Consider the following 72,089-nt stretch of genomic DNA (forward strand, 5'->3'; position numbering starts at 1 on the left):
CAAAATTCTGAGGAGTTTCTTTAAATTGACTTCTTCTGCATATATTTACTCATACATACCGGCGCATCCTCTGGCCATACAGATTTTCCCTCCAATAATGCATCCAGAATGGACCTCATCGAGCTTTCTTTGAGTGTGTCGTCTCCACTTATTATGTAACAGGACGATCGCAAGCGAGAGAAAAACTCAACATCAACAGTGAAAGCTCCATGGCCCGAGGGAAGGTAAGCCAGGTCCAAGTATACTGAAGCGCCAACCTTGCTACCTGTTGATGCATTATGACACCAGTCAGTACCAGATAAATATTTATACAAAACTAAACGATGTGAAATCAGTTCAAACCTGCTGTTGTCGATCGTTTAGAAGCAGAGCCTGTGCTACGACTTGCCATTATGTCTCCTGCTGAGCTGCTTCTTGAGCCGCTAACAGAAGTACCTTGACTGCCAGCCCTGGTTTTGGTGCCTTGTGTTAAAACACTAGAAGATGTTAACCTCTGTGTAACTCTTGCTGCTTTTCTGCCCTTTGTTGCACCAGGCTTTATGTTGCTGACAGGATCAGGCATACAAGCACCAGGCTGAGGTGGAAGAGGAGGTAAGTCTTTCAGAGGTGCGGGTGGGGGATCCTTGGGCAAAGGATGACTCCCTCTGCAAGAATTCCCACCATCATTTAGGTTCTGGGATTGCAGGTTCACAACACCTTCTTCATCAGAATCCAAAAGTCCGTCTGCAGTAATTGATGGGCAATCCTCTACACCAGGATGTACATCTGAGTCTGTTGCCATGAAAAAATAGTCGCTGGCAGAAGTGAGAGGGGTCTCCTGAGCTGGATGAGTGGCCTTGTTAGCTGAACATGAAGGTGGAAGGGGCTTAGCTACATCTTGGGAGTGGTCACTATCGTCAGAAAGGTTCAATGGGCTGGTGTTACTAAAACCTAGTGACAATGGATCCTCTTGATCACCAACCGGCTTGAAATGTTTGAACTCACATGGAGAGACCAAGCAAAGGTCAACATCGTGGGTACCATCAAATACTAGACAATGCGTTCCAGATGAACACCCTTCCGGGCCATCATGAGGTGCCCTCTGGGTGTGAGGCTTCTTTAAAGACAAAGACATTCCTACTTTGAAATCAGAATTGACATGGTGTCCATTGGAGTAAGATGTTTCGTCTTCGTTTGTGGACTCGCTCACTGTTGGCAGCACTTGTTCAAAAGACATCGACAATGATTCATCAACCTCAGTGGACTGTGGTGAACTTACTTCTGCAGGCATTGAGTGTGTGGTGGTGGTAACAGTGGGAGATATATCAGGCATATCCTTGAAAGAACTGAGAGACAGGAAACTAGAATGCTTCTCTTTGGAGGAAGTTGAGATACTTTCTTGGTTACTTTTAGGGCATCCGGACTCTGAAAACTTGGACAATCCCATCTGCTGGCTCTCTGAACCAAGACACATATTAATGCCAAAACTACTATGATCTTTTGAGGCCCAGGTCTCTTCAGGTGACAAGTGATAAGGAGTATGACCAGCACTATTTGGACGTGATCTAGGAGATGTTATCTCTAACGTCTTTTCATCGGGACTGACACAAACTTCCTCATGCCCATCTTTCAAAGCCCCATCAAGCAAAGTATACTCAGTGGGAGTGAGGTCTAAATTCACACAGAGCTCATTTTTTATTTTGACAAAGGGTCTCGCAGATGCTCCGGACTTGCTAGGGTTTACTATGCTACTACACATAGACTGCGCATTACCTGTTGAGATATTTTTCAGGTTCCCAAAGTCAACAGTTTGCCTCTTCACAAGTAAATCATGTTGTTCTCGATCCATTTCCAGAAAATCTGCCGTCATATCTTCTGGTGAAGACATAATGGAGCAATTTATATCTTCTGAGTCTGTTGACAACTTCTGATTCTGCTGCTCCTTGTTAGTTTTAAAGCTTTTGACTTTGTCCTCAGCCTGTTTGTGTAATTTTGCTTCGTTTTTTACGTTTCCAGGCTTATTTGAGTTCAGTAATCCTGCAGAGGTTTTCTTTATATCTTTCCCAAGAGGCTTTATTGCTTTTCTCTCTTCGGGTTTGCTCTCTATCTTTGGTTTTCTCATTGAAGCATTTTTGCTACCTGACATTTCTCTTTGTCCATTTTCTTGTTTCTTTGAGTCTGATATGTTTATTTTTTCATTGCTCTTGTCCTTCAAAGACTCCTTCCTTGTAACTAGTCTGGGGTGTTTATGTTTCACATTGCTTTCTACAGATTTCGACTTTTCTTCAGTTTTCAGATCATTCCCATTCATGCCTTTGGTTTTGTCTTTTAGCTCTAGATCTCCACGAACAGCTCGGTCTTTTGAAGCACCATTACTTGGTCTGGATTCATTTTTGACAGATTTGGAACTGTCCTGACTCTCTACAACTTTTGGATTCTTATCTGATTTTGATGTTTCAAAATCTTTTGAGCACACTACAGGGCGCTTGAGAAACTCTAGATGCTTCAGTCTGTCCAGACCATCCATTATCTTTCCTTGTGGTGTAGAGCCAGGGAAGAGAACTCTAATGATTTTCTCCATTGGGTTAGCAGGATGCCAAACAAGCAAAGCACATATAGAGACCAAAGAGGTTAGGTGGCCATCTAAACTCTTTGATTTGGAACTATTATCTGGCCAGTTATTCATGAAAGACTCTACTTCTTTGCTACGTTTGACTGGATTTAGGATGTAAAGCTCAAGACATCCCACTCCCATTTTCTGGAAAAGAATAACTGGTTCTATGGAGCCACTTGAATTGCGAAAAAGCGGTTCTGGTGAGATCTTTAGTTTTTCCAAATGCTGTAAAATAAGTGCTGCTAGATCACTGCTTCGTAGTACATTAGGATCACCCTGAACTTTTTTAAGTCTGTTTGGGGCATTTAGGAAAACCACACCAAGCTCTGGAGAGATTAGATTCTTTGCCCATTGCTCCTTTTCCTGTGAGTCAGTTTTGTTTTCCTCAAGCTCTGCGACCTTCCTCTCCAACAGGCTGTTAACTCCCGGCAGGTTGTCTGTTCCAACATGTGTAAGCAGCACTGAGTCAACACGGTCCAAATGCCTGACAAGTTTCCAGAAGCAAGAGCGTGGATCTGCTCCACCATTTACCAAAATATTGAAACCATTGACAGCGAAAAAGGCACAGTCACCTCTCCCTCCTGGAAAGACATAACAGCACGGACGACATAGCTTGAGAAATCCTACTGTACCAGGTGGCTCTAAGAGATCAAATGGAGACTGTGGCTCTATGGACTCAAAAATGTGGTCAGTGAACTCTTGAAGGCCCCCCATTTTGGGTAGTACCATTAGAGGATTCACCTTAATGTCGATAATGTCATGTATGTTGTTCTTCCCTAGCACTGAGTTTTTCCATTTTCCAGTTTTAGGGCAGCTTAAGGTGAGGTTTGCTTTGCCATGTGTGCTTACAGAGTTTAAGAGAGCTTGAATCTGTTGGAAATGTACAGAAAACAGCATTAATTCAAATGTATGAGAAAACAGCTATTACATTAGAGTACAACAGAATCATTTGTAATGCTCAGAAGAATCACATTATATTCAAATATAGCTACTTTTTCAAACTACTAATGTGAGGAAAACACTTTAAAATATTGGCATACACAATTACAGTCTGGCAAACCTCTTCATCTGAAAAGATCTGGATGAAATCATTTGGAGTGAACTGCCCCGTGTGCAGGACTAGATCCCCAGAGTCCTCAAGCGACTGTCCCGTGAGCACCAGCAATTTGTGCCGAGGTATGGATGATATCAAGCTGTGGACCTGAATTTCAAAATATATATATATTTTAAAGTATATTTAATTTATACATAAATATACATATGCATATTGTTTCTACAAAGTGAACAATGAATACAGCAAATATGCAGGTAATGCAGGTGTGTGTGTGTGTGTGTGTGTGTGTGTGTGTGTGTGTGTGTGTGTGTGTGTGTGTGTGTGTGTGTGTGTGTGTGTGTGTGTGTGTGTGTGTGTATACTATTTGTTACAAATGTTTACGTTAAAACCCCCCACTAAATTTAGCCTAAACCTATCAAATGTAACCCTTGTCATGTATTGATTATTGTGTAATACAAATAAATAGAATTGAGGAAGAGAACAAAATGCCTTTTAACAGTCACACACCTCAGAGTAGAGAAACCCTTCAGATGGATTTACTACAACTTTAATGTCCAGTACATCTGAACTGAAATTAAATGTCTTCTGACCTATAATGAGATTGTAGGGAGAAAGACAAAATGGGTCAATAGGGAAATAATCAGAAATTGGTGCCCGCACCTTCGGTGCTTGGCCCCTAATAAGTACACAAAGATGGCATGCATATGTAGATTTCTCAACTGAAAACATTAATGCATTGCACAAAAATAATGTATAATTAGGTTAATCAAAGCAAACTGCACTAAACTCAAAAGTAAAAAAGATTATGCACCCCTACTGTGTAAGAACTATTCTGTAATCTTTCTAAATCATGAGTCAAATTTCAAACCGTTTTGATGCAACCATAATCTAAAACAGAACTAGAGCAATGCAAAATAAAATACGTTTTCCTCGAGTATTAGATATGCAAACGTCTATCTATGATTTGTCAGCAAAATCACTTTCAAAACTAATGCAAGAAAATGTTCCACTGCTGTTTTTTCACCAACAGCCAAAGTCTGAACAATTGGTAGAAAGCACTTCCTTCCTGTCTTTCTGCTGTGTGTACGGAAATAGCAAATTAGGACCAACACGCCAACCTAAATACAACATTTACTGAATAATAGAAGCGGGAGGTACAGAAGTTGTGATTGTGCGCAGTACACAGTTTACAGTCTGTGTATATTGTATATAAATATTACAATTATAATTAATTAATGAATGAATTAAGCAAATAAAGCAAAGAAAACATACTTCTGCATTTTTACATCAGACAGGCTGTAATAAAATATACAAATATTCTAAATAATACATAAATATCCACTATTCTCATAATTCTTTGAATATAGGAATATGCAGTTGTTGTTGTTTTGTTTTGTTTTTAGATTATTTGAAACTGAAATATTTTCATAATCAGATTATGGTAATGGATTTAATGAGTTTACATAACTCATACACATTGAAAATATATACATTTTTCATTATTAAGTGGAATAATATTGTGCATGTCTGATACTTTAAATGGAGCTGAACAACATGCTTCTTTGTTCATTCATAAGATTGCATCCCACATGTACATCATGTGCTCCAAATGAGCTCCTAAATATTCCCAACAGTGTTCTTTAAAAGTGTAGCTCATGTCTTTCACTGCCAACCCAAATTTGCTTCTTATACCTCACAAACTTGTCTGCTGTATGACTTTGAAAAAATCCCCCCCAAACATTCATATTTCTGTTTTCATGAATATTAGAAAGCAGAAATAAAGTGTTCCTTACCTCTAATGTCTTTAGATTCATATGAAGAATGCTGAGAAGTAAAGAGCTTCAGCTGCTCATCCAAGTTACACACTGCCAGGTCCACATCCCATGCCCGAACACCTATATGTAAGGAGCTGCAAATATCTTTACGAATTCAAAGCATCATCAAAACTCAATGAATTAAACATGTTCTTATTGACACTTACTGTACTAGTTTTACAAAAACAACGTTGATTTGAGAGCAAGCAGACTAACCCCTTAAAATTTACTTAAAATAAGTTTAAAAAAAATTAATTTAAGTAAATTGCCTGCTCACCATGGAGACAAGCTTTTCTCGGGTTTTGATCACTCAGACATCTGTGGTGTCAACATCTGACATTTTGTTAAAGCCTCATATAACTATAATGGTAGCCCTGTCTCTGTTGTTCAAATGTTGATGACTGCCTTGCGGAAAAATCCAGCTTACAATGGTAGCATGTAGCTGGTTTCTAGCTGGTCTAAGGTGTAAGTTATTTTAGACCAGCTGTTCCAAAACACAACTAGATTAAGTTGGATTTCTCATCAGGGTGATGGACACTAAAATGAATTTACATGTAACTGTTAAGCAAAAAACGACCGCTGGGGTGGGTGTTAACATGCAGCCTAAACTTTTGATGTGTGAAGAACACATTAAGCTACTTAAAATTCGTTTCTATATGACAACATAGGCTACTAATAAACCAGTGATACAAGGTGGCTATTTTTGACGTTTAGCCTACTGATGTCATAACACTGCAGTGCAGGGAGCAGCTGCGGGAATCTTGCACCAGAATAAACATGATATTATTGCTTTAAAAGATATAGTCTACACACGGTATACGAGAGCTTGTTGAAATATGCGTAAAAATGTATTGCTGAACGCGAGAGAAAGTGTCTGGCGCAATGAGTCGCACTGATCGTGTTTCATCCATCTATCTCTATTCACCAAAGAACCGCTGAATAACAAAATCAAAGAATGGAATATCCAGATGTTCGCAACCAGTTCTACGACACATAGATATGAGAGATAATGATAATATCAAATAAATATTATAACTTGGATTAACACTGTTATTATTATTCCTAGAAATCCAACATTTAAAAAGGAATACCTCGTTCAATCTCCACCACAATATAGTCCAGTATGTGCGGTCTATAGAGCGCACCGATTACAATCAACATCGAGTATTTGTCATTGCTGAATCCAGGATGGGCTGTCAGGTCCTCTGATTCCATCGCTGCCGTTACACCCGACGCCATGTTGGAAAGTTATTCTTCTTATGATGTAATACACAAGCATTCGATTCAAGCGTTATTGAAGGAACAGGCGGATAATTTGAATGAAACTGAAGCTGACCAATCAAAGTCAGGATTCAGACCGCCTTGTTGCAAGCATCACTAGACTATTGCAGCAATCTTCAACATGTAGCCAATTGTTTTTGCATTTAACAGCCTGAATCAAATAGGAAATACACGAGTTCAGTAAAATGCATTTATTCAGTTAAATAGATGATGATGAACGAAAAACAACTCAACCATTCAGTAGCCTAAGCTAACTCTTTTTTTTTTTTTTTTTTTTGCAAGTCAATACACAGCAGTAATACAATTTTTTTTAAAAAAACATAATTTAGCTATCTTGATTCATTTTAAAATAAAAAAGAGGCATCCATTGTGAACAGCAATTTAAGGCATCCAACTTGCATTACGTAGGCCTACTGCACAATTAACATGTATGGATCACACTTTGATAAAAAAAAGAAGACGAAGTGGGTGATGGAATGATAGTCAATAATAATACAAGCACGAACAACACGCACATTGCAGTGCATGATATCATGAGTATCATGAGACTACATCTGAGTACCGCTGTTAAATCTTTTCAGTTAACTTGTGGCCTGTCATTTTGTTGTCAAATCGCTATCCTTCAGTAATTAAACTCAAAAAAGTGCTCATCACTTATCACTGCAGGACAGGTTGTCCTTTGCACCATTTGAGTTTACTTTAAATGTAAGACAACTAAACTTAAGCTAGAATTTTAAAAAACATTCAAAGCTATAAGTGAATTAACTTTGTCTCAATCACAATAATTTCTACACGAATAGTTAAGCATATAGTGTAAAAGAGTACTACATTACAGAAGGAAGTAGACTAAACTTTTTTCCAGTTTCCAGTTTTTAATTATTCTTTAACTTCACAAGAACCTTGCTGTTCCTCTATCTGTAAAAAATAAAAAAAAAATCTAAATATGAGATTATTCAAGATGGTTGGTTCTCTTCATTCATTTTTCCATAATGAAAGACAGAACTTTAAATATTTTTTTAAAACAGAACTTGATGTGTGATATAAACCACTGTATGTTTAAGTATTTTTTTAGCCTACTCAAAGTCCTTTACATGGGGAAATCTCCTAAACCACCACAAATGTGCAGCATCCACCTGGATGATACGACAGCACTATATTGCGCCAGAATGCCACCACACACAAGCTTATTGGTGAAGAGGAGACAGAGGGATGAAGCCAATCCGTATATGGGGATGATTAGGAGGCCAATGGGCAAATTTGACCAGGATGCCGTGGACCCCTACTCTTTTTTCGAAGGACATCCTGTGATTGTTTATGACCACAGGACCTCGTCTGACTCTCTGTGGTCATAAATAAGACATCTCATCCGAAACAAGGACGGTGCTTTTTGATAGTATTTAGTGTCCCCATCACTAATACTGGGGCATTGGGACCCAGACCCACACAGACCACAGGGTAAGCAGCACCCCCTGCTGGTCCCACTAAGACCTCTTCCAGCAGCAACTAAGTTTTCCCAGGAGGTCTCCCATCCAGTTACTTACTGACCAGGCTCAACCCTGCTTAGCTTAGTGGGCAACCAGTCATGGGCTACATGCTGAGATAGCTGCTGGCCATTCAATATGGAAACTAGGAAACTTTGATTCTCACTGAGTCTGTTTTTACATTTATATTCTAATCTGTTAAGCGTGTATGTTATAAAAGGTTATTTGAAGAGTTACAGAATTTCTGAGTTGTATTCACATTTTTAAAGAAACGTTTATATAGCCTATTTATTAGTATTAGCCTATCTGGTCTCTGAACCCTGCAAGACCTTCACACACCGCCAGGGGTCGACCTCCGAATAACTACTAAATAATTGTGTAGCCCTTTGGGCTAAAATCCAAATTAAAAAATAGAAGTAAACCATTTAAAAACATATCGTTCCATTATAATTTTAAATAAAATCTCAAATCACAGAAATGAATACATAAAATCTATCTATCTATCTATCTATAAAAGTTTGTCACAGCACATCGAAAAGCATTTCAAATCTTTAAATAGATTTAGACTGTGTTAAAGAAAATAAAAAAAATGTATGATATTATATGATGTGCCAAACATGACCGGGGAAAAGGTTTTTAAAGCAAAGCTATAGCCGAAGTAGGTAGCCTATGGGCTTAGGCTAGGCCTAGTTACATATTTTAATGAAGTAGCCTACATGCATAGCTTATAGTTATGGATATCAAATAATTAAAAAATATCAAAATATAAAAGTCAAATAGGCTAAGGCTATATAAAATAAGATTGCAATCGACAGACTGGCCATTGTGCTATACAAACATGCTAGACCTATAAAACTTTTATGCGTTTATCATTTAAACTGAAGAGCTAAACTCTTAAGTTTGCAAGGCCGTATGGTATTGATGCCACCTGAAAAGGATTAAGATTATAAACACGTTTTCAACAGATGATTTGTGGTGCAACAAACGTTGTCACACCATCTTAATGAACTGATGTAATCTAATCACGACAGGCCTGGTTGAACTGATTATCATGCAAAATGGCGAACCTCTGACAATCAAGTAAACCTCCGAGCGTGTTTCGCTTCACAGCTCATCTTTATTTTGTTATAACACATTATCACCACCTGACATAACAATAAAGCTAAAGGATTTAAGTTAATGATATCTGACCATAATCAGCGAAACCAACGAAATCGCGGAGGTTCGTGTAATTCTCAGATCTAGTTAGTTCTGATGAAATCAGAGAATGATTACCTTCATGATCACCTTAATTTCTGAGGTACGTGCCCGCACATGTCCCAGTGCCCAGGCCTCCAGTTCTCGCCACCAGATGGAGCGCTGGACAATCGAGACAGTCATGGGATCATTGTTTAATGGCTGTTCAAAATAGTTATGCGAATTGGGTGAATTTTGCATCAAGCTATACATTATGATGATGATTATTATTTTGAACATTATTATTTGAGACAATACATAGAAAAGATATACATTAATATCAAGGTTAAATAATGCATAATGTTTCATATTGAAAGCCATTTTCAGTCTATTTTACAGTCTGAAGCCATTTTTTCAGTCTATTTTACAGTCTGAATGCAACCGTTTTCATGTAAAAGTGTGCATTGGTTGACATTAGCATTTTTTAAGATATAGCCTATGTGGGCTATTATTATTTTCATTCCTTTTGCACATTTTGCAATGCCATTGCAAAATAGACTAGTCTGTGAGAATGCAATAGAACTGCAAAATAAACAACATACAAAATAAAATAATAAATAACTAAATGTAAACACACAAAAAGTGAAAAATGCACAGATAAAATAGGCCTATATATCTATATTATACAATGTAGGCCTATATATATATATATTTTTTTTTTTTAAAGTTACTTGTAGCCTATATCATTGGGGTGCAGCTTTAAATCCATCTATCAGCAACCATCTATCAGTAATGAGTTTTCATTTTTAACAGATTAGTCTGCAGGATTTCATTATGGAAAATAGCTCCTTGATCGTTCCCTACACAAAGACAACTGTAGATGACACAATACTTCACAGTTCACACACAATAGGAGACTCCATAGAAACCTTCGTGGGCAACTAGCATGAGGTTTCGACTGCAGTTTCAACCACGCCTACTACTCTACTCCTGCTATAAAGACCTCCTCTCTCACAGCTCGAGTCAAACACGAGTCGAAAGCGAGACAGTATCGGAGCAGAGAGAGAAACCACTCGAAATTTCTGTGGATTACTACCGCCTTCAAAGAGCGACATATCTTTGGAATTATATTATTTGGAGGAATTTCGATTTCTGGATTATAATATAATTTAAGGACAAACATGACTCTGGAGGAAGTTGTTGGATGCAGCAGCACTGACAGAAAGTAAGTTACTTGTTACGCATATAATAACTAAGGAGGTTAAAACATATGTTGTTGTTTTTCTTCTTCTCATTTTAACTGTTTCATAAATTAAAACTGACAATGTTTTTTTCTTTTAAAGAATGGAAACAGTACGTGAAGCTCTCGAGGAGCTGCTAGTGGCTGCGCAACGACAAAACTGTCTGACAGTTGGAGTCTACGAGTCTGCACAACTCATGAATGTGTAAGTATTTTACTCAATTCAGTTACATGCATTAGAGCAAATTGGAAATACCGAATAGCATATTAAATGAAATGCATTTGTTAACTTTTACAGTGACCCAGACTGCGTGGTCCTGTGCGTTTTGGCGACCGATGAGGAGGACGAAAGTGATGTTGCGCTTCAGATCCACTTCACGCTCATCCAAGCTTTCTGCTGTGACATCGATATCAACATTGTGCGTGTGTCCGGCATGAGGCGTTTAGCACAGGTTCTCGAGGAGCCTCTCTCCACTGACAACAACGCCAACGAGCCAAGAGACCTCCACTGCATACTTGTAACTGTAAGTATTTTATGAATATTACAAAGGCATTGACAGAAACAGTGTGCGAATTATAAAATAACATTCGGGGGGAATTGTGCAATTTGTTTACATCGCTTTTGTTGTTGTTAACTAGCCTATCTTTAACTTTTTAACAAAACGTTTTTTTGTGATATCTTTGTGATATGTAAATCTATTAGATGAATAATGACAGTTTTAACATTAAGTGCATCTGATAATGAGCTTGGCTAATAAACGTGTTCCAGAAGCAATTCGCACCCTTAACACAAATCAGGGATGTACCAAACAAGCTATTGTAAAAGATTTGCAATACTAATCATATTTCTTTCCTTCTCATAGAACCCACAAGCTGAGCATCTGAAGCTGAACGAGGTGGGGAGTTACTGCAAGGAAAGCCGTTGCAGGAACCAGTGGGTGCCATCCATTGCCCTGCAAGAGCGTTGAGCTATTCTGCACTGAAACGTGCTGAAGAGAAAAGGAATATTGATGTCGTCCTTCTACTGTCATGAGGACACACTCATCAATTAAAGGGGACTGTCTAATAGTCCATTCCAGAGCTTCCACTTCCATGTTTATGGAATCCGAAGTGTCAGAGGATACTAGAGACATTCGTCCACGTTCCTCATAATGCATGGTCGGTGTTATCGCCCTTTGGAAGGACCAAAGGAGCACCAAGGGTGGCTGTGGACTGTGTTGTACCTCTAAAGGGATGCAGGCAAGGATGCTACGGGATATTTCCAGACGGCGGCGTGTGACCGCACTTTGCACTCCACGTGGGGAATGAATGAATAACACGTGACTCAAACCTGACAATATTGTGACAGGTCTACAGAGGAAAAGAACTTCTGCTTTCAATAAGAGACTGCCATTTAAGGACTGAATTTGTCTTACCGTAATTTTTTATTTATGCACAACACTGATGTCATTCAAAACAAATTATATATTTGGTTATTTATACATTTACCAATGTGTACTTTTTCTTATGAAATAAATTTTATGCTTAATGGTTCAAAAAATTAACAGTTCCTGTTGTGTTTTTTTTATGCCAGATTTAAAATCAGAAAGTGCATCTTTTTGGACATTAGAGCAAAAACTCTCACATGGACTGGCATGAGTTCAGTTCAGAGCTGGTCATAAAAAGACAAATGAGTTAAAAATACTCGTGCTTCCTTGTTGGAATAGCTAATATTATCATTTCGGATGTTATTTTAAGCACACAATAAGGAAGAGAGGGACTTAAATTGTTCTGTGGGACAACAGACAGTTATGATTAATAGTAAAGAAACATCATTCCAAAGAAGATTGCTGTTCACATATTGACACTTGTTTTTTTTGTTTCCTATGCATCATAAATCATGCAGCCTAGATGCAGCACTATGTGTACAAAAGTAAGAGGTTCCTTATCTGTTTCTCAAACAAATGGCTTTGTTTTGCAAGAGGTGCAAATATACCTGAGAACACAGCTCTGCAGATAGACATTATACACTTGCTTTTTAATATCTCCCTGCTCAAGAGGATGTAAATCACACCAATAAACTGCTTAGCTATTCTTTTACACTGATTCTAATATTACCCTTCAGACAAAAAGACAAAGGGGCACAGTCATGTAATATATTGTTTAAAAAAAGAACTATCAATGTATTTATAGATTGGACATGATGAAAACACGGACAAACATATTAGTCACAGACTAGTGCTGCTTTCAGAAGACCATAAAAAGGGCTTCACTGACCTTTTCTTTGGTGACTGTAAAAGGTCAGGCTGCCTGCAGGCCACAGTAAACATGCAGTTGATCAAATAGCCTGTGATTTTCCCATTAACTTGAAGACAGCTAAATGGACTGGTTGAAAGAGGCTGCACGTGACAGACCCCACATCTTCAACACCATGACTTCTCCAGAAGACTAATGCACTGACTCACACTTAAAGACCAACTGAGACATCTGGGCATGATTCCTCTACAACTTTAGTAATATGAAGTGAATAATGTCATGACTCATATCAACATCTGCAAAGGCACTAAGGCAGAGTATCAACCTTTTCTTGAGAACATATCATGCTGAACAGAAGGGTTGAAAGGCATGTCTGTATTTTCACAGGGAGCTCTGTTCTTACATGTGGCAGTGTTTACAGTTCCCTTGTGCCAAAAAAAAAAAAGTTCACTTACTGGAGAGGGGTAAAAAAAACAAAAAAACAATGGCACAATTCAAGAGGGGTGATGAGAAGAAAGTTAGTGAGCAATAATCACCCACTTTATGAAGTCATCAACAGGGGCCATTGTTTAGGTGGGGTGGATCAGTAAGCAACTGACAGATATATTTGTGTCTTCATTGTAAAAGCCCAAGAGAAAACAGTGTTTTCTGACCCGAGGCACTTGTCCGTGCACAAAGGCGACGTTGATGGGCTCCTCTGCAGACAGACATGACTAAAGCATGGTGCGTTCCCTGGCCGGCTGCTGAGCTGAGCTGCGCACTTCAGGACTGCGCTGACGTCAAGCCAGAGGGAGAAAATAGAAGAAAAACAGGAACAGAAGGCTCTTATTTCCATGGCAGCAATAGCACAGCCCTTTAACAACGATACTCGCTATACTGAGGTAACAGCCACTGCCATGAATAGTCTGACTGCACGTTCTATTCTTAGACTAGAGCTATACTTGAGCATGTCACTGACTCAAATATTCACTGAAAAGCAAAAAGTGGAACATGGTGGGGTTTTTGCATCAGACATAAACACTATAGTCTGAATATAAACACAGCATAGTAGAATTATGATGTTTGCAGTGTGCATATTCATAGGGGAATCTATTTTGAGATCATGAAATGAAGAAAATCACAGGCTAAAATGCAGGTTTAAACATCATTTCCATATTTATTCCAACAGAAAACATTCTTTGAGATTCAGAAATATGCATGAAATGAAGCCACAGAGCTTCGCACATGATCATGTCACTTTTATTCATATAGGGCTTTATACAATACAGATCGTTTTTAAAGCAGCTTTACAGTAAAATAATGATTCAATGATGCAAATAGAATTCAATTCTGCTCTAAAAAGACAATAGTAAACCGTCATTATTTAGTTGAAAGCAGTTCAGTGTTGATTCATTTCAAGCCAGAAGTCAGATTGTGGATCTGTAGCATTCAAAATATTATTATTTAGAATTGAGAATTCGTTTCCAATAATTCATGGACATGTTTTATTAATTGCTTGCCTCGTCTTAATTAATTCATGAACGTTTACTAATTTGTTCCCTTGATTTAGTTAAATAATGGCTATGTTGTACTCATTCATTCCCTTGTTTAAATTCAGATATAACTAAAATGAGGGAAAGAAATAGTAAATGTCCACTATTTCACTAAAACATGAGAATTAATTCGTAATTCGTGGTCATGTGCATGGCTCCGTACTGTTGCTCAGAAAAAATGTAAAGAATAAAATCTCACATATGATGATTATTGAAATTATTTAAATTAACATTTATTTATTTATTTATTCTTAGTAATAAATGAACACCCCTCACATGCCTGAATGGTTGCATCCAATACTTATTGAACATTTAAACCTTTATAAATAACAATAAATATTGGATGCAACCATTTAGATGTCCCCAGAAAGTCAGTATAAAACATAACATGCATGCTTAACTGGGGTCATGGATGGACATGTTGTTGAAATAGTGTGAAGTCAGAACGAGAGTCATGTGCAGCTGGGTCACCCCTCTCTCTCTCTGACACACTAATGAGTTCCTGTGTTCTGCTGAGCTAAGGTCAGGGGCCGCGAAAAACAAGATCCTCTCATCACTCCGTTCCTTATGAAGTCCACTGTTGTGCAGCAGCAAACAGAGCAGTCACATGACTTTTAAGACTCACAAGACATTTCATGTCTGTGAGTAGTTTCAATTAGTTCTGACTGAATGCCAAGGTCTGTTTAACAATATAGCCTAAAGCAAAATTGTACATTTGTACAAATCAATTCATTCATTTCATTTGAATGTATATTTATATAATGTTTGGTAACACTTTATTTTACAATGTTGTTTACACTTTATGTTACATCCAGTTACTATAGTGATATCTATAAATTACGCATAATTACATGCAACTAACCCTAAACCAAACCAAACCCTATTCCTAACCCCAAGTACACTTAGTTAATATTACTCAGTACTTAAATGTATAATTAGGTTTACAAAGACACCTTCAAACAAAGTGTAACCTAATGTTTTAACCTAAGTGTCCTGAAGCACGCTAGTAGCATAGAGGGCAAATGGGACAAGCCAATAGAAGTTCAGACACACTTATTTGAGAAAATACAGGTAATCATTTTATTGTTTTTCTCCTGCTTGTTTAATTCTTGCGTCACATATCATTAATCGTGGAATCCTAATGCTGCATCCACCCACCACTCTCTTTGACGCAATGGGACCTTGTTGTCAAATTGTGGGCCTGTCCTTTGGTAAATAAACTCATCAGCATGTCATACACAGCTTTACGGCCCACATTTCCTGTTGCCACCACAGCATGTTTCCTTCTACGACATTGGAGATTAATGGTCTGCAAATACGGAAGAACCAGCAAGAATAGCAACACAAACTTGGATTTTTGCGACTGAAGGGCACCAGTTCAAAATCAATACAAATAACTCCCTTCATTCTCCAAAAACAGAGTCCATATCTATAACAAAATGTGTATTGTCAACTTGCAGCATACTTCAAAGAAATTTCCCATTCTACGATGTATATTGTGTATAATTTGATAAGTTAATTATTGTCTGCGTTGTGCGTGTAGACGATATTTTATGACTACTATTTTCTGTGATGCCAGTGAGTGCAGACCATAGCTTGATAAGAGCACTCAGTGGTTTCTCCACTTCCTCTACAGTCTGACAGTCAGGAAACACCATATCTGTCTGACTGGGGGTTACCGTTGGTAACAGAGATTCATTAATTGGTCACGTTAAACTGAAGATGGGAACACATGGACTCCCTCCTGTGACTGATTGATTAGCAGAAGTTAAGTGCACCGGAGCCAGTGGGAAGTCAGGCACGCGCCCGTCAGCTCTGAGTCTGTAATCTGACAGCACACATTGCCGAAGACAATGCCACACACAAAGCCCTGATCAGATGAAGTGGGCCACAAAACTTAGCAGAGCATGTCCACTTCACAAAGACACAGAGAACGTTTATTAGCTTTAAACAGTGTCACATGCCCCTATTCTTCGTTTTGTAAGTTGTATTGTCACTTCCACTAATAAGCGGATCTAACTTCAGTGTTGGCCGAAACGAATCAATCAAGCAAACATTTCTCAAAGCCACGTGTCGTGCTCATCTGTGAAAGTAATTATTAGGCTCCCGTTTCCTCAGCAGAAATCAATCAGTCTGGGGCAATCAGCAGTGGCGGAGAGAGACGACCGCTAATGCCAAACCTAATATTTCTGCAGGGCTCGGGGTCAGAACCACAGTTGCAGAAAGAAAGGCAGTCACAGGTTTTAAGAACTATACTCCAAACACATGGCCTACAATGCACAACAGTAATTATAGACAAAAATGTCACTTTCAGTCAGATCTGAAATGCAACATCTCTAGATCAGGATCATAGCATTTACTTAAATTATACATCTGAGTCTAAAAACATGCTATTCCAATATTTATAAGTATAACTTTTAAAATTTAAATCAGTATAGTTCTGTTGCTCAGATAACACTGTAAAAAAACGGAGAAAAAGAATGTAAATATGTTACAGTAAAACCTGTTAATTAGTAAACTGTTAGTTAATGGTATAAAAAATATATATATTTTTGAAAGACAATACATGCAATTCTACTGTAATATATTGTTTAAAAATCAGATTTATGCATGAAAGAAAAAAGTTTTAGACAATAATATTTTGGTCAAATAGGTTCACTGTAAAAATCAGTTGACTTAACTTTTTTTTTTAAGTGTGGAAACCCTTTGTCTTAAACCTATTAAGCAAATAAACTTCATGTGTATTGAAAAAATTAAGTTGCGTGACCTTGGCAATTACACATAATTAAGCATGAAGTTTATTTACCTAATTTTAAGGGGTTTAACGGGTGTCCTCGCTTTTTTAAGTTAAGTCAACTGATCCCTTTTTTACAGTGTTGGTATATTAACATTAATGACAAAGTTAATAACTGTAAAATATACAAATATTTGTTGCTACAATTATATCCCACAATACTTGTAACACTGTGACCATACATTTTTATGGTAAAGTTCTAAACCACAGCTGCTAGATGTTTGTTTACTGTAAATGTAACAAGATGTAAATTGTAATGTAAAACATTTAAAAATAAAAAAGATTAGGAAACACATTTACAGCTGCTTTATTTAGCTGTTAGCAAACTTATTTGTCTCTTCCTTGTCTTCTTTAAGCACTGAGGTCAAAGGCCACCTGATCACTTTAGGTCATCAAAGGTCATCTTATTCAATGAGTCTCTCCAAAAGCAGGTCATTTTAACAGTGCTTGCTCAGGGGAGACAAAACAAGAGAGTGGCTTAACTTTCACTTCCTGCAGTTGAGTTCTATGAATCGTCTCTAAACTAACTGGAAGTGCAAGGGTCAGTATTTTATCAAATAAAAAAAAAGTCCAATAATGGTAAACAAACAAGCAGTCAGATGCAAACAAACACATCTTGTACCGTACTATTCCAAGCATGTTATTGGATGGCGGAGAAGAATCATGTTTACAGTGTTTTCAGATTGTTTGATGCAAGTACAAACACGCAGATAGAGAAGATAGAGACACTTCCAGCAAAGCAAATTTTATCCAATGACCCATTCAGAACAGATAATAATCACAGTGACCCAATACTAAAAAATCAAACGCTATAACAGCAAAAACTTGTTTTCACCATGCTGAGAATGTGTTGAAAGCATATTTAAAATGTTCACAGCAGGCCGTCTGAACCTCCCTGACTAGCTGGCTTGCAGCCAGGCGTCTGTGTGTGTATCGGTGTCTGGGAGACTGCATGATCCGCAACGGTTACAGCCCTGATCACGCAGTCATCACAGTGGCTTAACAAACCTTCAGCGGCCCCAGCTAACTGTCTAAGTCTGGCAGACTCCAGCTAACTGTCTGGCTATGCAGGTAGTTTTTGCACTCAAGAGACAAATTAGGCAAACAGGCTAATAATTGTAGTGTGTACAGTCTGTTCTTTTGGTGTGTGTGTGTGTGTGTCTGTCTCGTGCATGTGTAAATCCGACACTGACACAGATATAAGAATGACTTTGTGCTCTATCTTGCAATTATACTGACTCACAACACAGTGTTCTCTTTGAAGATGCCAGAAGATAAATAGAAAGTATGAAAACTATCTTGAAGGCTTGAGTTAAAGTACCAAGTGTTATATTATTGGTTTTTCTCTAGAGTAGAGATCTCACTCTTCCCGAAATGGCAAAAACAAGCAGAAAACAGGATTACAGCTAAAGAGACAACCAAATTACATAGTTGTTTTCTCTTTGTCTGAGCTACGTAGACACTTTCTGACAATGTCATTCCAGAATAAACAATCGGAGTAATTAGACACTCCTCGCATTAGGACTTTTTCTGTGATTGCATTTTTTTCACATTACACATCAAAGCTATTTTTGTAAGGATTTGTTTTTGCACACGGTATATTTTCCATATGCAAACATTTAATATTTAAATGAAATAGAAATACATTTTTAATTATATATATTTATACATAGGCCTATATGCAGTACCATTCAAAAGTTTGGAATCGGTAAGACTTATATTGTTTTTGAAAGGAGTCTCTTATATGCTCACTAAGGCTGAATTTATCAATAATCAATAGTACAGTAAAAACAGTAATATTGTAAAAAAAAAAAAATTATATATATATATTACAAATTTATATTTGTACAGTGCAGTGCTCGTGCTGACTGGCACACTGCCAAAGTGTGCGCACAGAAAGCTGCCTCTCAGAAGGCGATCGCTAATTTGGGACGTGCTCGATGTTAAAAAGTGTCATTAAGCACAATAAGCAGTGAAAACGAACTCAATGCGGTGCATGCGCTGACTGACACACAGCATAAACGCGTGCAAAGAAAGCAACGTCTCTCAGCATGCGATTGCGAATTGAGTTCTCGTTCATGTCTTATTTTACTTGAATAGTCGAATACACGCGCAATTATGTCAAAATGCCCATCGTGTGGAGTATTCATGTAAACACAGCCGGTTATGTCTCAAGTGAAAGTAAACAGTTGGGTGTAAACCAGATGTGTCAGTATAATGGATCTGTGCATTTGGTCTTAAAGTGACAGCAGCCTAATAAATCTAATAAAGTGTCATTAATATGAATCAAACAAAAGTAAAAAAAAAAATAACTTACCACTCTTGACTGAATAACTGTTATTTTAGAATACATTTAAAATAATAATTTAAATAAATATATAAATAGAATAATTTTAACTAAATGAACCCCCTGTCTGAATGTGCACTCTGCTTATCGATGATTGTAACTGACAATACAGTCATATTGAAACTTCAGTGCAAGCCTATAGGGATTCTCCAAATGTACACTCTGCAATACAAGCCAATGACACTTTTTCCAGAAACTGTCGTTAATATCACGTCACTGAGCTAACAGGAAGTGGGCTTTGCATGCTGAGCTGCAAGGGTTCCAGATAAATGGTGACAATGCACAGAAAGAGGGAAGCGGCTCTTCTCGCTTCTTTTGTAAGAGAGGTTAATCCTGGACTGAATACAGATGGCTAGGGGGTGACTAAATCTGGCATGGCATGGGGGTCAAAGGCTCCACCGCAGACTACAAACATACAAGCTTCATTATAGAGTTACTGGCTGCACAAATCCAAGTTAAATGCATCTCGGTAGCTAAAAATCCATCAAACTAGATCCCCAAAACTAGATCTAATTATGTTTAAGACCTTCAAAGACTCACATCAAAGACAAAATGCACTGCTGTGGTAAATACTCTGAAGTGACTGTTAATTTTTAAGAAAGAGGGAACCCTTGAGGTCAGAATTCCACATCACGCTGGCAGTTACACACGGCACAGATTGCATTCCATACATTCCACATTCCAAAGGTCACTGCAGGAGGCCGGTATACAGTACGGACTACACCCTGAACAAGTAACTGCTTGATATGCAAGTGCACAAGTCAGATTGCCTCCAGACGTTTGTGCAACGTTTTTAGCATTCCTGTCATACATTAGACGACTTTGACCATGCTAATTGCCTAATTTCATGAGTTTAGATGTCTATATTTAAATCAATCCTAAAAGGCTCCCATAGCCTTGATAATTGTCTTGTTATTTGTCTCTTTTCCCAAGGTGTGGAAGATCTGCCTCTTTTATTTAGCAATGATCATGTTAGCAAAACTGCAGTCTTTTATTGCATTTAGAATGACTTTTTTTTACTTGTCAACTTATAGTGGTTTAATACAATCAAAGTGCACACAGTCACATTGCAAACAAATCATTCACCCACCCGCATAAATACACATATTTGGCCTTAAGAAGATTTCCAAAGCTCAGTGTAAAAGCTGCAGTTCTCTAAAAGGGATAATTCACCCCAAAAAATAATTTACTCACCTTCAAGTCCTTCCCAACCTGTATGATTTTATATACTCTGTGTAACACATCACACACACATTTTATATTTTGAAATGTTTTTTGACCACACCATGGAAGTCAATGGGGTCCAGTGTTGTTTTGAACCCCATTGAATTTAATGTAGAGCAAAACAGTTGAAGCATTCTTCAAAATAACTTATGTTACAGTGTTACAGAGAAAAGGATGTCATACAGGTTTGGAACAATACTTTCAATGAAGAAAGAATTTCCCTTTTTCAGGTGAAACTATGAACTATGCCTTGCCGTACAGACAGTTTGTACCATATCTCAGTAATTCATAGACACACACATGAAATATCCGGTTAAGTATCCGGTTAAGACATTTTCAGGTATTTCAGCTTGTTCATTCTTTTAATTCTTTATACATACCATTGATGCGGTTGACAAACTCAGTTTAGACACGTGCCGTTACATGTTTAACTGAAGCGTAATTGTTAGCTGTTACCCATATATGGGTGTCATTTATAACAGAAACTTCCTGGTATTTTATTGTCTATGTAAATAATTGACTGTGCTCAGGATGATGGACATACTTTATCGCTGAACCTTTTCAAAACATGCTATAAATCTGACATGAGCTTCAGAAGAAATGAAAGCTTTAGCATAAGTTCTGCCGGGAAGACTCAATTGTTAAGTCACTTACCTTCTCATCTATCGTGTTCTAATACTTGTGGTATAAAAGATTGGTACTTACACATGTCTGAGTTTGCAGATGCTGACACTTTCATTCACCTCCAGCCTCCCCACCACCACCAAGACGGTCCCTTCCCATACCTCACAGGGGGTTGGCTGCGCCCCTGCGAAATGCAGAGTCCGGACCCTTGGATTGCGAGATACGGACGGGGCCTACGCCAAAGAACTTTATATCATAATATTGCTTGCTAGGATGTTAATAAATGGTTAATTGTTACAGTATTTATTCACCCGAGTCTTTAAACTGCCATCTATGGCAGTTCCTTTTAGCCCAAGCTTATTGGAGCGAATAGGTTTCCTTTTTACATATTTAATTATTGCAGAGATTATGGAAGTGTCCTCTGATGGACTACAGTGTAAAAGACTGTTGATTATTGAGCAGGCAGAAGACACTAATGTAACTCAGTGTCAGCAGGGAAGCCCACCTGGTCAGCTATGAGAAGACTTATTGATCATTTATGTAATCTTCCATGTGCAGAGACTGGTGTTAGCAAAGTCTGCTAATAAAACTGGAATTAAGCAGCCTAGCGATGTATTGTTTGCTTTGATTATCATAATGACACCTATAACATGACCTAGTGGAGGATTTTATTGTTCTTTCATAGCTCAGCCGATGTGAATGTGTTCTACACTGTCATTGATCAACTCAGATGTTTCTCTTCAAATGTGTGAAGTAGGAGATATAATGGTAGCCTACACTAAGATTTTCTTTTTTTTTCACTGGCCAGTAGTGGCACAATAAAATGGTTGTGACTGTTCATGTGATCAAATATATTGGCCCCTATGGGGCGACCCACTTTATGTCCCCTTGTAGTCAATCATTTTATCCCTTAAAATGACCAAAATAACATATTTAAATGTTTTTTCCTTGAAAAAAAATATTCATGCCTTAAAGCTTGGATGTAACTCTACACCCTTGCCTCATTTAGTATACACGGTTCTATGAATATGCAAATGAGCCCCGTCTCCATTCACTCGCACCAGCACAGAGATCCACTTGTTGACGATCACACGTTGACGTCAGAAACACCAGCAATTTCAAACCACATTTTTGAGACTGTCTTTCACTGCAGTTTTAAGGAGAAAATACTCAGTAATGGTGCTGTCTGACTTATGAATTTGCACATGGTTTGTCTTAAAGCATATTAAAAACATTACATAGACATATAAACAACATTAAAAACTTGATTTTCACCACAGGCATTTTCCAGTACATAATTGTACAAACATGATGCACCTTTAAACAAATGTCTCCAACAGCACTCCATCTTGCTGCTTTTCTTGGAGTCTAAAATATAAACGAGATTTAATGTGATTTTCTTTCTTATTGTTGACAGCATTAACACATTGTTTAAAGGGATAGTGCTCACAAAAATGAAAACTCTGTCATTTACTTACCCTCATGCCATTTTAAATCTGGATGACTTTCCTTCTGCAGAACACAAAAAAGACGATATTCTGAAGAATGTTACAACGATCAACAAAATACTGGTCCCCACTGTTTCAATGTATAGACAAAAAAAAACATTTATTCTTTTGTGTGCAAGTCATTCAGGTTTGGAATTATGTAGGCGATTAAATAATGAAAAATAAATATATTAATTGTAGTGTTATCCATCCCTTTCAGAAAGTGTGCTTTATTAAATTATACATTGACATATATTATCACAGACTTTTTCCACTGCAGTCGTTTAAGGTAAACCGTTCTTTTGCCAAAGTTATGAGAATAGGATTAGTGTTAAGGAGAAAATCAGTTTGTATGGGTGATTGTGCCTGCATGCCAACTAGAGGAAGGCCTACTGTGAAAGTAATGTGATAAAAAAAAAAAAAAAAAAAACTAGCAGAACTTGTGGAGAAACAGCAAGCAAATCGAAATTCCAAAGCTTTTTGTTTCCAGCTTCTACCCATGCCCATCCTTCACTAATAACTTTAGTAATGCATGACTGGTTAAGGCTATAGAGGATAGTAGTCTTTCCTGAGGAGCCGGGGCAGGACAGCGATGGGTGCCAGGGGTGCATTTTTGTCATGAGACTAAATGGATTCATGGGGAGTGTCAGAACTTACAATGTAAAATATTCATAACACGTCCTCCATAGGAAACTGTAGGTGGAGGTGGAATGTGGCATGACAGAAAGCAACCGTCTTTCTTTTTCTGTCCCCCCATCCCATCTCATCCGCCCCCTCCAACATCAGGTTTGTGCAGACAACAGGCTCGGGGAACGTCTGCTTTGATTGTCTGATATCGCAATACAAGCGTGTTCTGTGTACGGCTGACGTAAAGCCATTCAAAATACCAGCAGCATTGATAAAATCATGCAGAATGCTGCCCGAATGATTTAGTCTGTCCAACTGTCTCCTTATCTGTGTATCGCAAGCCAACACTAACATACGTGCGCTCTGTTAGTTGCAATGAAAGTATATGAATCATCATCACTCTTCATACTGTCGATACACATGGCAACCTTTTGAGCGATGTTGTCAGGCAACATTACTGAACATTTGCAGTGAGACACATTGCACAATCCCATCTTTGCATTGTATTGGGAAGCACTGATATTAAGAGTTTGGCCGATATTAAAAAGTGGAGAATTATTTTCATGTTATGGATGATAACAGATAAATTATAGGCTATTAATGGTTGGTAGGCTACTATCCATCCATCCATCTTCTTCCGCTTATCCCGGGGCCGGGTCGCGGGGGCAGCAGTCTAAGCAGAGATGCCCAGACTTCCCTTTCCCTAGCCACTTCCTCTAGCTCTTCCGGGGGGACACCGAGGCGTTCCCAGGCCAGCCGAGAGACATAGTCTCTCCAGCGTGTCCTAGGTCTTCCCCGTGGTCTCCTCCCGGTGGGACGTGCCTGGAACACCTTCCAGGGAAGGCGTCCAGGAGGCATCCGGAACAGATGCCCGAGCCACCTCAGCTGACCCCTCTCGATGTGGAGGAGCAGCGGCTCTACTCTGAGCTCCTCCCGAGTGACCGAGCTCCTCACCCTATCTCTAAGGGATCGCCCAGCCACCCTGCGGAGAAAGCTCATTTCGGCCGCCTGTATCCGGGATCTTGTCCTTTCGGTCATGACCCAAAGCTCATGACCATAGGTGAGAGTAGGAACGTAGATTGACCGGTAAATCGAGAGCTTCGCCTTGCGGCTCAGCTCCTTCTTCACCACGACAGACCGGTACATCGACCGCATTACTGCTGAAGCTGCACCGATCCGTCTGTCAATCTCCCGTTCCATCCTTCCCTCACTCGTGAACAAGACCCCAAGATACTTGAACTCCTCCACTTGAGGCAGGAACTCTCCACCAACCTGAAGTAGGCAAGCCACCTTTTTCCGACTGAGGACCATGGCCTCGGATTTGGAGGTGCTGATTCTCATCCCAGCCGCTTCACACTCGGCTGCAAACCGTCCCAGTGCATGCTGAAGGTCCTGGTCTGATGGGGCCAACACGACAACATCATCTGCAAAGAGCAGAGACGAAATCGTGTTGTTCCCAAACCAGACACCCTCCGGCCCCTGGCTGCGCCTAGAAATTCTGTCCATAAAAATTATGAACAGAACCGGCGACAAAGGGCAGCCCTGCCGGAGTCCAACATGCACCGGGAAGAAGTCTGACTTACTGCCGGCAATGCGAACCAAGCTCCTGCTTCGATCGTACAGGGACCGGACAGCCCTTAGCAAAGGACCCCGGACCCCATACTCCCGGAGCACCCTCCACAGGCCGCTACGAGGGACACAGTCGAATGCCTTCTCCAAATCCACAAAGCACATGTGGATTGGTTGGGCAAACTCCCATGAACCCTCCAGCACCCTGTAGAGGGTATAGAGCTGGTCCAGTGTTCCACGGCCCGGACGAAAACCGCACTGTTCCTCCTGAATCCGAGGTTCTACTATCGGCCGTATTCTCCTCTCCAGTACCCTAGCATAGACTTTCCCGGGGAGGCTGAGAAGTGTGATCCCCCTGTAGTTGGAACACACCCTCCGGTCCCCCTTCTTAAAAAGAGGGACCACCACCCCGGTCTGCCATCCCAGAGGCACTGTCCCCGACTGCCACGCGATGCTGCAGAGGCGTGTCAGCCAAGACAGCCCCGCAACATCCAGAGACTTGAGGTACTCAGGGCGGATCTCATCCACCCCCGGTGCCTTGCCACCGAGGAGTTTTTTGACTACCCCGGTGACTTCAGCTTGGGTGATGGACGAGTCCACCTCTGAGACCTCAGCCTCTGCTTCCTCCATGGAAGACGTGACAGCAGGATTGAGGAGATCCTCGAAGTATTCCTTCCACCGTCCGACAACATCCCCAGTCGAGGTCAACAGCCGCCCACCTCCACTGTAAACAGCGTTGGTGGGGCACTGCTTCCCTCTCCTGAGTCGCCGGACGGTTTGCCAGAATCTCTTCGAGGCCAGCCGATAGTCCTTTTCCATGGCCTCACCGAACTCCTCCCAGGCCCGAGTTTTTGCCTCCACAACCACCCGGGCTGCAGTTCGCTTGGCCTGCCGGTACCCGTCAGCTGCCTCAGGAGTCCCACAAGCCAACCAGGCCAGATAGGACTCCTTCTTCAGCTTGACGGCATCCCTTACTTCCGGTGTCCACCACCGGGTTCGGGGATTGCCGCCTCGACAGGCACCGGAGACCTTACGGCCACAGCTCCGAGCGGCCGCTTCGACAATGGAGGTGGAGAACATGGTCCACTCGGACTCAATATCTCCAGCCTCCCTCGGGATCCGGTCGAAGCTCCGCCGGAGGTGGGAGTTGAAGATCTCTCTGACAGGAGACTCGGCCAAACGTTCCCAGCAGACCCTTACAGTACGCTTGGGTCTGCCAAGTCTGTCCAGCTTCCTCTTCCGCCATCGGATCCAACTCACCACCAGGTGGTGATCAGTTGACAGCTCCGCCCCTCTCTTTACCCGAGTGTCCAAGACATACGGCCGCAGGTTTTGTGGTAGGCTACTATTTTGTCCAAAATAATAATAATAATAATAAAACACAAGCATTCTAAAAACTCTAAACGCATCAAAAAATTAAATGCTTGAATGCATTAAAAAGTGAATTTATGCCTCACAAGATTATATTGTGCAGTATGAAAAGTATATATTCATTTTTAGATGTGCTAAAAATAAATTCTACGCATTTTTAAAGATTATAAATAAGCCTTGGATGACAGGACTAAAACATCCAATATCAAATGAAATTTTGGGAGTCAGTTTTTGTTTTGTTGTTGTCTTTTAAATAAATGAATGTGTTTATTCAGCAAGAACACATTAAACTGATAAAAAGGGACAGTAAAAACCTTTACATTGTCTTGTGTTCTTTTGAACTTCCTATCAATCAATAAATCCTGACAAATGCATCACATTTTCCACAAAAATACTAAGCAGTACATTGATAATAATAATAATAATAATAATAAATGTTACTTTGGCAGCAAATCAGCATAGAATGATTTCTGAAGGATCATGTTACACTGAAGACTGGAGTAATGATGCTGAATATTCAGCTTTGCATCACAGAAATAAATTACGTATAATATATATGTATTTTAAATTGTTTAAAATTAATATTTCACCATTCCACTATTTTTTAATATCAAGAAATGTTATGTAATGTTATTGCATTAAATGTAATATTAAGAATATATAATATTTTATATACCATAATAACTAATATTGGCTGATAGCAATCCCTATTGTACCTCATTATTAAAATGCACACATCATGAAATATTTCTCTCAACACTGCTAAACTATTTCTAATTATTCTTATTTCTGTTGTTGCTGTTGTTGAATCTAGTCAAAATGCGTTCTAGAAATTAAGAACTGTCAAAAAAGTTCTACAATCCTCTGCTTGGCTGAAACTTTGTTTTGCTCTGTTTTGGCTGCTCCGTCCGACAGGCGGTTTTTCCAGTGTCTGCAGCACACTAGCCGTAGTAAACAAAGGCAAGCATGCATACACTTGCACATGCTCACGGATCAGTCTTAAGCCCTTAAGACGTTAACTATTGATTTGCAACTGCGTGTTAATGATACAGACTCGATCCTAGCAAAACCAACACCTTTGCAGCGTGCAAAACAACAACAGCTGATGGTGGTCACTGTCATTTTTCCACCACAAAAACACTGTCTGTCCCTCATAATCCCCCTTGTATTTTCTGCCCCACCCTGCTGTATGTTTTCTCTTCAAGCCTCGTGCATAAAGATCAGGTATTTTTTGCAGCCGATTAAAAGACCAAGTGCGTGGCAAAACAATACAGAGGACAAATGTCCCCATAGTTAACCTCAAGCACACTTTGTCATTCTCTGTCCTATGGTCTGCACCTATCAATGTCTGCACACACACACACACACACGCACGCCACTTATGTAACATCCCCAGTAACATGTACCACCCTGAGCTCTGTTGTTCTCCCCTGAAAAGAGCAGCTGAGCTGGGAGGTGTTTTGGCCCTACCCAGCACTTTCCTTTAATGTGTATTTGACACATGCTCGGACTCCACTCCCTTCATACTCACATGTCAGGGAAGAATACTACGAGAACACAGTCACACTTGCTCACATGTTGCTCCTGGTTGTTTACCATTTTACCAGAGTCAGTCTGGCTTTATTTTAACAGACTGTTCCAATTATACTTTTGCACCTCTTTGCATGTCTTTTTTAAAATATAGATGTGCTGTAGAACAGTGACTTACAGTACAAGGTGACTTACAACATCTAGTGCACAAAAACAGAGGTCGGCAGATTTGTTGTAGACGCTGACATCAGGAATATTTGTGCAAGTCTAAAAGTCAAAAAGTCAACAGTATTATATAAGATCTCATCTATTCCAAAAGGTGCATAGCATGAGCCCTTAAATCTTAAATGTACGGGGTTCTTTTTTTCTTTTCTTTTTTGATAAATCGATAATTTGTTTAACCCTTATTTTTCAGATACTGCCATATTGGTTCACAACATTACCATCTGGTATGTCTCTAAACAGTATAAAATGATGCTTCATGGTGATACTCTGTGTTGAACATGAAACTATTCACAAGTGAATCAATGTAATATTTCTATGGAATTATTAGATTTTTTGCATTACATCCAGTCACGCTTAAATTGTTACAGAAATAGTTTACATGATATTTGAGTTCAATTATTATTCTTATAATTATTCATATTATTCAAACTTTAGAAAACAATGTTCGTATTGCTGTAGTCTAATAAGTACCAACTTATTGTGCAGAAAAAAATTAGCAGTAAAAGCAATTAAAAAGAAGAAATAAAATGTATAGGTGGATGGATAGATAGATATCTGGGGCATGTTTGGGAAACCTTTTTGAAAACAATCATTACTTTTGCAAATTAATATGGTCATTTCAGGATTAATACAAATGGGACAAAACTAATTTGAACAACATATTTCATAAATAAATAAAAAAGTTAATCTGTTTGAATAAGTTGTACCTTACCACACTAAGGTCAGATAATCATTTGTGTGACACCATTTGCTTAGAACAAATCAGCCAAGCATGTTTAATAAACAGATCCGCATCAATGCAGTGTAACATTTTGTCTTTATTTTATTTCATCTACTTTTTCCGATATCATCATTTTTAAACAGCAATATCCACAAAATATTAACATTGTGCAAGAAAACATGATTTATGGCACATCCGAGAAGAACAATTACAAAAAATAGATATATTTCTTCATAATCAAGGCAGAAAGATACATATGCATACACAGGAAAAAAAACACAAAGTAATGGGACAGGCTGAGATTGAAATCTACTGGCTAAGGACTCAGCTACAGATATTACCCACACAAAGCCTAAATCTCACCTCTCATGGTCATGAAAGAGCTCGATGGTGTGTGAAGTCGAACAACGTTAGGGGACGAGGAATTGAGGTTAAGGTATCACGGCCTTCTCAGCACCTTAAGTGTTCTCGCTGCGCGCAACGCTCACTTGTCCTAGCGCTCGCAAACAGCGGGTCTCGCAGCGTAGCAAGACGTTTTCTCAGCTAAATGATTGCGGGTCTTATTAAACCTAAGTGCGGGGAGTTGTTAACGCTATACTTTGGAGCACAGTGCATCCCGACACTGGGACAAGAGGGTGGAGAACTCAATTCTAACAAGCTAACTTAGCTTAGCTGACTTTCACAGTGTTTGCTCCAGTGTAATACCATCAAATGTGGTACAGCGAGTTTTGGTGGCTGGTCAAAAAAACGTCACACTTTTACAGCACATTTGAGCACTTCGTACTTGGCCTACTCTTCCTTTGCAATAACATGGTTAGCAATGAAAAGTCAGGGACTTTCTAATGTAACACTTGAAGTGATTCTATTATAATCATTCATTATACGGATACAGTGCTTTTTCTCCTGAAGTACCCATCTCTCTCTCTCAAGTTATTTTGAAATGCAAAAAGCCACTACACTGCTCCGTTTAGGATTGACAGGAAGTGATGTCGCTGGAGCAGCTCTGTCCACTGAGCAATTCTGTTGTTCGCTGACCTGCTGGATGACACATAGCATCTCGTGACCTTCCCACGCCTTAGTCATTCTTAATACAGGAGCGGATGATAGCATCCCGTGGACCGCAGGGAGCACAAACCCCCTCTGTCCCACAACGAGACCCTTTTTCCTACACTGTGTTGTTATTTTCCGGCATACGAAGCTGGACAGTGGGGGAATTCTGTTTTTAGCACTCATCTGAATACTGTGAGTGACTGTTTGGGGATCATGTCACATGCAAAAGCGTCACTCTCAGTGGCCCAAAGACTCTCAGATGCCTGCGTGCATCATGTGCTGAGTGCACAATTAGAGTTGTGGGTTGACCTTGCCACTCATCTTTTGCATGTGACTGCTCAGGCCGAGCCAAACACAACCGCCTGTTGCATAACGCTGAACATCTTGCCCTTTAGATAGACTCTGCAACACGGTACACCTCATGAAACGAGCCTCGAACAAAGCCTTAAGCACCTTGTGTGGGCATTGTGTCAACAATCTGTTCCACATTCCCTCACAAGGGAGCAGGTGACCCATTTACTATCACATGTACAAGTCCATCAAATCCTTCGCTCGTGTCTTTTGCCTCGCCTGAAAGAGGACTAACTCAATGGTTAAATATGAATGATGGAAGAAACGGAAATATTACACAAAGATTACAAAAAGATAAAACATCCACACAAAAAAAAAGAAAGAAAGAATGAGCTTTAGTTATCAAACACTGTACAGTTTCATACTCCATGACCAGATTCCATGTTTCCATAGAAAGAAGAAATTGGAACAAACAAATCCAAACAGCTATTCTCAAAGTTAACACCTCTGAAGATATCCAAAAGAAAGTTTATACATTTTTTTTTTCCTTCTGTATGGATTTTACAATCAAGTTTGGTTTCAGAGAAAAACAAAAATGGCCTTTGCAGGGGCTTTAAAATTACTACATTTTATGAGGCATTTCCAAGCCTCTGCTATTAGGATTGTAAAAATGTATTATTATTTGACACCAAATTTTGGCCTTCAGCTTTCAATAAATTTGACCACCGCAAATTTTGCTAAATTTTTTTGTATATCACATTAATATTTCAAATAACAGGGCTCAATATTGATGCAGACCTCCACTTTAGGAGGGGACTGGGAAGGATTAGTATTAGGTAAATATATTTTCTCCATTATATAAAATCATTCCTTTATAACTTAGTGTTTGAGAATTCTGAAATATAGTATAAACATTACAAAAAAACCAAAGCATTAAGCCTAATGAGTTTTAATCAATAAAAAAAAGAAACTACAGCTCACAAACGGACTGAGAAAAAAAAAAAAAAAGTAAAAATATTGGCAACTCTGGTTAATGTCTTGAATCCCTTTGTAAAACATGAAATGTGCTGTTTTGATAAAGGTAAGCATACCTGGATTCAATTTTGGCCATACAAATCTAAAATGAACCTTTAGCTTGCAGATTCGACGTAACAATGCAGGGTTAATACGAATCAACCGTTTACCACAGTGTGACTGGGCTAGCCAGCTAGTCAGTCAGCATAACCATGACTGTCTTCCTCTACTCTCCTCCATCACCTATGGTAACAAGGTCAGCCGCTGCACTGAAAAACATGCTGGAGTATCTCTCAGTCTCCGAGTAATCTTTTAAAACAGTTTAGAAATTCCAAATCTGCCACCTCCAGTTAAGTGCGTCTATATGCATGAATGTAAACAGGCGTGCTGTGCAGATTCATTCATCTAGATTCACTCAACGCCGGGCTACATGACGCTAGGTAATACAGATATTGCCCCTTTTTGTTTTTACCGAGAGTGTGGCGTTTATTTTCTGGAGAATACCAGGTAAAAATAAGTGTTAGACTGAATTGCCCATTGACTGGGGATGGGCATCGGTTAAAGTGGGACTGGGACAGCTGGGCTAGACAGAGTAGCTATAGAATGATGCAAGGCTTCTTGTCTTTGAAAGGATTCTCTGAGGTGGGAACCCCCACCAGCAGAGGGTCACTGCGGGCATGTTGCTCACAGTAACTCATGAGGTCTGCAGCAGCCTTAGAAACCTAAGAGAGAGAGAGAGGAAGAGAAATCATCCAAATCTGAGTGCAAGTCTTTCTTCCAATTAAATTTTTTGTCACTTTTACTTTGAAAAGAATAGAAAAATGACTGGAAATTAAGGGGAGGATTTCTTGTAATTTTACCAGGAAAAAACTGCAGTAAATACCTGTTACCATATACAGTGAAAAGTTGTCAATGGTTTAATATCTCATATGTCAAATGTATGGTTTAAGGAAGTATCGCCATATCATTAATGGAGAAAAACAGTAAAAGGACACTCCTGAGAGTCCCTGCATGACTATTTTTATCATCAGTAATGAACATTATGTTTTTTTGTGTTGCATTTTTTGCATTACCTGGTGTCATATTTGTCAACACCCTTGTGGAATGTTGTATTTGTGTGTATGAGTCTGTGCATGTCTTATGAGAGTATTGCTCATGTGTTATGGACAGGCTACTTATGATAAACTCTGATTTATCATGTTGCTTTCTATTGTGTCACCTGTATTATTATGGTGGTAATCAGTAAATTTTAATATAAAAAGCATATTTCGGTAAGGTGATAGTTATATTACCCTTATATACCACTTCATGAAATACAGTTATAAGCTGTAAAAAAACAGGCATCCCGTAATATCAAATACATTGTCACAGCATTTTATATGATGAATTTCTGGCAACCACAGGTGCTCTCTTATACCGTCCATTTAACAAGATATTTTTTTTACAATGTAGTATTCAAACAGTATTTCTCATTTGCGTACCACAGTTCAAGGTAGTAGCCACTATATCACACCTCCAATGCATCAATAAAAAGCAAAATAGCTATTGCTATTGGTTGAATGCAAACATGTTTCAGTTTCACCGAATAATGAAACCTTGTGTACCTTAATACGTTCGAAGCCTGCCTCGATCCTCAGCTGCTCCACCAACTTCCTGGCCTGGGCTATGTTATTACTCGTCGACATTCTCTGCCATCGGTTATCGTGCCGAGTAAAATGAGAAAATTCTACAAGAAAACAAAGATGAAACAATATTCAAATGGAAGAAGCATTCAAAGCACATACAGTATGACCTACATGTATATGTATCTATGTAATAAATGAGATAAATTTATCTTTGAGGTGCTTTCAAACTCACTACATACTTTTAGAAGACATTAACAAAAACTAAAAATAGTAGCATGCAGGGACAGCAGGGAGTACAAATAAAAGTGTAATAATTAAAGGGATAGCTCACCCAGAATTAAAAATGGTCATCATTTACTCACCCTTGTTGTTCCAAACTATAATGTATTTTGCAGAACACAAAAGAGGATGTCATCATATGTTTTTTTTTTCTGTCCATACAATGAAAGTCAATGGGGTCCAATGTTGTTTTGAACCACACTGACTTTCATTATATGGGTGAGTAAACAGAATTTTTATTTTTGGGTGAACCATCCCCTTGAAGTTACAATCATATCTTATAACTTGAGAAAGTCAAGCCTCTAGAATAGTTCACCTATATAAATATACATGTAAATCAAGATATTTGTCGGACAGCTCCGACCACACGACTCCCTAGAAACAATAGTCCAGACCACCCAGTTCAGAGGCCCATCAATCAGACTAACAGTACAACTGAAAACAGGTGCAGCTGTCCTCTGAGGCCAAGCACACCAGCTTATCTTCTCCCTCCTAATTTTAGGACCAAACGTTCGGAAAACGAAATGCGTGAGGAAAGATGAACGCACACCCTTAAAATAAAAAGGCATTTACATCATGATTTTTCAACTGTTTCTCAATGGGATCCAAAACAACATTGGACCCCATTGACTTCTACTGTATGGAGAGAGGATCTTATTTTGTGTTCCACAGATGAAAGAAAGTCATACAGGTTTGGAACAACATGAGGGTGACTGAATGATCCCTATCCTTCTAAAGCATAAACTGTTTCTCATGTCATGCGATTTGCTAAATACAAGCCTTTCATATACAGCTACATCCTCCAAAAGGTCATTTTAAGAACCACTTAGCAACATCGAGTACATTTTAGTATCAGCACACCCACAGAGAGGTGACTATCAAAGTAACCGCAGAAACAGAGGAAACTCTGGAGGCAGTGAAAGGTTTGGTTCTTTCTGGAGACAAACACACTCCTTATACGACCCCCTCCCTTAGCTCCACGCACGAGCTCCCAAACCAGCGCAGCACCCCTGGCATTCCAGGACGTTCCTAGAAGGGGCCGTAGTTCTAAACACATGTTGCTTAGTGCCTGGGCTTTGTCTTCTCACAGCAAACACAGTCTCTTTCACGGCTCCGTGTGCTGCATTCCAGGAAATATGCACAGCGGCCCTGCATATGTAATTGCAGCACTCTAGAATACATTGGTATATTCATTCAAACATACAGGACTCATAAAGGACGATGTCTCCCTTCACTATTTTTTTTCCAACCACATCTTCCTTTTTAAAAAAGAAAACCCTCACAGGAAAACTGCTAAAAAGGCACAAGCTTTGGATACACAGAGCCATAGTGTGTACCAAGTAGGCTCCATGCAGGCTGCTGGGATTGAATCTTATCTACTGAGAAGTTTTACATTGACAAAAGCAAAAAAAAATAGCTTCAGTATGGATATAAATACGAATGTTGCAACTAAATACTTGGTTATTTGATTTTAACATGCAACTACAAAATGTGCTAGAAATTATGAATCTACACAGATGCATCCATTATACTTTCACATTATGTATGGTATGCATGTTTATATTTTCAGCTTTTATTAAGCTACAGCTGGTTTTTGAGTCAATGTAGTCTTCATCTAACTGTCCAAGTATACATGACACAATGCGTAATCAAATATTTGAAGGATGAATTGCATGTCCGATGTGCAATCGCATTGCATCTAGATCTGTTAGTCTGACTTCACAAAAAACTGCTGCGATTTCAGTTGGACTACCCTTATGAAAATGAAATGTGCTTAATTGTATTTAATGTGCACTTGTAGTGTTCTTCAAAGTATACATTTCTAAAATGGCATATAATCTAGTATTAATGAAATAAATACCACTTAAGGGTCCTTAAAGAGAGTACACTTTCAGGACTGATTATTACCACAACTTTTTTACTTTTAGTCAATTAAAAAAAATTCTAAACGTAATTCTAAAAGTATATTTCCACAATAAGTACTCTTTTTAAATGTATGCTAAAGTGTAGCCTACTTCTTTTTCATAAAGGGTTGCCAATGTGTGGTCACAGACTTGCATTTATTGGCATTTTACAACACACTTACTCTACAAAAAGTGGGTTAAATCAAAGAGGTTTAGACCGTGTCACAAGGCACCACTGAGTGTGCTGAACTCCCTATGGATCTTTATTTTCTCCTCAGAGTCAGTCACCTTATCCATGACTTAAACACACACACACTGCCCATTCTCTCTCTCTCTCTGAGCTGAAATTAGACTCACGTGCAATCAAACTATGCTCTTTCACATAACTGTGGAGAGTCTCCAAAACAGGCGTCTCTTTCTCCACTCTGTGGAATCAGTGAGGAAGAGGAGGAAGGGGCACTGGAAAACTGCAACCCACCCTCGAGTCCCTATGCTCCATTTTCAGCCACATTGAGGTGATGCATATTCAACAATGATTAAAAATGCATTCAGTGAATAGATACGTTTTAATTAATTGAAATTATTTAACTAACACTGAACAACACTTTTACATCATTTATTAATCTAGGTAAATGTTCATTTCTATATGTACACTAATGCATTTTTAAATTCCTCGTTTATTGTTCATGATACCTAACGCATTAGCTAATGTTAAGTTATGGTCTGTTATGGTTACAGACCATACCAAAAAAAAATGATGCATGCTTCTAACCCATTTGAAATGTCCCTGAAGCATCTAAAAAGCAAAAAGCACTGATAAATCAAGGATGCAGCAAACAAGTGAGAATCTGAAGTATGCATCATTCTGTTTGGTCACAGACGTTTTTCTTGAGTTCAAAGTGAGGTGGCAGTTCCCGCCAGCTTTCCAATCAAGCGGCAGTATTAAATCAAAAAGCCCTTGCCTCTAACGGACACCTGGTGGCAACGTGCCGGCTCTCTCAGTAATCTCACCAGGCTCCAGATGCTTCCTACATTCCCGCTCTTTGAGTGCTCGGCGGGAATACCGTATGACTGTTCTAAACAAGGAGAGTGAGGGAGGAAAAGAGGGGGGAGAGAGAAGAAAAAAGAGAGTGTTCTGGCCGTCAACAAAACCTGACCAACGGCCCTTCGAGCCTGGCAGGGAAAGATGCCTCATACCAACAACCAAAAGAAAACTTGAGCCTGGGTTATTATTCAGGCTACTGGAATTTGTGCCTGCTCATTACTTAAGCATGTGCAAATAATAGCTGCTCCATCATTGCTAATACCAGTTTATGCAGTACTTAAACACGGATTTATAATAATATTTAAAATAGTTTAGAACAAAAATGCAGTCAAATTCATCATCTTTTCAATGAGCAGCAGTAAACACTTTGGCCATTCGTGAACTAATATATATATATATATATATATGAATGATTAAGTCAAGAGATCCTTTTGAAATCAGAAAATCACAAATCTGTGTAGTACAGGGCGAGTCATCAATGAGTTTGGTCAGTTTCCTGTCAACACTTGCAAACTGACCAACATGGTCAGAAAAGTAGGCTAACCACCAACTAGCAGTCAATGTTGATGAAAATATTTGCACAAAAAATATTTTAAAAAGTTTTGCACATCCCTATTATACATAAGCCAAACTAGCAGCATCAAAACCCTGCTGTATATGTATATATATATATATATATATATATATATATATATATATATATATATATATACAGTGCTATGCATAAGTTTAGACACCCATGCTAAAGTTGACTAAAAAGAGGAATAAAAAATCATCTTTTGGAAATTGAACTTAATGCCTTAATTTAAAAAAATAGGAAAAATCCAACCTTTAAGGACACCAATTTTCTTTGTGAATGAATAATGTATCGTAAATAAATAAATGTTCTTCCTTAAAATACAGGGTGCATAAGTTTGGACACCCCTATGTTAAATTCCCATAGAGGCAGGCAGATTTTTATTTTTAAAGGCCAGTTACTATATGGATCCACGATACTCTGCATCCTGATAAAGTTCCCTTGGCCTCTGGAATTAAAATATCCCCACATCATCACATAACCTTCACCACACCTGGAGATTGGCATGGAGTACTTTTCATAAGATCATCTCTCAATGCAAATCAAACCAGCTGTTAGGCTAACTGAAATAAAACCATGCCAATCTCCAGGTATGGTGAAGGGTATGTGATGATGTGGGGCTATTTTAATTCCAGAGGCCAAGGGAACTTTATCAGGATGCAGAGTATCCTGGATCCATGAAGTAACTGGCCTTTAAAAATAAAAATCTGCCTGCCTCTATGGGAATTTAACATAGGGGTGTCTAAACTTATGCACCCTGTATTTTAAGGAAGAACATTTATTTATTTACGATACATTATTCATTCACAAAGAAAATTGGTGTCCTTAAAGGTTGGATTTTTCTTATTTTTTTAAATTAAGGCATTAAGTTCAATTTCCAAAAGATGATTTTTTATTCCTCTTTTTAGTCAACTTTAGCATGGGTGTCTAAACTTATGCATAGCACTGTATATATATATATATATATATATATATATATATATATATATATATATATATATATATATATATATATATATATAGATTGCCACAACCAGACAAAGACATCAGCAGGTTTATTAGGCTGCTGTCACTTTAAGAGCTCCACAGATCCAATATACTGTTACACGTGCATATTATTTCTCAACTGTTCACGTTCATGTAAGGCTGACTGTTTAGGAGAATAATCACCTATACGGGCATTTTTACATGACTTTGTGTGAATATGTTTATTCAAGTGCAAGAAGGAGAGAACTAAAAAAAAAAAACTAAAAAAAACAAAGAGAACTCAATTCAGCATTTGCGCTCTGTCTGAGAGGCGGCTTTTTTCTGTGCGTGCTTCGGATGTCTGTTGCACACACAAAACTTCTCACACTGCGCACGGGTATTGAATCGAGTTCTCTTTCATGTAATTTTGCGCTTGAATATTTAAACTGGAAAGGCTTAAAAACACGAGCAAATGACAAACTTTCGTGACGATGCAGCACTGGCCAGATCGGGCAAGTGACAGTTCTTTCAAATGGCGAGCGGTGTATACTCGGGAGAGTATAAACCTACTAATAACATTTATTATTTACGTAATTCTGTTTGGTGACAATAGTGGAGTGAAAATGACACTATATTTTATGCACACTGTATAAGAGCAGGGAGTTCATGGCAAGTTCACAATGTAGCAGTGCTAAACAATTGACTGTTGCCTTCCACACCCTTCCCTGAATCTGACAGCCTCAGTCAGCTGCTGCAAAGCTTCTTACAAGAATCAGAAACCGAAAACACATACAGCTTGATCAGCTGCCAACAGAAATGCCAGAAGTGTTTTCCTCAGCTTACAGGACTTTCCAGCATAGCAGCACGCTTGAAGGGGAGGGAAATGAGGGGCAAGGAAGGAAAACGAGAGGAAATGAATGGGATTTCTCATCTCCCAGCTGAGATCAAGTGGGAGAGTGTTTGCTCACGTCAGCATGTCTGTGCACAGAGGGGTCACAGAACATTCGTGCGCTTGTGCCTGTGTGTCTGGGTGTGACCAGTGGGGACGGATCTGTGGAGAGACACCGAGACAGACAGACTCATGACCAGGCAGACAGAAAAATAGACAGAGGTACAAATGACTGAAGTGGGTGGAAATTGTTTGGACAGGTTTATACAACGTGTTCCCTGCAGAACAATTACTGATACAGTTCTGGCAGACACGTGGGGCGTGCAAAAATACAAAGACCTGATACTGTAAAAATGAGCATTATGGAACTGTTCTCAGTGACCTTATGATTATAAAATGTTTCCAAGCATTGATATAATGAGCTTACAAATGAATTGTAAGGATGACTATGTTGAATTCTTGAGGTCAGGGACCGGTGTCTCCAACACCCCACTGAAATGTTTGATCAGACAGGTGGAGCTGGCATTGCCGGTGTGTGCATCACTCCGTGGTACCTACACCACCCTGTTCAAAACTTGTTTAACAAAAAGGCGAACAAAGGAGAGATTTGAAAATGCTCAAGTCAAAATTAAAAGCTCAAGTCAAACCACTTTATGATAATAACTTTAAATGGTCATACAGTGAAAAAATGGTTGCTAAGGAATTTCTTAAGCATTTGTTTAAACGTTCAGAGGAATTGTAGGAATGCGGTCCGATGGAATTTGTGTTGAACGTTACAAGAAGCTATAGTGACCACAAATTCAGTTTTCACAACACATGTAAGCCATTAATACTCTTAATGGGATACTAATGCAACATGCAATAGTGAACATACTTTTAAACAGGGGTCTTCGAACTTTTTAGGTCCATTGGTGTATAGAGAGATGGAGCAAAAGTATAGTGTTGCATTTTTAGCTTGGTCTTTTTCTTTTAGCTTGGTCTCTTATGCTCACCAGGGCTGCATTTATTTGATCCATAATAAGGTTAAACAGAAATATTGTGAATCATTGATGCAATTTAAAACCAAAGTTTTCTAATATAATACAAATATATATTTCAAGTAATTTATTCCTGTGATAGCAAAGCTGAATATTCAGCATCATTACTCCAGTCTTCAGTGTCACAATGATCCTTCAGAAATCATTCTAATATGCTGATTTGATGCTCAAGAAACATTTCTTACTTTTTTGATGAACAGAAAGTTCAGGTTTCATCATCATATCATAAGAACAGCAGTTATTTTAAATTTATTTGAAGTATTTATTTATAAGAAGATTTACATTGTCATCAGTGTCAGCCTTATCATTTTGCAGATACCTGGATTAAAACCATTTGGAAAATTCTCTTAGATCAGCAGAAATAGAATGAAAATAGACAATAAAAGAGAGCAAGGCCATATGTATGCAAAACTAACTAGCTAACCAATGCAATATGCTTAATTTTTTTAGACTTAAATCAGAAAGTGAACTTGTATGCAAAAACATCCAAACCAACAGCTTCTGTCATATTGCACAGTGAAAGGTTCACCCTACCAATGACAGATACTGAAAACAAATGCAAGGTTGAATATGCACAACGCCTCATGTCTGGAAAAACAGGCAGTTAATGCCAGAAAAGCACAGAAACATGTTTCTCTAGTGCCTTGGGAGGAGGCCCCTATTTTGACAACTCGCCAAAGTGAGGTTGAGGTTAACACTGTGAGCAGGAGGAAAAAGTAACGATAATCTTGCCCCTACAAAACCTGGAATGAAGGTGACAGGAGGATGAGGTCAGAAAGTGCATCTAGTCAAAACACAAAAAGCGTGTGTGGGAGAGCCATGTCCTCTCTGCATCTACTTCATAGGTGGCATTTTTTTTCCAGTCATGGATGGAAAGAAACTGAAGCATAAACACATTACCTGCAATGACGAAATATTAGGTTGCACCAAAACCGGATCTAGAAACTTGAGAAACTCTACGTGACTCAGGAAGGTGCATGAGTTGATAAACATCTGCAGTGGAACCAAAAAAAAAACACTTCCTATTCTGAGAATTGGGTATTTACAAGATGGCACAAAATCATAACAGCCTTTTCATGATTCACTGACCTCCAGGAGAATGTTAAGTGGTCTGATCCTTTGTGATTGAGTGACTCTAGAAGCGGGAGATTTGGTTTACTCACAGGGTCACTCGTGCAAACATGTGGTTCTAGCATGATGTGTGTGCACATTGGACACAAACAAGGCCTTTGAGGTTGGAATCAGAGCCAGGTGCATAGTAATTAACCATTGTAATCAGACAGTAAACAAGCATACAGGGCAGAACAGAGAAAGTGACTAACCGGCCTCTTTCACAACAACAGACTTCCTCCCCCGGTCCGCTTCCTTATAAGGGCAAAGGAAACTGAATAGACGGAAATGGGGAACTCCTAGGGGTGCAACGCCGCTTACAGTAAGTATGATTGGCTCTTATCTGGGGGATTCTGAGTCGATGTGTCCATTACCAAATATAGCGTTCTGTCTGTTTTCCAGCTCCTTGAAGTGAGCAGCCGTTTACACTGGAAAGTCTGCAACATGTTGAGCAAATATGACACATGTATCATTTTGAGCTGTGGATAAGGATGACGCGTGGAAGAAATATTAGCCGTGTCTTTTAGAGCTGTTCCAGTACGGAGACATTGTGTTTGGACTGAAAGAGACTTAGATGGGACAGCGTGGTTAGGTCTGTCCTTGTGGGAATGTACATGCATGGAGGTTGGGAGATATTTGAGATGACGCGAGACATTTCTGGTCAAGGCAGCCTGTGACGCATGCAAGAGCACTGAGAACGCCTTTCCTCTTTTACTCTTTTCTGCTAAAACTACAGTTGGGAACACCGATAACTTAAAAGTCACCATGAAATCAAAATGGAAAATTCTTATTTTTTATGGAATATTGCAGTGTTTAGCATAATTAAACTGTGCACATTTTTTTTTTATTCATGAGCCCTATCAATCTTTTAACAAAAACATCAACTTCACTTTCCCTTCAAAATCTCTTCATGAGCACGGGACAATAATCCCTCCCCTCCAGCAGCATTTTGACGGTTACCAAGCAACACGATTACGTGCCAGCTGCAGCTTGATGACGCAAGCGTACCGTGGTTCGGATACAAATTGTATAATGTGAACACGGTCCATCGTGGGCAGGGGGAGCAATCGAACTCGGGTTCGGAACAGTCAATCGAACCAAGTGTGAAAGCGCCCTAAGATGCCATTTCACTCGGATAACCCGGAAGAAATGATGATCGCAATATCCGGTTCATGCTGACTTCAAAGGAATGACATCAACCCATCACTCAAATGTAAATAGGACACATATTTTGCTTTAGTCTACGCTACTTAGTGGAATAAATTAGCAATGCACGACGGTATTAACGTTTTGTCAGATGCTGGTAAGCCAAAAACGTTTTAAACGATTTTATGTTAATTTACACATCACAACATTTTTTATGTACAGTATGAAAATGCATAAAGCTGCACAATTCTGGATAAATTGAGAATCATGATTTTTTTTTTTTTCAAATAAATAAAAGAAAAGAAAAAGCTAATTAAAATATATTTTTTAAGTATGCACAATGAAATTTATGTCCAATAACTACCTGGAATCGTCCTAATCCCATTACATCGCCCTTGTGCAGATCACCGTATAATTTATGACTATACAAACTACAAGAAAGGCCAGTTTCATCTTTAATCCAGAGTATTGCATTATTTCTGGGAAACCCTCCCTCTTTCTCTTTAATGATATTATAACTCCAGGAAGTGACCGTGCTGTTCTGCAGTGCCACAGAGCTTGTCTATCTCTCCAAACACAACACTAGATGACCTCTGTGATGACCTCTGTGACATCTCACAAGTGCCAAAGTTCTGCTGACACCCTCCCCCGCTGACCGCTGCACTGCTTTACTTGAATCTGCTCTCCATGACGCACATTACACGCATCTCCCACGAGCTCTATGTATACAAACAAGCGACACATTAGCATGGTTCAACACACGGTTCAGCTAATGTTCTCCATTCCTTCTTCAAATATAAATACAGACCTCTTCAATGACTATGGCATGGTCATAGACAACAAACTAATAAACTCTTAGTGCTTTATTGCAGCTTGACCCACGAGTTGCAATGAAAAGCTGCAATGAAGCCACTCAAGGAAAGCATTCTCCTATTGTAAACATGCATAGGTGATTTGTGATTTTTAAGCACATATGATGACTTGGTTATGATTACATAATTTACAAGCAGTTCAGGATAATTTAATGCCAGGAGAACCCACAAACTACAACTGAACAGACAAATGGAGGGTCTAAAGATAAAAAAAATGTAAGATTAAAGTTTATTATACAGGGATGTGTATCGATAATAAAAAATAACTAATAAACCCCATGGTTTTATGTACACCAGTGATGTTATTGTTAATTTCCCCGTCATTGACGGAATTTTCTATCATTTATGACACAACGCTTACCCGCCATTGACTAAATATTTAGGCAATCCACGTTTTCACTGCTATACAGTAGGGGGCGATATTACGCATCTTCTGAAAGAGTACAGAATCTCTGGATCAAAACACAGGCGAAGAAGAAGCAGAAACAAGCGATCAAAGCATTGCTTACGCACATGTAAGCTAGCGCAATCATTAAACAGCATATAAATCAAAACTGTTTTGATCATCGTTCTGAATTAGCTCCGGAAGAAGTCTATAAGAAAAACAAGATTCTCAACTTTTTGTTCACATTCAAGTGTTGATAAAAAAAACAATGCATAAATGTGTGTTTGTTTTTTTGTTTTAATTAATAAATACTATAATAGTATATAAATAATACTAAAGTAACACTGATGTGCACAGACTATGCAAATATATCTACACATTGAATGCTAAAATTATTGTACAATCAACATAAAGGAAGAATAATTTCCATAATATTTGTTTAATGGTAGCGATTTCTTTTAAATGCTAGCGATGCTTATGGCGACTCCAGTTTAACAAATCACAACAAAAATAGCGGTGCAAGCAATTTTTTATTAAGTGAGCAGAGAGTTCGTTGTTTTTGTACCTTTCGAAAAGCACCCATCTCACGCATGTGTACATAGACCAACAAATAGCACAGTTCCCATTCCAGAGTAACTGATTTATCTGTCATGTAGTCGAGTACAAGTCACAAAATGATTAAAATGCCTAAGCTTAGGTAGAACAAGTCATTATTGTACGACAGACGTTTCCTAACTGAAGCACATGGAATCAATTGCGCATGACTTGTAATGGAGACAAATCTTGATAATTACTACGGCAGGAATGGAGGCAGCTTTAATAAAGTGACCATTCACTAATGTCACACAGTTTTATAAATGGTGACCAGGGGGGGGAGAGAGAGAGAAAATGAGACGGAATGTTTAGAGTCGGTCTAGGGTCGCTCTCTGCGTCTGTCGCTACCTAAAACAGCAGGGCATTAGGGAGATATACGGCAGGCCGTTTCACACCTCTGTCGTGAAACTGCGTAAAGCAGTCGGTTCACATGCATTGGCAGAGGATTTCTGGCCTGGTCCCCATCGGACTCCCGCTGAGAAGGGCTGTTGCAGATATCAGCTGCACAGGTGTCAAACCTCACTCCTGCTTTCCCAAACAAGCCACCCTCAGTGCAAAGGGTGTAACTGACTTCTCTATCCAAACAGGCGGGTGCATGTGGTAGAGAACAGGGAACCAGGACTGTTTACATGCAAAGGACCTAAGTGGAAAGGCTGCTAGGTTGATCCCATTAGATATGTTATCAGGACAGGTGACTAGGTGTGAAGTGTTTTTGTTGTTGAAGGCAGTCAGAAAAAAAAAACGCTTCAAGTAAATGTTTAAAAAAAAGTCAATACACATTTTATCGTGTATGGAACGCATTTCCTTGACCTGAAGCATGTAAACAAATGACAAACCGTCTTTGAGCCGCTTCCTTTATTGCAGAACTACCTGTAAAGGCCTGGTCAAGTGCAAACAATGCTGGTTTTTTTTTCTTCTCAAATGACCTATTGTACTTTCTCTTGCATTTTGCATTGATCAAACTAGGGCTGCACAATTAACTATATAAATGACAATGATAAAAGTGATCATGAAAAAAGCAATGAGATAATGCAGAAATAAATTAAATTATAGCATCGTCATTTTTTTATATAAAGGATTCTTTAAATTTAAATTGAAATATATGAATAATAAATTAAATGTAATACTAAATTACTAGTAAATTATTAAATGTATTGCTAAAATATTTTAATTAAATACAAAATTATTATAAATTATTAAAATGTATCACTCCACACTCTAATTTGAATTAAAATAATGCATTAATGCAATAAAAAACATGCCATCAAGAAGAGAAAAAAATATATATCAATCATGCTCAGATCAAACTGAAACCCATGAAAACAGTTTTTTCCTGAGCATTGATGTATGAGTGCTAAACCTTTGGCCCTGGTTTGCAGGACAGGACTCAGTGTTGGGAAGCCACACCTCTTCCCTCAAATCTTCCACATGTACAGAGTGTGGAAAGGTCCTTAAAGGGGTCATGACATGAGAAACCAAATTTGCCTTGATCTTTTGGTATATAAGAGGTCTTTGTACCATTAAAACGTCCTGCAAGTTTCATAGCTTAAGACGTCCTCCCCATTATAAACGAATAATTTATTTAATCAAGCTCTAAATACAGCTCGTTCTGGATCCATGGTAAGAAGTGACGTCACGGTACGAAGTGACGTACCAGCGTTTGCATACGACCGCCTCCAGAACAAGACAACTACGCTCATTTCGTATCGTTGTCGCGCCCGCGCGCTGCGCGCCTCACAAGTGTTCAGTCGACTGACAGCGAGTGGGTCTGTGTACAGGGAAATTACGACGCCGCAGATGTGCTGTTCCTGGCTGTGGACAAACAACATCTTTGAATACGCTGCAGAAAGATCCAGTCGTCAGGGGAAAATGGATGCACTTTATTTTTTGCGGACGTCCCAGTCACGGCAGTGTTAATGTAAGTGTTTGCTCTATACATTATAAGGATGACTGTTTTGAGAAAAAATCCCAATATGATGCTGGCTTTGCTAGAAAACTGTTGCTCAAAGATAAGTCCGTGCCGACTTTTCTGGGCTCAAAACGACGTGGCAAACTTAACGATACTTTTTATCACTGGCTAATATAAACACATTTGTATAAGAGAATCTTGAAAATATGTCGCCTGTCTAGTACGTTAGGCCTACATGTGATAGAAAATTAAAAATGTTGCCTTTATCAATGCTGCATCTTCAAATATGGCCTGTGCATGCATTTTTGTCCGTGGCACACCCTATCATGTCATTGAAATTAGTTAAATAATGTTAAACTGTTAGCAAATTAAGCTATAGGATAATTAGGCAACAATAATCCGTTTTCAAGTGTCTCGGGTTACAATTTTTTTATTAATTCAAAATAGTTTCACTTTCCATGTGGACACGGGCTGATCCAGTCTTCGTTGTTGTGGTGATCGTTCATTTTCCTCTGATTCCGGCTCAAACATAATAAGGTTTTATCATTGCAAGAGCCATCGCTTCGCATGCATCACCCGCTACTAAACAGTTGTGCCGAATCCGCAAATGTTCTGGCTGGGGGCGTTAATAATTGATGCATAGGCACTGACGTTAGCCAATCATAACAGTGGGCGTTAACACTGAACTCTTAAAGGGGAAACACCCCCAAAACAGACTGTTTGACTCAGAGGATGAGAAACAGGGTGGGAAAAGGTCATAAATCACTACATTTTAAAAGTTTTTTGTAAAAAAATCTATAGTAATACTATAATTACACCTAAGGGAACATAATAATAAAATAAAAAAAACCATGTCATGACCCCTTTAAATTAGGTCAGTCACGCTCTGGGAGCTTAACCTACTTGCTTAAGTACGAGAGGAAAACTGGATTTATCACCTCACCAGCATATCTGCCCAGCCTTTAAAGGTGCTGAAAAGGAGTATGATTAGTAATTTCATATAAGAGAGCCACACAAGAGAGTTTGTTGTTTCAAGTGTTTGGCCGTGGGACTGAAAAGTGTGTTGGTGGCAAAACACCCAGGTGTCAGCTGCAGCACCCCGTACCCGTGACTGTGCTCTGGTGGGGAGAGTGCGCACTCAGCCAGGATTCCCTCGTCTAGTCAAAGGAAGGGTCAACTTGTGTCAGGCTTGGGTCAAAGTTGAGTCTCGTATGCCCAGTGGTCACGGGTTAGTCACCGCAATTCCTCCCGCTGCATAACTAGCCTGGGCACACCTGTGAAATTTTTAAACGTCTCAAATGTGAGAAAAGTTTGCATGTCTGTTAACTATTCATAAGGGCATCTATGATAACTTTTAACCTCAATTACAAATTCACAACTGATTTTAACCGGCTGAGGAAATTTCCCTGAAAGACACTGCAAGAGTAACCTGAGCTTTGCTGTCAGAGGTTCATCTGTGCTGGACAGATAGAAACTATCATACTACTTACTGTACATACTGTTTACTGTACATACTGTTTACTGTACATACTGTTTACTGTACATACTGTATCCTGCTTTTTGTATGAAATAGCACGTGAAACCGTATCCAACAAATAATTTATTATAAAAATACAATAAATTATAATATGTATTACTTGTTATTTTAATGTAGAGAATAAGAATAAATAAAACAATATAAATGTATATTATATACATTTTAATATCATATAATAGCCTAAATTAATTTAAAAGTATTAATTACATATAATTATTAATAACACTAAAAAATAATAAAAAATTTATCCAAATGTCTGAACTCAATGTACCCTGATCCAATAATGAGAACGAAAACATATATTAATAAATAAATAACAGCTGGCATCACTTTCACTTTGCTACACTAGCAGTGGAAGTTCGAGCCAAGCACATTGCATTGTGGGATACAGTAATGTATGGGTTGTATGCACATTTTGGCATGTGTTGTATAATCCAGGCATTCTATGCATACAGTAAACATAATGCAGAACGAGTTACCGTATATGATCGCATGCAATTTTGAACATTCCCCATTCACATGAACAGTGAAACACCAACAAACACCCTGTGTTCCTATATTTGGATATCAGCTGACTTGCGCATTATACAGCTGGCTTGCACGGAAAGGTAACAGATAGCAACATGAATGCTTATGAACTTTGAGTTCAATGATGCTGCAGAATCCTTACATAAAGGATTACAAAGCAGGACAGACAGTAGCTTTAAGTTAGTACACCAGACAAGACATTTAAAACACTGATATGCTATCAAATCAGAACATGGAGAGAATAATAGGATAAAAACAGTTTGTTATGTTTCTACTGTAATAATCAACTTTGAACATATAATGGACATCCTGGACAATTCTCTTCTGTGTGCAAACCAAATCAAACAAAAACTAACAACTGGCTAAGCTTTAGTTTTACAAAGAAAGAATGAGTAAACTTCCAGTAAGAGGAACGCTACAAATGAGAGCGGCATTCCTGCAGCACTTCAGTAGTTCATTGGAACTTAAACTATTCAAACTATGCGTCTTTCCTCTAACCAGAAGTGTAGCACAGACGTGGATGAAACCATCCATGCAAATGAATTTTTGCAATGCAAACAGAGCCAGGGGCAAGTTATGACAGGAAACATTCAATTATTCGCTGGAACACTTTATCGAAACACTAGCATACTGCTACTACACATTCATGCGTTTAACTATTCCAACAATAAATGCTTTAAGATAATAATTAATATAACACTTAGGCCTAAATAAGATAATGCACAATGTTTTTATTATAATTTTATGAAGCTTATTTTTTGAATAGTGTTGGCTCTGTGGCGAATCCCATTATGCTCCTACAAAGCATCTGCTAAATGCAGAAATGTGACTAAAAAGTAATAATGTTATAGAAGGTAATGTTATAATAGTCTTACTGTTAATAATGCAACTATGAGATCCCTGCAAATGTGCATAGCAACGTGTTTTGCCTACTAAAGCAGCATTAAATAAAACACCATATAGGAGGAGGAGGAGTGATGGAGGCGGTAGTGCGCGTGTAGTCTGCGATGCATGAGCTGGAGTGGGCCGCACGTGTAGGTGAGAGTGGGAGACTGATCTATATGCTAGGGAGTATGTGAGCGCAGTGTGAGAGGCAGGAGGAGGGAGTGCATCAGCAACCGTTACTCACATTCCCCTTTCAACGACAAAAATGAAAGCGAGCACAGGGCAGCAGGAATGCGGCCAACTGTCGAGCTGAATAGGGATTACTAAACGCAGAGGAGATCGTGAAGAGGCAGTGGTGAACATAACAACGGACTCTTAATGCTACAGAGTCCAAATCACACATATTAGTCACTATTTTTGGATGAGCTGCTTGGATAAGATGCTTGCATCTCCAGCATTTTGCATGCCACTCTTTGTCTTAGATGCAAACCTATTATACAGCACACTATGAAACCTGCTACATAATCCTGCCATGTGAGGCCGCTTCAGGGATGTGATATAAGCCGTTACAAGATGAGTGAAATCCCAAGAGATCCACAAACGACTCTTTATGCAACAATTACCGGCACATGGCATGTCCCCGAGGAATATGAAATGATGTGCATGTCAGTTAGTCAAAGGTTTTCATCCACTGGAAACGGGGAGGGAAAAAGCTGAGGTGCTGACTCATATTTTGAAAGCCCACTACATAAATAGCACAGTCATCATGACCCAGCACTTTTTGAACTGTTTCTCTCGCCAAGCCTTTCATAACACGCTCAGCTCTTTCACAACACAGACAGAGTAAAGGACTTAAGTGTGGGCTATTCACCACACGTCCATCTGTTGAATAACAACCTTGCAAAACATTACAAAATCTATCACAGGTTCTAGCTATTTTCAGCACTGCCCTTTCTCACATTTTGAGCATTCTGAAAAGCTAGAATTGAATTTACTGCATGTATTATATCGCATGATATCTGGAGAGTTGCTATGTTCCATATGGAATTATTCAATAGCTCATTGTTTAGTCTGTAAGTCAGTGCAAGAAATGCATGACTTGAGCCTGACCGACAGTCTATCAGTCCCCTGACAGGCGTCTAGTCACCGGATGGCAAAAACAGAAATGACCACAGTCCCTACAGTATATTTCCTGTCTGCCTCAAAAAATCATCTCTAGAAAAAACCAGACACCGTGTTTGTGTAAAATTCAGACTGAAGGTGTTTTCCCTGAAGCATGTTTTTTTCCAAACGGGACCCCATACTTTCCCCCCACAGTCTATGAGTCAGTCAGCTGACGCAAGATAGCAGGAATCTGGTCAGGGGTTTTGTCCCGTCTAGACAGAGCAGGACAAACTAGAGATGGAATCACAGTGGGAAACAAAAGCAGAGCCTCTGCAGTGAAGTCCTATACTGCCACTCTGTGGTGTAGTATATATGTGCCACTCTTTATCTGTGACTACTAAACTCTGTGGATGGTATTTATAGAATATTAGCATATTTCAAAAAACATTTTAGCTAACTGTGAATTTACAACTGCAAATTTACTGTAAAGATTTTCAAGATATTAGGACCAAATTGTACAGTACAGGTCAAAAGTTTGGAAACATGCCTATTTTTTATGTTTTTATTTTCTTATGCTCATCAAGCCTGCATTTATTTGATCAAAATACAGAAAGAACAGTAATATTGTGAAATATTATTACAATTTAAAATAACGGTTTTCTATTTTAAAATAGATTATGCAAAAGCTGAATTTTCATCAGCCATTACTCCAGTCTTCATTATCACATTATCCATCAGAAATCCTTCATTTGCTTATTTATTATCAATGTTGGAAACAGTTGTGCTGCTTAATTCTTTTTTTATAACCCGTGATATTTTTTCAGGATTCTTTGATGAAGAAAAAGTTTTTTATTTTTTTAAAGAACAGCATTTATTTAAAATAGAAATCTTTTGTAACAATATACACTACGATTCAACAATTTGGGGTCAGTCATTTTTCTTTTTTTGAAAGAAATGCTTTTATTCACCAAGGATGAGTTAAATTGATAAAAAGTGATAGTAAAGATTTATATTGTTAGAAAAGATTTCTAATTTAAATTAAAATGGCAGAAGGCTTACATATCGCAGCCCATAGATACAGCCGCTAGTGAGGCATCTATGTACATATCTATGGACCCTTTTCACAGACTGTAGTGATGCGTTTTAACTGTCATCATCATCGTACATCAGCATACATTTAATGTAGTCTCTCATTCACCGCTATACTGTTTACCCAACTATGACGACTTCTACAAACATTTTATAAACTCTTCACAAGTTCTCAGCTGGTCAAAATACCATCTTATGTGGACTCTGCACATACAAGAAGCACATTTAGCCCAGCACACAGCATGGTTTTGGATGTTTGGTCAGTTCTGTCTCAAAATAGGCAATACGTCATAAAAGCCGACCAATCAGGTTGTGACCGTATCCCTATGCCTTTAGGTTCGGTGATAAAAATGGTAGTCTGAACGCTAGGCGGACCAGGACTAAAAGGGGTTTTTTTTGGTCCAAACCAAACAAACCAAGCCACCGAACTACAAGTGTCACACTCATGGAGAAGAATCAAGTATGCAAAATGTGAATTGTTTCTAAGTCTATTTTAGAAAAAACGACCTATTATAGTGGTTTGTTTTATCATGGTCTATTCCATTATTCCAAAGAAAACAGGTGACTGGTAATCATTAATGTGCATGATAGCAATAAAATAATTCTGAGGCATTTACACGACACCAAAACTTTTTAAGCATTCTGGCTGTTCATTTACACGACAAGGGCATTTTGGGGGCCTGAAAAAAGCAAACTTTTGAAAAAGGTTTCAAAGTGCAAGTTTTTGAAAACGATTATCATCTCTGTGTAAACTACAAAATGCTGCGTAGTTTTTCTTAAACAAGTGACATCGCCATCTACTGGCCTGGCATGAATAATACAACATTTGTAGTCTTTTTTGTGGATCGATGTGAATGGGGATCATTTTGACAAGAGTGTTGTCTTTACGCGAAAAACGTTTCTGTTTATAGTACATCATTGTCGTGTAAACGTCCCCTGATTCTACAAACAAAAACTTGTAGCTATACATACAAAAAAATGCAGTTGAAGTATGGTTAACATGGTCAAAATTATTGTAGCTCTCCTTTCATTGTTTGATTATTATTTTTTTTAATCATTCATACATAACCAAATTCCTATCTTTTATCAAAAGTGCAAACAACATGTCAATGACAAGCAATATGCAATTTACAAGCATGTACACATGAACTGTCTATATATCAGCACTGAACCACAATGAGGCCTCATCTATCTCTATTATCAAAACTGAACTGTGGACTGGGTGGTTGCTATGGACACAGCTCATTGTCGGCTGCAGAGAGTATATGCATGAATCAGTTAAATATTGTTACATTGACACCCCCATGTGGTCAAACTGCATCAGATTACCTGTATGCCAATATATAAAATTCCCTGTCAACTAAGTACAAACATAACCTGTATCTGCATTCTTAGTTAGATCAGTATAACTTTTATTTGGAATTTGTATTACCTGGATGATGGAGTGGCTGTAGACCAAAGCTGGCTCAGGTACTTGCTGGTAAGTTAGCTTGTCTAGAAAACACAAACACAATACACATGTCATTTATTGGAACTAGAAAATAACATATTATTTACCCATTTGAGCATCTATTTGAGTGGTCCCTCCCTACATAATCTTACTCCATATTAACATTTGATCTGTGAATAAAAAGTAGGTATTGCTACAACTGACATATTGCAATTAAAAAGTGAGATATAATAAGGAACAAAAAAGTTTTTTTTTTAAAAGCACATCACAAACAACACATCAACACGTACACACAACCATAGCGAAATAAAAATAATAATAATAATATCATAATTCATAAACTATTAATATGTTAAAAAAATATATATTTTGATTCACTAGAGGGCAGTGTCCTGATACAAGGCCACTAATATACTTTATATAATACAGATTAGGTCAGAATTAGCAGAATTATTGAAATTTTAATCTGCTTTTAGTAGCTATGCAGAATTAATCTGCCCCACCACCGTCTGTAAGGTTTTGTTTTTATCCCTCTCTAATCATGACACAGAAACATGCTCAGACAGGCTTTATCTAAGCAAGTGTAAACATACTGTAAATTCTACCCTTATTTTCACATGGACTACTGACTGTGAACTGGTACACCTTGGCTTACACCGTATCATAATTGTGAAAACCTTTACTTTATAATCCTCTTGTTCTTTACAACTATTAATGCCAATTAAAGTTTGAATATCATTGACTTCAATTAGATCACTATGGCCAAAAATAAATAAACCCTATTTCACACTAAAAAGCATATACTAGTCTAAGGGACTTTTGTATTAATAGTTAAACATTTCACAATAAATCAATCCTATGAATATGCAATACTGCATTAAAAATAAAATAACCCAACATATTTATAGTCCAATCATAACTGGCCGCACTTTCATCATACAGTTTCAAAGTTGTACATGAGATGGTGAAATAATGTGTGTTCCAGCTATAACCATTATTCATGTTGTCAAAACAAATATTTCCAACCAGGCAAACCAGAGAGAGATGTGAAGCGGCAAAATCAAAACCTATGAATTATTAATCTCATCTCATTCAGTGGAGCTCTGAGTATGATCCTAGCCAAGCAAAACAAAGTGGCTGGACCAGTTGATAAACCTACTGCATTTCACTAACCATCTGTTACTGTACACAGAAAATGTATCTACTGTCTAAAAGAAATGTATGTTTTAACCAGGGTTCCTGTGGAATAAGTGAGTGAGCCGGTTCTGTAATTAGTGCACAGTAGCAGGTCCAGCTGTAATTATATTCATGTCCCTGGAAGACTTCATACTGGGAAAATATAGGTCGCGTCAAGCCATCTGATTAGCTTGAGCTAATTGATTTTAAAGACTTTGTATGTTTGGTAATACAATCAATATATACACTACACAATTGTTTTCTGATAATGTGTATATACTGTATATATTTAGACATACACATACAGTACATACACACATTCTGCCCATCATCAGAAACTTTATCAATCAAATAACCGTTCTTTTACAAAGCATGAGATCCGAATGAAAACAAAAACCAATACGGGTGCCTTTATATTATTATGTTTTGTACACATACAAAGGAGGGGGAGGTGGTACTTGCAGCTGCACTTAGACAATGTGACATATAACCGCCCTGAAATACATTTAGCATCTGTCAGGAGAGTATACAGCATTAGATGCATTGATAAGACATGGCAGACTGGACTTTGTAGTGAATCTAACCAGGCCAAGTGCACTGTGTACTAGCAGACTGTGAATTCTGTGGCTCAGTAAGGTAATATTGCCAAAATCGTGATAATGGCTCACCATGAGGTCATTTTCTATAATAGGCAAACAGGAGCGATACATCAGCTCTGCAAATGTAATACATTCCATTGACCAGAGCAAATCAAACACTTAATCTGTTGAATCTACTTGCCCTTTCAGTTTGGGGGGAACCTAGTTACTTAAACCAGAGGTTTCCCTATAAAGGAGAACTGTGACAACAAAAATAACATTTCTTGACACGCAGCACAAAATGAACATTCGAACAGTTGAGAAGTGTTGAAATAATATTTTTCATTAGGTACAAGCTCAAACTTATACAATGTATGATCATATTTATGTGTATAGTTTACGCATCTTTAATAAACCAATCAAATAAAATGCTTTATATTATATTGTATAATTAGAGATGCTTCTCTGACCACTGCCTATAAATTATTCATTATCTTTAAGTTATCTAAATGTGATTAAACATGACTAGTAATGACCATAACCACCATGTAACTAAATCATATTTGTCATATGCACATATATTGTAATAGACTTGGCAGAGGAGGATGGGCTCCCCCAGCTGAGTCTGGTTCTTCTCAAGGTCCAACCTCCCCGTTCACCTAAACATCTTATGGAGTTTTTTGTTCCTTTGCCACAGTGGGTTCACTAGATGATATTCTGTACAGCTACTATGAACGAGATGTTTGGTGAAAAGTGCTATAGAAAGAAAACGCACATGCCAATTCAATTATGCACAACCTTATAAGTGAACTACAGCATGAAAATAAGGAAAAGCAGGCCTGTGGAGCTGCTACTGGTGCTGCTCGGCTGTTTCTGGGTTTTTATGTAAAGTCCAAAACAGTATAACTGCATTCAGCCAGTATTTGATCAGGACATCGTCACATTAAATCAGCCCAAAACGATGCAGAAGTGCAGGCAGTTGCATATCTGCCATAACGCACAGCATTTTGCTCCAGAGCTCTGTTGCTGTTGGTAGGCCTTGCTCACACTGATGGAAAGACAATGCGGGCATTTTGACAAACGGTACACAATGTACGCCTCCTTGCCTATAGCTCTGAAGACTCCTTCAAACAATGTAATGTACAAACCTATAATGACCCGGCGCTGCAAATATCTGCCACAGAATTAGAGAATATGTAAGGCGTAAAGGTGTTGACAGGAGGCGCAGGAAAGCTTCTTCTCGCCTGTTAAGCTTTAGTTTGAGCCAGAGCGCAAAGATTGATTCACACAAACACCCAAATGTCAATCTTGCCCTCGCGTTTTTTAAAGCAGACATATAAAATGCACAGTCTTCTAAATATTATTGATGCGAAGCCCACTCCCCACCGGACAACGCTCAGAAAATTCAAGCGGTTTCGGATTCGTGACACCGGTGGAGTGGAGCACCGCGCGCCCTGCCTTTAACGCAAACGCGTTGAAAAACACAGGCGTTTAGGCAAAGCAAACGGATGCTCGATTACAAACCTGAAGGAAGGAAGCGAGGAAGAAAATAAGAGCTTGTTGTATACTCACCTCGTCTACAGTGATTGTGGAGGTAATTTAAAGGGCCAGGTTCGCGCAGATTGTTACCCCCCCCTTCCAAACAAACACCACCCCCTCCGTGCACCAGTGTCCACCCAGTCAGTCCCCCCACCACCGGTGACAGCGTTCTCGCACACAAACTTGCTTTTCTCTCCTGGGAAAAACCTGAGTCCGTTCTGAGTCAAATAAGGCGGCTCTTCGTTAAAATCGAAAACCAATCAGTTTCGCCAGATCTGCCCTCTCCACCCTCATCGGGTGCCTACGGGTTTGGTTGCGTCCGTCGGTGCACTGTTCACTGCTCGATGGGATTTTTTTGGGGGGGGGTTGAGCTGCCGAGCGGTTTAAGAAGTACACTTTAAGCCGCGGTTCATCGACCCAGTCTTCATTAGCCTAAACATTTGGGCGCACCGAACTCGATCCCGTCTTCCACCGCAGTATGCAGTAACGCATACTGGCCCAAGAGGGCGCTAGTGTACAAACTCTGTTCACACATGGAAGAAGAACGACGAAATATACTGTATATTTCATCTTCTTGTTAAATATTTATTAACATTTACCCAGATTATTGTATTTTCTGCTTGCGGACTATTTTTTTTATTATTTACTTGTCTTTAACAATGATCAAAATATGCAAGTCCTTTATCTTTATCTTTGATATTTTATTTATTTTTACTGGTTATAGCATACTCATGTTTTCCCCCCTTTTCTTTCCTTCGTGTGTTGTAGTTGCCACTTTCATTGTTGTTCTAAAAAAACAAACAAATAACATGTATTCCTTAAAACAACTAACTGTGGTCTGTTGTTATAGTAGCCTATAGGCTACTTGTTTTTAAAAACGTTTTTCAAATACTAGGGAGTAATCCAATTGTTGCTAGTATTCTTTTTTATTATTTCACTAGTAAGCCTTCCAAAATGATAGCATCTGTTAGCTAAGCCAGTAGCCTACATATTAATTAGCAGTTCATTAGCAAGTCATTATTCCATTGTTTGTATTCAAAACTGTTTGAATATAATTCAATCATTGCTGATAACTATTTCCAGTACTACTTGTAACTGTTCAGTTGAACATTTATTTAAGTTTCTAATATTTATTCCATATTTATTTGATTATTAGCCTAGCTAAGGCCTATAGAAATGTTGCTGGAATAAGTAGCATATAGGCTAGCCTAGTAGTAGGCTATCTTTGTAGTTACTATTGGATAGTACATTTAGTAACATAAAAATAGATACTAGTAAAAAATATAACTTGGTGGCATAGTAGGGGAGAGCGGGGCACAACCTAACGCATTTTGGTTTTGGCTCAATTATTTAAAAAATAATTAGGTTAGAGTAATCTTTTTTTTACACAAGAAACATACACATCTCTGCTACAAATGAACACTTAAAGTTTTTTTCTAGGACCTTCCATTTTCGTACAGTTGCACTGAAAGTGACAGAAGTGCAAATGTTACAACTTACCCCATATGCGGGGTTAGTTGTAACAGACAGAGGGGTTAGTTGTAACACTTGTGTGTAACACACATAATTCAGTACTATTTTATCTGTATAGTTTGATATTGTTTGTACATCTGTATAGATAAATATCCATACATCCATCCCTCATCCAATCATCCTTCTATTATGGATCAATATCATGGATAGAGATTTAGGAAAGGGCTGAACAGTTTTGCATGCAAAATTATTATTATTATTAATAGTAACAGTAATAATAATAAAAACAAGCTTAAAATCACATTTTAAAGTGTTTATTACATGAAAACAGGCAATATTTTTAATAAATAAACAAGTGATCAATATAGTAAACAAATCCCATAGCCTACAATATTGTGAACACTTGGCGGCTTAGTTGTAACACTGTGTTACAACTAACCCCGCTGTGTAAAAAATATTTTAAACCTAGCTAACAGTTGCTAGGAGTTGCTGACATGTTTCAAAATGGTGCCATGTTTTAGCCAACAAGACAGTGATTAAGGCAATATAAAGTTAGATTTGGTGACGTACACACACAACTCAGAAACAGAAAAATATGTATGATGAAAAAAAATACTTAGATGGTGTCAAAACACTCTTTGTCCCGTATCTTCACAAAATATTACCAAAACTTTTCACAAATCCACGGGAGACCGTCTTCTGGCAGCGAGAGAAAAAGAGCGTAAACACAACACGCGTGACCCTGAGTAACTACGTAAAAAGTCCGTGTTACATTTAACCCCGCGTTAGGTTGTGCCCCGCGCTCCCCTAATACCTAAAGAGATAGTTCACCCAAAATTGTCAATTCTGTCATCATTTACTCACCCTCATTTTATTCCAAACCTCTATGACTTTCTTTCTTCTGTGGAATAAAAGAAGATATTTTGAAGAGTGTTGGAAACCAAATCGTTTTAGTTACCACTGACGACCATTGTATGGACAAAAACACTGACACATTTCTCAAAATATGTTCTTTTTAATGTTCCACAGAAAAGTAAGTCATTCAGGTTTGAAATTACATGATGCTAAATAAATGATGACAAAATGATAATTTTTTGTAAATTATCCCTTTAAAAAAACCTCTTGAAATCCCTTGCAAATTGCTTTTCGGTATTATTGTTGCGTACACAACTGCAAATACAGGCTTTAGTGGGATGTGTTCTACTTCCTTGAGTAAGCCCTATATGTGTTAGATATAGGCTACTGTAGGTGGATCTGCACCTCCAGGCAAATTTGGCACTTGGCACTTGATCAGAGTGAGCCAGCCTTAATAATAAAGCCTTACGGTTCCCATCCGAAAGCTTTTAAAATGCAGTCAGGGCAGTTTAAGAGACTGTACCCTGTGGCAGTTCAAAGGACATTATTATAGGCAGCTAATCGCGTAGTGGACTGTTAATCTAACATAATACCCTTTTAAGCACATATATTGAAAGAGTGTCCAATGGGAGTTGCATTTACATTCACTGTCCAAGCAGGAAGCAGGTTTGAGTTTGTGGTTACATGTTTACTATAAGCCATCTGAAATTTAAAACAAAATGTATTTTAGGCCTTTTTAAATTATGAAATACATAAAAACTGACCCATGTATCCACCTGAGTTTTGTGCTCGTAAATGTTAAAGATGTTCACCTTTATCTGTTTGCTTTGAGACACTGTTTTATTCAAGGACTGTGCGGGCGATTTGTCTTTTCTTTCTGCTTCACTTCACAGCCTCCCTTTGGATCCCCAGGATTCTCACTGTGCCTTTGGATTCTCAAAGGTCCCAAATGACTTGTGCTAACATTTGACTTGGCACAGCAGTTGCTGTATTTTTACAGTTGGATGTATTAATAGTAAATGGGGATGGAAGATACTTTATTGCATTGTGTCCGCTCTGGAACATGAAATTTTGCTGATGGCAGTATATTTTCTATCATTTTCTCATGCTTTGAAGTCATGCAGTTCTCTCTCTCTCTCTCTCTCTCTCTCTCTCTCTCTCTCTCTCTCTCTCTCAGAAAGCAGCAGTCCATCTAACAGTCTGCATGGAAACTGCAATACTGCTGAGAAAGGAATGAGGTGGTGCAGTTGTTGGGAGGCGGGGGGCAACGAGAGAGAGAGAAAGAGAGAGAGAAGAGAATGAAGCAGTGGATCACAGTCAGGAGAGTTGATTCATGCAGGTTCCCTGGCAGCCATTGTTTTGTTCTGTGCTGCTGGTTTGATTCTCACAACATCACAGTGAAGCTCTTGATTCAACTTGCCATGTTTCTCCTCTCTCCCTGCAGGTTGCCTGCGTGAGATACAAAGGCAGTAGATCATTCAAATCTTTGGAATCGGAAAGAAATTGGCAACTTTTTACATTTGACATTTATACAGTATACATTTATACAGTATACACCCAAGGCTATAAGACGGTAATTGCTTGTTGCTTATGTGTTTTTCCCCTTCACGTTGCATTGTCATGCCATAGCATTATTAATTATTAAATGATAACCATTTTTTAAATGACTTTTCCCTTGAAACAGTAAAGAAAGGAATTACTCTTATTTTTTTCTGTAATTTAATTAGTTACTTCTGATGTAATTGCATAGACTATAGAATAATTCTATATAAAACAATAATGAATTTAATATTAAAATTTATGTTTTTAATGTAACCTTCTCTCTTTAAATACTTTGGTCAGTCCAAGAATCATTTATGCAATTTTGTATTATCTATTTAATAGAATTAAAAGAGCAGTTTCACATCCTTGAATTGGTCAACTGGTCGAGGTTGATATTGTATTTAATTAGTATATCATTGATATATATGTAAAATGATTATATTACAATAAATATATTTATATGTATATATTTATATTGTTATATAATCATTTTAGTTTTCTTAAATTAGCCAACTTTTGCCTTTGTATTTCACGGCCTTCTGCAGCACTTACTAGAAATATAGGACACTTTCAGATTTCAGCTTTACGCTGATTATTTAGTCTTCTTTGTCCCATAAAATCCTTGACTGCATGCAGCACAGTTGAGGCTTTACTGAATGTGCTTTTATGCATTACTGCTTTGTAAATTCCATCATTTGTGTATCTGAGCATCCACACCTGGGTCAGCTGTGATGTTGCCATGGAAACCAGGTTTAGCACAGGGGGTTACAATCAGATGTTTTGAAGGAGGGAAACAATAGCTTTGCTTTAATTGTTTTTATTATGAAAATCAATTTGCAGATTTATTAGAGAATATTTGCAGGTATATATCTACACATATATTAGTATATGTACACAGTATTTTCCTTCGTTTGGGATGCGTGAGCACAGCATACCATGTCTTAGGAAGACTATTGCTAGGGCATATCATTAGTTGCTAATAGCTAATCAAAAAGACCTTTTGTAAAATATTGTACAAAAATAATAAAATGCAGAGGATTTAAGTTGAAAAGTCACTTCACAGTTTTGTAGCTTGCCCTCATGCTGGCTAACATCAAGTGGGACCATGCGTAGTCTGAATTATGAAATGGAGGTCAACATTTACATACGTTTCACAGTACATTCCATTACCCTTAGGCATTTAAAGTGCTCACTGTGTAAACCAGATTTAGTATAGCAATGCATGAATGAGAATCCAGATAGATGTACAGAAAGTCCCCTGGGATTCCAGCCAAACACATGAACAGTGATTGAAGAGCTTTAAAAGGAATTGTGTCCATGGCTCATGTCTTTACATGTAGTTATATTCTTTACATACAATTTACAAGTATTTACAATAAAAAGTGCATGATGAAATGTGGTTCACGAACTGATTTTATACACAGAACTGGTGGGCATTGGCATTGCGGAGGCAAGTCCATGTTGTCAAGCCAACCAAGAGGATCACAGGTAGCTGACACTCTTCAGAGAGCGCAGACTTCCCGTGCATGTAAAATGCAAGAAGCTCTGCAGTTTTCCTCTCGTGCAGCTTGCAGTGCCTCTAATGGTATCAGCAGTGTGACTCATGCACCAGCTGAGTGGGCTTTATAGAGATTGGACACACAGATTCGGTTACAATGGATCTGAATACAGTCTAAACTTCAAACACAAGATGGATGAGGCGTTGTCCCTAATTTAGAAAAATCAGCAAAACTCTGCAAAGTGATAAAGAGGGATTTATGACTCTATAAACCATGCAGAGCAGAACTACTGTCACCATAGGGAGGTGGTAAATTATAGCACCATTTTAAGGGATGAATGTGTTGGTGGGGCATCCAGGGAACTAATATTAAAATATTAATCATGTACATCAGTCAGAGGCAACAAGCTGTCGTAATATTAGCTGACAGTAAACCGGAAACTATATATGAATTATGTTTTCAGTTCTATTGCAATGCATTTCACAGTATATCAGTAGATATCATTAAAATTTGAATTTAGTTAGGTGCATATAATGTTTGATATATTTATTTTTAATAAGTTAGTTTTTTTTTTCATACGTGGTTGTTGTTATTATAATAGCAGGTGTCATTCAAAATGCTTTATTTACAGGACAGTTCGAACTAAATGAACCTCTACACAATTCTGTTGAACCCCGTTCAAAAACTAGCTTTTTACATAACATAACATGGATAGAATAACGTTGTCTGCACAACCCGAAAACACATTAAAAGGGCTCTTTAGCGCATAATTTGTACAAGGCAATCAGCTGGTTAAATAAAAATAAAATGCTATACAATCAAGGCCCTTTATGAACACAAATGTTTCTTTTGTCAAAGGCTGATTTGCAGGGTGATTGCATTCTCTTACTGAAACTGGAACAGGTTGGCGGTATTGGACCATGAAGGACACAAAAACTGAATTTGTTTCGAGCCAAAAACTCCAGTAATGTCTGATACTGTGATGTGAATAAAATGGTTCATTCTGGAAAAACAGTTCAAATGTTTGAACAATAAATGCTTCTTTATCGTAAAACTTTTTTAACTCTCATAACACTCCATATATCTACTTCAATGTTCACATAGTCTCGGATAAATTGGGTGAGAAGACTTGCTTGTGTTAGGAGAGCCACAATTTAGTTTTGCTGCCAAAACACACTCCATATGCATTCATTTCCTGATTGATTTTAAGAGAGCTACATTTGTTATTGTCTCAATTATACTTGAAAATATGAGCAGTTCATCTTAAGAAAAATAAGATCTAGCTCACTCTAAACTAGTGGGGAAGCCATACGTGTCTACATATTGAGCAGATGAATGCCAGAGATGATTGTAATGATGATGAAGATGATGATGAGTGCTTGCTGCTTTACATAAAGTGAAGTGTCTATATGCTTTCAGATTTTAGAACTACCTTGATGTCACTGAAGGTAATCATTTTATAAAGCATCAAACATTTCTCTGGTATTTTGCTCATGTTTAACAAAATGATTGTCTTAAATATTTATTGGTATTTTTTAAGATATGTGGACATGTAAAAGTAATCATCAAAATGTTATGAGGATAACGAATAAAAGTGGATTCTACACAACCTGAAAGAAAGAATTAAAGGGTGGTTTGACTTATAAATACTGACCTTATTTCCTCAATCTGACAAGTTACGCAAAGTCTTATGTTTGGATAACATATAAATATAAAAGTCTGTATCTGCTTTAGCAACGCAGCTGCAACCATTCAATAAAAATATGTGCAACAAAAGGGCTGTGCAGCAATCGATTGCTGTCTGAATATTTCTCAGATGTGAGAGATGGTGGTGATGCTCTGTAAAATAATAGAAACAGACAAGGCAATGTGAATGAGATAGGGCTTGTTAAGGCCAAAGACTGATGGTGAAGGATGAAGTCAGAGTGAAATCCTTGTTATCGGAAATAAGCATGAAATGTCAAATAATCTCCATAAATTTTTCTCTCCTCTCTCAGTTCCTTTCCTTTGTCATTTTATCACTCTATCGCACCGCTTTATCTCACTACGTTCCGGTTCTGCCTCTAACAAGCGGTCTACATGATGCTGCATTTCCCTTTCAGCTTGTCAGCCCTGCTTTGCTTCCCAGAACGCTTGCCATCGATGTTCAAACTCATGTTCCTCTTCTTCTCCAAGTTGAGAAGCTCCTGGAACAGCTCAGTGACATTGTGGTTAGTCTTAGCCGAGGTCTCCATGAAAGCACACTTCCAGGTCTTGGACTGGGCCTCTCCATCCTCGGTCTTGACTTCCCGTTGAGTCTCGTCACTCTTGTTCCCCACTAGCATGATCGGGATGGTCTCTACGTTGCCTTTGATCGCGAGAACCTGCTGGTAAATGGGCTTTAATTCTTCCAGGGACTGCTTACTAGTGATGGAGTAGACCAGGATGAAGGCGTGACCCTTGGAGATGGACAGACGCTGCATGGCAGGGAACTGGTGGCTGCCAGTTGTGTCTGTGATCTGCAGGGTGCAGACGCTTTTGTCACAGCTGATCACCTGCCGATACGTGTCCTCCACCGTCGGGATGTAGGTGTCCCGGAAAGTGCCTTTGACAAAACGGAGCACCAGTGAGCTCTTCCCCACACCCCCTGCTCCAAACACCACCACACGGTAGTCGTTGCTCTGCTCGGGCATCTTGAGCTTTCAATTGAGCCGCTCGCTTTTTAGACCTAATAGAGAAAAAAAGAAACATTTAGATGATTGCGTACTGAATAGCCTGGGTTCTCAAACTTTTTGATGCCAAGGACCACCAAATAATATCATCTTCCTAAAAAAACAAAAACACCTGTTACATGTAGCCATTTATATTAAGATCAATTCATTTGATTCATATTAATACAAAATGTATAATATAAAATATGATATGTGATATTATAAATACAAACATTGTGCTGTATTATATTTAAATATTCTTTTCACAATACTACATGCATATTTTTATTATTTCTTATTTTATAAAAAAAATTGACAACAGAATAAAATCATGTGATTAATCTCATGATTTCTGACCAAAGTAAATGTGTAAATATATATATATATATATATAAACCATATTTACCTAATTAATATCTTAAGTGAAAATGTTTATTTTGAAAACCGTAAAAGTACATTTCTTGATTTTTTGGCCCCCGGCCCCTAAAATCACGTTGTAAAATACCAAGGCTGCATTCGAAATCGCATACTTCCCTATTAAATATGGAGATGAAAAACAGTTTGTGAGATAAATAAGTATGTCTAAATTCACAGTACTCATAAAAGAGTATAGAAAAAAAGTACCCGGATGACCTATACTTCTTCTAACGAGATTCTAAAGTGATATTTTCATCTGAAATCGCATAATCTCTTGAACATTATTTTGAATAAGTAATTACTTCACAACCGCTAAAAAAGTATGTGTATAGTATGAATATGTGTAATATGAATGTCATCTGGACATACAACATCAGTTGCGTCGCTTCACTGCCATTCATAAATCCTCTCCTGTGGCCTCGATAGTTAAGTGTCCATCGTATGCATACTTCAGGTTTAAGTCACTTTCGTCAGAATAAGATGGTGATGTAGGCTACCTTCTTTTTATTAACCACACAAAAATACAAGTTTTTTTTAACTCTACAATTAAACAACTAAGTCATTCCTTAAAAAAAAAAATATATATATATATATGCGGAATTGAATAGTAAGTGCTTTTTTATCGTAAAAAAATAATAATAATAATTAAATAGGGTCCTAGAAATGCGGTCCTGAAACTGCAGCCTCCGGTATTGCAGGAATGCCTTAGCCATGATGACACACAGACAATTGTATTGACTGATTAGAGGCCAGAACCAGAAGGACAAGAAATAAAAGCTAAATTCTTCATAAATCACTCAACATTTTGTCAGTTGTTTATATTTCTGACTATGAGTAACCATCCACATTCCCCACTCGTAAAAAAAAAAAACATCATACTGTACATCACATTTATTCTGATAGGCTGTGAATGTACCACGTCACAGCGTGTTCAGTATACAGAAGAATTGCTAGTGACTGGAAACACATCATGCATATTTAGGACACACCGTAGGTCCTATTTAAATCTATCATGCTTTAAACATTTAACATGATCATCATTTATTTACTGGGTATTTATCTTTACTTCATCAAAGTTACAGGTAGACACACAAGCACATTTAGGGATGTTTTCTTTTAAACAGGACTTAAGTGGCTTTTCTGAAGAAAGAGACATGAGCCTTGTCATCCATCATGCTATGAAATCACAATGCAACTCATCATAATGTATCTGTGCTCTGCCCTTAGACACTCTCTTGCTTTCACTGCAGTTTATAACAGTGCATTATTTATTGCCTTAGAGCCAAAACAATAATTCTCAACAGTTTTCTGCTCCTGAGCACACCATCATTCAGATGGTGGCACTATCTATCTGTCTGAGTGCAAAACGGGTTTTAGATTTTTTTTAATTAGCTTTTATATGTGCAATTTAATGTTCTCATGAATAATTTACCCAAGACACAGACCATATCCATCAGTGTCGAAGAACCGCAAACATAGAACACACATCGAATCGTGTAAAGATTTTGCAGAAGCCAGCAAGAACACAATTTCCAGGCTTTAAGTTTACACCGATTTTACCCTAAGTAATCAATAGCTCAATTTCACACTAGCAGACGAGGGATACTGAGACAACTTCAATGAAACTACCACAGTTTTAACAAGATTTCTGCTGGACTTCCATCAAAAAGATTTTAGACTTGTATAAAGTGTTGTGGTTTATTGCATTTTGAAAGTGAATCTACTTGCTGTGAAAGTTAGGGTTAGGAGAACTTTGTAAAGAGTTTTGAAAAAGTAACCTAAATATTGAGAAATTATTGCGATTGTAAAATAAATTTAAAAAAAAGAAAAGAAAAAAAAGAATAAAAAACCCTGCAAAAAACACATCTCAAGACCTTGCGACCTGTTGATATAGTGTTTAGGCCATTGCTATAAGAGTGAAAAAGTGTGTTTGTTGGGTGACAACCTTTGCTAATGTTATGGAAGAAGCATGACTTGACATGTATGAAGAATTTTGGTAATTTTAAGTGCATTTTGCATGTGAAATTTACTGCAAGCTGAGTAAATCTGGGTCATGAAAAGGAGAGGAAGGCCAAAAAAACTGCTTAATTAGTCAACGTTTTTTAACAAGACAGGTTAGTGCACATGAACGGATGTGGAAATGCTTCTCAAAGCTGGCTGCCCGAAAAATGATTCATATTGCATTATGACACCAGGCTACTTACAGTCAGGGCTTAAATGCAGCAAACATGCTTGGCAGGGTGCAGCAATCCCGACAGCAGTCAAGCTCTCATCTGAGAGAAGCCCTGGTGCCTCTCCCCCTCTCTAACACCCTGTGTGCTGTCAAATCAATGAGCAGAGGACACTGAGCCTTTGATCAATGCTAGTGTCTGCGGATTTCAGACCTCTGACAGGCTGGTGCCCCCCTCTCGCCCCTCTTAAGGTGTCACGCTTGTTTCTGCGCTGTGATTGATGTCAATCTCACTCGGAGTGCTGTGTTATCTATTCTAAGTCCTTCGCGGAAGGACCGGAGAGCCACCGTGCTTATTAATGCTGTTACAGCGCCTCACTATTCAGCCAAACTCTATTATAAATTAAGTTTGGCACGAGGAGAGATTATAATGCATGTGCCTCATTCAAGGTATCCCAACCACTCTCACAGCAATGTGCTGATGCCACCGGATTTGGGAATGACCTTGCTTTTACTGAAGTGAATTGTGGAATATATCACTCAGACATTAGGATTCGAAAGGTAATGTTTGCTGAATAGCACACGGGCATCATGCCACATACTCTTAAACAATCACAGTAAATGGAAGTGTGGGCTCAGTATGCTGGCGGTTCCACACACGCCGTGCATAAAAAACGGAGTTGGAAACAACACAAACAAATTACTCTGTTTTTCTGATTTTATTGTGAATCATTGGTGCATGTTATTCCAAAGAAACTAAAAGAACAGTCTAGAAGCAAAATGCATTAATTTGCTCTTTTGAATGACTTTCCCTTTCTGCTGTTATCACATAGGCCTTAGATAATGTTAACTAGCTAAATGTTATCTAGGCGCTAGTTTAATAAACTCACATTTGGTCTGGGCAAGCTGGTAAACATGGCCTCATTACTGACACCAGCATCTTTCTTAATTGGTGCCACCAAAAATATATATTATTTCTTTATTGATTAAGCATATTTAAAGTCATGTTTACCTGTCACATTATGAACGTAAAATAGGTTGTGAGGACTAAAGATGCCTGAATTTCAATTAAATTTGAAGCAAGCAGGAATTTTTAAATCAATTTCTAAAATGTTGAGAAAAACCTAACTGAAATTTCAGTTTTTAATTTACAATATTACCAATCAACCACTGAATATTTCACAGTAAACAATTAAGAGAATGTTAAGAATGTTTCGAAAAATTAAACAAAATAATCAAAAAATTCATACAACTGGATGGATGGATGGATGGATGGATGGATGGATGGATGGATGGATGGATGGATGGATGGATGGATGGATGGATGGATGGATGGATGGATGGATGGGTGGATAGATGGATGGATGGATGGATGGATGGATGGATGGATGGATGGATGGATGGATGGATGGATGGATGGATGGATGGATGGATGGATGGATGGATGGATGGATGGATGGATGGATGGATGGATGGATAGGTCACTGCACTGGATTCCACGGGATGCCCATCAAGCCGAGTCCATTAGCCAGGTTCTGCTCTAATCTGAGTGAGAAGCTTTGCCGCATAATATACTGTAATATACTGTAAAGAGCTGCTTTCTCTTTATCAGTCAAACCAGGCTTTCACTCTGGCAGTTTCTATTGCATATCTGCATGAATACCAATATTCTATTGAAGAAAAAATATTTTCGATTCAGAATTGACTCTCATTCTGTGGGAAGATATGCCTCACTTTACTGCATGCTAAAGATACTAAGAAGATGGAGAGGCATATGCATGCACACATTACTGTTCACATGTTCACTGGGTTGAGAAGAGAACCACGGTCAGAGTCTGAGACCAATTGATCTCTCAGTGCTCTGGGAAATCAAACTTGGGTAAAAGTGTTTGTTACTGCACGCACAGACAAAAAGAGAAAGATTTTTCTGATTAGGAAATATAACTTTTTTTTTTGTGTGGTGAAAATAAAAGCTAAACATGCTTTTTGTAACTCTGATGAAAACTACAATTTCTAAACAATGACCAAGTCAATCAAGGAGGAAAAACAGATCAATGAGTGATTCTTTTGGTTGTTGTTCAGATATAATATTCAGATGCATTGCAATAATGAAGAAATTAATTTACTTTTACAATTAGAAAACTGAAGAAAAATAATTTCCTGATAAATCACCCAAAAATGAACATGTTATCATTAATTTGTCCTCTTGTTGTAATACTTTTCATTCACCCAAACCTGTAAGACTTTTTCTTTCTTTCAGAATATCTACCTTTGAGTTCCACAGAAGAAAGAAAGTCATACAGGTTTGAAACAACATAGATTCACTTTTGGGTGATCTATCCCTTTAAAATGGATGTGTCTTTATGCCACATATGTGTGTTTGTGTATTACATGGTGTTTACAGTAAAAATTCAGACTCTTTGGGGAAGCAGGGCTACAGCCTATAAATACCCCATACACCATCTGCCATTTCTCTGCGCCAAATGTTGCTGGATTAGCCCAGTCTCATTCATTCAGCTGTGCAGGGGCATGAGAAAATGCTGTCTTGATATAAAACAGTGTTGTAAATAAATACTGGCCAGACTAAATCTAACACTCGCCTTGCAGAAATCAGTAGAGCCTATCAGATTCTATTAAACAAACTAGCATAAGAATATTCAGTGCAAAACATTTCCAATTATGTCTAAATCATTGATGTATATCCTGACAGCAAAATTAACTTTTAAAAAAAGCTGATTTTAATGACATGCAAGATTCCAAAACCCACCTTAAAGGGATAGTACACTTAAACAATTCTGTCATCATAAAAAAAAAAAAAAAATTAATACAATTAATACTTTTTGTTCATACAATGAAAGTCAATGGAGTTTAAAATAGTGGACAAAAAGTCCACAGTTTGGAATGAAATGAGGATGATTAAATTAAATAATGACAGAAATTATACCTTTAAAGGTGAACTATGCAGTTTTTTTACCTTAACCGAACAGCTTCGGAGTCATTGGAATGGTTATATAACTTTTTTTCGGGTTTTATGGTGGTCGTTTCGCACCCCCCTATCGCATGTGAGCGGAGAAAACACACTTGCAACTTTGAGCCGGCGGGCCGCCGGACGCAGCGTCAGGAAGTATCGCGTGATATCAGGTCTTGCGATGTAAAGAATTGATTTACGGCAAAAAGAAATCTGCTAAAATTCTATCATTATTGCGCTCCCTCAAGCTGTTCGAACCCGAATGAAGAAGACGTTTTATAGAGATATGTCCCGTCTGCTTTGATGTCGTTGATCTACTAGCCTCTGGTATCTGAGAGTCGCCAACAAGATTTTCAACAGTGTTGTCAAATATCTATTCTAAAGCTGAAGGGGGAGCTCTATAGAGAAACCTGCGAGCAAAAAGCGAGAATACAGCGAAGAAATTCCCAAACCAGCATAGCCCAGCTTTAAATACATCCTTACAATAACACTAAAGAACATTAATGCAAAAAAAACACACAAAAAAACAGTGCTCCACAAGACGGCAAAGAGAGCAAAAAAAATAATAATCAAGAGATAATTGAAAAGTAATAATATATAGAGTTAACCATATGCCTGACACCATATTGTAACTAACCTCATGAACTCAGAACAAATGACTATTCGTAACTGCTTCAACTGACTGGCTAATCACTCTGTTACATTTTACCTTACCACGAGTGTTCTGCAGTTTTACTGTGTCCCTGCCAGCATTGCAAGAAACATCTCTCTTGCTCTTGTCGATCAGTCCGTCAAACAGATTGCTCCTCTGTGGACTGGGCTTAGAGGCTAATCATTGCGCTTTACCTCGTCTGTCCTGCTGGATGTGCTTCCAGTGACCCAATTCAAAGGATTTAAAACTGCCAGCATGCATCCACGCCACAAAGCAAAGCTCCTGTGAGGCCGCAGCTGAGGGACAGAGTGCATGAAGGTCTGATATATCAACTATGAGATCATGCAAGATCACCGTAAACTGACGTTTATACTGAGATAATAAGATGTGTTTTTGAGGAGCTTTGTGTTTCATCTCATGGCCTACGCACTGCCAAACAACTTGCATCTTAAAACCGTAATATTGATGCTCAACTAATACAAGACCTTAGGGTGTGGAGCTAAATCAAATGTATGGATTGTCCTCCACGAATAAACTTGATTGATTTATAGCTGCCTGAGAACTTGAACATGCATTTGGCCTAAGGCTGGTCCCGGAGCTTAGTACCTTTTTCTCCATTAGCTGCTATACCTCAAATTAACTGTTAATGGCATTGCATCACTTTTTCTCGGCTAAACTGGTGGGGTTAAGTGGGTAGTAAACTGTATGGGTTTAGATACTTAATCAGTTCATCTCAAATGAGAATGCTTATTAAATTCATCATGAGCATTATTTTGAGGGATAATTGCAGCCTTTATGTGTGTGAAACAGTCACATGGCTTGTTCTCTTCCCTTTGAGCTACATCTGTCTTCCAGGTACACTTTTAATATATTTAAAGAAAAGAAAAAGTGAACACAGATTTAGATTGATTTCTAGGGTGTAAATCAGGTGTTTCATCGCGATATGATGCATCATGATACAATATTTGCAGATAATTATTATATCAAAACAAACATGCCATGATACAATTACAATTCGATTCGATTCAGGGGCCGGCGATCAAAATATAGATATCTGTCACTATAGATTTCTGAGAGAGAAGAACAGACCTAGTAAACTCACCAGGATAACACTTGACCCCCTCAATTCAGAAATACTGTCTTTAAGGTGCACTCAGTAAGGCTGTCAGAAATACTCTTATAGTATTATCACCCCCTATACTCTTATAGTTGATATTTAGAGGACAGCCATGGACAGGACATTATCGAGTCAGTCAAATAAAATCGACATCTGTTGAAGAATACCCAAGCACTACGAGCATTGTGCCAAATGAATTACTGCTTCTTGCAGACTCGCACCACTTCCGTTAAACTCAGTGTCCGAATTCACTCGCTCATTTTCATTCACTCATTCAGTGGACTATATTAGAGGAGGAATGTATGAAATCATGAATGAGGGCATAGGGCGTTTAAATCCATTTAGACATTAACACTTTTAGACATGCATTTGCAAACTTTCCTGAGCACTTCCCCTACAGAGAATCCCCACCACCATTTTAAAGTGCGTTCAACTTCGTCAAGTGGACGTTAATTTGGACAGACCCTCGACCCCTCGATTTTGACAGAGGGAGCGAGTCTACTAAAAATACACTTCAGACAGATCAATAGACCACAATGCACCATGATTGTGACATCACAGCAGTTTGTGCTTAATTTACCCCCACTCCACATAAATCTAGTGTATAATATTGCCGTTATTTTTACATTTAACCGCATTTAATAATTGTTGTAGCAACAATTAAAGTGACTGTTTTTTAACAGTTATAGTTTATTGTATTGTTATTTTTGTTTGTGTATTTTTTTATATTTAATTTAAATATATTCATATTTAATATTTGTTTATATATTTTTTTTAAATTACAGCCCAAACGTACCTAGGCCTATAGAATGGTGCATAAAACAAATTCATAAGGAAACAAACTGCAGCTCCATAGCAGATTGCAAGTGATCAAGGTTTAATATGGTTGTTCCATTTAAACACATTTCAAGGGTTCCACCAGCAGTGGTGGCACTCATGCAACGTAAGCAATGATACATCCAAGTGAACGAGACCGAGGGAAGTTAGCAAGGGAAGGGCATAAAAATTTGGACTTAAACGCAGCATTTTATACTAAGCAATTATTTGCCTCTTATTCGTCCCAAAAGTAGCAGTTTTGGACTTCAGAGTGTCATCTATAAGCTACATGGGTGCATGACGTTTCTGATGCTTTGCACCTTTTGTTTTATTCTTTTTTTATCATATTTTTGTCTTATTCTACACATCCATTCTCTGACTATGAT

The 72,089-nt window shown here is 38.3% G+C and overlaps 4 protein-coding genes across 7 annotated transcripts in view; 1 reads left to right on the forward strand and 3 right to left on the reverse strand.

Moving 5' to 3' along the window:
- map1sb (microtubule-associated protein 1Sb) overlaps nucleotides 1-9,612 on the reverse strand; it is a 12,271-nt gene extending 2,659 nt beyond the window's left edge. The window contains exons 1-6 of one of the 2 annotated variants that reach the window (XM_079613604.1): nucleotides 9,499-9,612; nucleotides 5,441-5,542; nucleotides 4,155-4,237; nucleotides 3,654-3,794; nucleotides 343-3,463; nucleotides 60-265 (exon numbers count right to left, since the gene is read on the reverse strand). In XM_079613604.1, the coding sequence (XP_079469730.1) occupies nucleotides 60-265; nucleotides 343-3,322 (3,186 nt within the window). In that variant the 5' untranslated portion in view covers nucleotides 3,323-3,463; nucleotides 3,654-3,794; nucleotides 4,155-4,237; nucleotides 5,441-5,542; nucleotides 9,499-9,612. Of the gene's footprint in view, nucleotides 1-59; nucleotides 266-342; nucleotides 3,464-3,653; nucleotides 3,795-4,154; nucleotides 4,238-5,440; nucleotides 5,543-6,552; nucleotides 6,766-9,498 lie in introns of those variants that run through there. The other variant, XM_079613603.1, reaches the window with a different exon arrangement.
- Nucleotides 9,613-10,424: 812 nt separating this feature from the next.
- On the forward strand, nucleotides 10,425-12,173 carry gadd45bb (growth arrest and DNA-damage-inducible, beta b). The gene is made up of 4 exons (XM_079613180.1): nucleotides 10,425-10,624; nucleotides 10,743-10,844; nucleotides 10,938-11,163; nucleotides 11,503-12,173. Exons 1-4 carry the CDS (start codon nucleotides 10,581-10,583, stop codon nucleotides 11,605-11,607), a joined length of 477 nt encoding a protein of 158 aa, XP_079469306.1. The 5' UTR covers nucleotides 10,425-10,580; the 3' UTR covers nucleotides 11,608-12,173.
- Nucleotides 12,174-29,009: 16,836 nt separating this feature from the next.
- gng7 (guanine nucleotide binding protein (G protein), gamma 7) lies at nucleotides 29,010-55,970 on the reverse strand. The gene is made up of 4 exons (XM_079612652.1): nucleotides 55,538-55,970; nucleotides 52,194-52,255; nucleotides 32,885-33,006; nucleotides 29,010-32,002 (listed from the first exon to the last, which is right to left on the reverse strand). Exons 3-4 carry the CDS (start codon nucleotides 32,963-32,965, stop codon nucleotides 31,877-31,879), a joined length of 207 nt encoding a protein of 68 aa, XP_079468778.1. The 5' UTR covers nucleotides 32,966-33,006; nucleotides 52,194-52,255; nucleotides 55,538-55,970; the 3' UTR covers nucleotides 29,010-31,876.
- A 4,226-nt stretch (nucleotides 55,971-60,196) lies between these two features.
- The window catches only part of diras1b (DIRAS family, GTP-binding RAS-like 1b), a 15,625-nt gene continuing 3,732 nt past the window's right edge, over nucleotides 60,197-72,089 (reverse strand). Inside the window, exons 1-2 of one of the 3 annotated variants that reach the window (XM_079612028.1) lie at nucleotides 69,833-69,935; nucleotides 60,197-63,580 (exon numbers count right to left, since the gene is read on the reverse strand). In XM_079612028.1, the coding sequence (XP_079468154.1) occupies nucleotides 62,949-63,545 (597 nt within the window). In that variant the 5' untranslated portion in view covers nucleotides 63,546-63,580; nucleotides 69,833-69,935 and the 3' untranslated portion in view covers nucleotides 60,197-62,948. Of the gene's footprint in view, nucleotides 63,581-69,832; nucleotides 69,936-72,089 lie in introns of those variants that run through there. The other 2 variants (XM_079612027.1, XM_079612029.1) reach the window with 2 other exon arrangements.

The sequence above is a fragment of the Phoxinus phoxinus genome (assembly GCF_949152265.1).
Source record: "Phoxinus phoxinus genome assembly, chromosome: 5".
Taxonomy (NCBI): Eukaryota; Metazoa; Chordata; class Actinopteri; order Cypriniformes; family Leuciscidae; genus Phoxinus; species Phoxinus phoxinus.

Excerpts from the sequence above, each read along its gene's own strand:
- gng7 (XM_079612652.1), bottom strand. The coding sequence starts at position 32,965 with ATGTCGACGAGTAATAACATAGCCCAGGCCAGGAAGTTGGTGGAGCAG. Across the intron at positions 32,003-32,884 it reads CAGGCTTCGAACGTATTAAG|GTTTCTAAGGCTGCTGCAGA; the intron begins GTACACAAGGTT and ends TCTCTCTCTTAG.
- gadd45bb (XM_079613180.1), top strand. The coding sequence starts at position 10,581 with ATGACTCTGGAGGAAGTTGTTGGATGCAGCAGCACTGACAGAAA. Across the intron at positions 10,625-10,742 it reads TGCAGCAGCACTGACAGAAA|AATGGAAACAGTACGTGAAG; the intron begins GTAAGTTACTTG and ends TTTCTTTTAAAG. Across the intron at positions 10,845-10,937 it reads TCTGCACAACTCATGAATGT|TGACCCAGACTGCGTGGTCC; the intron begins GTAAGTATTTTA and ends TAACTTTTACAG.